The following is a 72,089-nucleotide window of genomic DNA, read 5'->3' as shown; positions in this document are numbered from 1 at the left end:
GGCCAAATTTAAAATGCTCGCGCATTTTGCCACTCATAATTAATTGCGTTAATTTTCATAACGCGTTAATTAGCAGTGTAATTAATTAATCTAATTAACACACTAAACTAACAGCCCTATTTTTAAGTTATATTTCATTTATATGAGATTTAGAAGTGAGAGTAAGTGAAGTTCCTCTGAATTGTGTGTTTTCCGTGCAGAAGAGCGCTCGTTCAGCCCAGCGTTGTTCATCCGGAGTCCCCTGCAGCCACCAGGTTACCCGCTGAAGACGGCAGACCAGTTGGGTCCAGATGTCTGTCTGGCCTCAGATTTTCATCCCACCAAAAAACATGCAATGGTGCTGAATGTGAGGGAGGGTCCTGACAGCAGGAATATCACCCGGCCAGTCCTGTCCGTAAGCGGGACCTACTACTTTGCTGGATTCAGCAACCAGACTATCCACTCCTGCGAGCTGGGCAGTGCACACGCCAACAACGAAGCCGGTGAGCTCACACTCTCACACCTCGGCAGAGTCATAGTTCCCACTTGGATCATCAAACATCATACACAGTGTATATTTTCACTTTCTGCTCAAAAACTGGTCTGTAATTTAAGACACAATTGGGTTTCACATAGAAACATTTCTAATAGAATATCTGACATGATGTCATAATGTGATGAACCTGAGGCTACACCTGAACCGCACATGTTCAAGTCTGAAAGCATGCTCTGGTGTAGTACTCAGTATTCAAGAACACAACTATAACAACAACAGTTACAATGTTTTAGTAAATGTTTTTTCTCTTTCCACTTTCTAACAGAGCATCTCTGTGAGGACGTTTTTGCGGGTACGTTTTTATAAACACAGACATACTTTACCTTTGGTTCAATTCAATTCAATTCAATTTTATTTATATAGCATCTATTACAACATAAGTTATCTCTAGGATCTTTCCAGAGACCCAGAACATAAACTCCTGAACAATTATTACATAAACATAGCATAAACAATGGCAGCTAAATTCCCCTGGTGGGAGAAAAACCTTAAACCAAACAGTTACAAGGAAGAAACTCCCCTTTAGGAGGGAAGAAACCTGGACCTGGACCAGGATTACACCTGCCGGAGGCCAACTGGGCAGAGAAGGAAAAGAGAGAACAGACAGAAAGAATGAAGAAAGGAGAAAGGAGAGACACAGACACAATGGCTAGCAATACAGGGATATGGATATATATATAACTATTATAGTCTTGTTCTGTAGCTGCAACTATGACTACTGACTCTAACACACTAGAGTTTACACTAACTAGAGATTTACCAACACCAGCTAGAGGTTTACTAAACACTAACTATAGGCTTTACTAAACAGAAATGTTTTAGTTTAGTTTTAAAGGTGGAGGTGGTGTCAGCCTCCTTAACCCAGATTGGAAGTTGGTTCCATAGTAGTGGTGCCTGATAGCAGAACGCCCGCCCTCCTAATCTACATTTAGATACTCTAGGAACTACGAGTAAACTTGCACCCTGGGAGCGGAGAGCTCTGACAGGAACATAAGGCACTATCAGGTCTTGTAAATATTGCAGACCTAAGCTGTTTTGGGCTTTATACGCAAGTAATAAAATTTTAAATTGGATTCTGAATTTTACAGGTAGCCAATGGAGCGACGCTAACACTGGAGAGACGTGGTCTCTCCTGCTAATTCCTGTCAGCACTCGTGCTGCTGCATTCTGGATCAGCTGGAGCCTATTCAGCAAATTACTTGGACATCCTGCTAATAACACATTACAGTAATCTAGTCTAGAAGATACAAACGCATGAACTAGTTTTTCTGCATCACTCTACGAGAGGATTTTCCTAATCTTTGCAATTTTACGGAGATGGAAAAATGCTATTTTACAAACCTGATTAACATATGGTTTAAACGACAAATCCTGGTGGAAAACAACACCAAGGTTTCTCACAGTTGCACTGGAAGCCATCGCAACACCATCTAATCCCTTCCTACAATGCTCTGGACCAAGAATGATAACCTCTGTTTTATCTGAATTGAAGGAAGTACACAGTGCCTGACCCACCTGGCCTGTTCAATGGCCATGTCTGGGCCATGTATCTGAAACACAAGAACAACACATTTGGTCCTGTTCTGTCTCTGTAGGTTCTCTCTGCAGACATTCTGTGTAGCCTGTTCTTAGAATGGTGTCTTGTTCTGTAACCTTTCTTTCGTCTGTATCTGATTGTGGTCCGCTGCAGTCTGAGAAGCTCTTATCTGAGTTTGCTTCAATGGTCAACCGTTCTTGCTGATGTTTCACTAATGCAATGTTTCTGCCTGAACTGTTTCTCTTCTTTCACCAAAGTCTGCACAACTCTGTTGATGACACAGGTACTTGTATCACGGTGTGCTGAAGCAGGGTAGCATCTAAAACATGCAGGACAGGGGGGCTCAAGGACCAGGATTGAGAAACACTGCACTAATGGATGAATTCAGCCTGAACTGTTTCTCTTCTTTCACAGAAAAAGCCAAGCTGAACTTCTACCTGCTGTCGATGAATGCAGTTAGAGTTGTGTTCACCAAAATCACGACTCTCGGCACCATCCTGACCGTCAGAGGGCTGCTCTTATGAGGAAGAGCTCTGCCAGGTTTCAGCTTCTCCAGATCGAGGTCCCGACTGTGATTAAAGTAGCTGGATCCCTACAGAACGAGCAACTGATGTAGCAGTCAGCTTACCACAGTGTCTTTTGTTTTTCTTGCTCAAATCACCTGGAATAGAAACCTGAAAACAGCAGCACATTCTTTTTTATGGATTATTATTCATATTATTATCGTCTTTTATGTATTTAAGACAGAACAAGACAAGGTTTGATTCAAATTCAGAATTACAATCAAAATTAACCAATCTTAAAAAGAAACAATTCTTCAATATGTCTCATCCATTTTTCATACAGTGTTGGGCCACAGCCCTATGTGAGCCTTAATTTCAACTTTAAGGCCCAACTCTGAGGCCTCACAAGACCTGCCTGGATTTCTGACAGCTGAGCGCATGGCCTAAAACAAAGGAAATTAAAGAATGACTCCAAAGCCCAGCTGGGTTTGCAGTTTATTGCCCTTACAGGTGTTAAAAGGGGGCAGGATGGAGGTCACACGCGAACAGTAAGGACAGCGAATTGGTCAGCAGACCTGTTTTACAGCAGGCCCTGCTGATGCGAACAGACTATTTAATTCAATACATCATTCATCAAAGACATGCTCATACAGACATATTTTCACTGGATGCTGAAAAAGCACTTGATAAAGTTAACTGGGAGTTTCTACTTTAAACACTAAAAAAATGGCTTTGGTGAATCAGTTACGGTATTCTTTATTCTTTACACATCACAGATGGCAACAGCCTCAAAAGGTAGAGAACCACAGGCTAAGAGAGCTCTGGAAGCCATCAGTCCATCCCTGCGCATCTGCTCCCCCCTGCCCCCCTGCAGTCTCACTCAGACTCCTGGACCCTTTGCACTCATACTTCCCCTCCCCCTGCCCCCCGGCAGAGTCTCAAACATACAGAACCACATACCCCCTGCCCCCCGGTAGAGTCTCAAACATACAGAACCACATACCCCCTGCCCCCCGGTAGAGTCTCAAAAATACAGACACCACATACCCCCTGCCCCTACACCCACTCGCTGCACCTCACAGACCACGAACAGACCAACGTCATACCATACTACCAAATTTAAATCATCCCAGTACAATAACGACGAAAGTGCCATATGAACAATCTATGTAATCTGTATATTTTCTCTTTTTTTGTTAATGATTTTCATATCCACGTACATTTAGTTGGATAACCATTTTATATATGATGACCTTTCATCTCTGTTACCGAGAGCCCCCCCTGCAAACTTGCTATGTTTTAGCAACATAATCAGTCCATTTTACATGGAAAGCTTACTTCCTCTTTAATTCAGAATTGAAAATTATATCCGATTTAAAATTAGTAAAAATTAACATGTAAACACCTAATTTCGAATGAAAATGGCCATTCCGAATTAAACTTAATTCCAAAGTAAATGGCTGGTTTATTCTGATTTTAAATCTGAATAGAATAATTCCAGATCATGTTTACACTCATTCCTCTTTAAATTAATCCCGATCTTTCTTTCTGCTCGTTCCCTCGCCCGTCTGTCTCCATGACGCTTATATTCCTGCTGGGCTGGTTTTCCAAACAAAGTTTCAAGATGCAGCAGCAGTAAACGCTGGTCAAGAGCAGAGACCATTTATTTAATAAATAGAAATCATTAAAAGAACAGATGGAAACAGGAAACATCAAAATTGTGAGCTTTTCAAAGTTGTAGCGGCTAAGTTAGTTTTTCTTCCGGTAGTTTAACTTCCGGTCCCCCCCCTATCCAATCAGAACCTTCCCAACCCCCAGACCTGGAGAGGAATTGGAGAAAGACCATCAAACGTTTTTCCATGTAAACCTCAATTCAGAATTACTATTTCCATGTAAACTCGAAGGAAAATAGTTTAATTCTGAATTATTTAATCTGGAATAATTAATTCCGAATTAAAAAACATCATGTACAGTGGCTATTTTCTGACACGCACAAACACACGTATATGATCTGAAGTTTGTGTTTAATGTTTAGTTAGTTGTTGTTTATGTGTAGTTTAGTTTATTGCAGTTTATTCTATCTAAAGACCTGCAATCAGTCCGTGTTACATGTTACAGTTGTGCCATCATGTTATAACTTCACATTTCTTCTATTTATCATTTGTTTGAATTCAGTTGCTGAGTGTGTTTTTGCTTGGTTTGTTTCTAATAAAAAATCACCACATTTTATTCAGCTTGTACCATTAATCTGTTTCAGAATTTCTGTATTGTTGTGCATGACTGATAACATTCCTGTTTTATATGATATGCTCATAGAGGGCAGCTGAACAGACATGAAAACTGAGGATATACTGTATCTAAAAGAGGACAGAGATCAAAACAGCAAAAACAAAAAAGAACAATTAAAAACCGGGCTGGCATGAAGGTGTTTCTTAAGGCAAAGAAGAAGAACTCCTGTAGCTGGATTAGTGGTCGTCACCATTTCATTGTGATTTCTGCCTGCAAAGTCTTCATCATTTCATTGCTCAGCACAGGAGTTTCATCAGTTGAAACCACATTTTAACAGAAAGTTGGAACAGGAAACAGACAAGCCCAGAGCTGGTGATATCAATCTGAGAGGAACCAATGAGGAGGCTCAGTTTCACATCAACAGGAAACACTCGGGTGTAATGGTAGCCGAGCCTGTGGCTTCTTCTCTCAACACATTTACAGACTCAAGGTTTATATGTATAAACATACATACACACATGTGTATGGCTTGCGCAGAACTGAACAGATCCACATTCACCATGTTCAGTGTGGGACTGATGCTTCGTGATGACACCCAACAATAAACTGAACACTCATGAAACTGAGCCATACGCATGTTGTGACGTTTCTTTGGGCTGGTGCAGATGAGATTAACGCTCCCAAACAAAACGTTGTTTCTGCTGGAGCAGTTTTTACACAGTTATGTCTGCATTATTGAAATACTGTACTTACAGTTCTGGGCAGTCAGTTATGTCACACCTCATTCCTCTGCTCTTTATTGGCATGGATCAGTAATTAAGTAAAATATGGGAAATGCTATTAAAAAACAACTAATATTTACTTTGAATGTATTTTTTTTGCAGACAAAATATTTCCTGTCGACTTCTTTTAATTTGTCACTAATCCCCGTGTATGTAAGTCACACTCGGTTGAGACAGTAGAGCTCTCATTGCTTCGTATTGCTGGTCATTCTTTTCTAAACTCTTACGAGATGTTCTGGTATCAAGGATGCCACCTGGTGGAGAATATCAGGTTCTTCCTGTAGACGCATCTGCGGCGACTGCAATGGCAGCAGTATGCTCTTAAAGACAACATTTTTTTAAATATTTAAGACCAATGCCGGTCTGTTAATACTCTGGAGGACATTCTCCTCTTTGGTTTGGAGCCCTCGCCACACATTTTTCTGAAAGGATATCTGGAAAAAGGGTTACCTACAGAGCGTAAACACCCAGCTGTTCACCAAGAAACACTGACCAGACCAAACCACCTTTATCGTGGCCTAATGGCTCAACAGCGCCCTCTAGAAAACTTTGTGCCTCAAGCTCCACAATACGGTTTGACGTACATGCATGGAAATCGGTACACACCTGTATGCCCCCCCTTATGCTGCAGGGGGGCACCGACACCGACCGGGTTGTGATAAAGACATGTGGGTGGTGTCATCATACTCGGTATTGAGTAGTTGACCTTCATTGGCCTGAATTAGCTCTGCCCCTTCTTCTGATTGGTCAATATTTGATAGTCCCTATTTTCTGCTCTAACTTTTGAGTGGTTTGACATAGAGAGTCGTGGGTGGTGTCATCTGACTCAGTTTTGAGTACTTGAGTGCATGTGAGTATGACTGGCTGGTGACAGAGAGCATCTGTCACATGTATAATTTGTATAAAAAATGTTTAAGTTTAGTTTTTGAAAGGTGTATCCTATGTAGGACCTTAAACTGTTTTATGATTTCTCCAGTGCCTTCAACACCATTCAGCCAGAACTGCTGAGGGACAAACTGGACCATGCTGGAGTCTGCCAGCAGCTGACGTCATGGGTCCTGGACTTCCTCACAAACAGACCATAGTTTGTGAGGACACAGGGCTGTGTGTCTGACACGGTGGTCTGCAGCACAGGAGCTCCACAGGGGACCGTCCTGGCCCCTCTCCTCTTCACCGTGTACATGGCCGACTTCACCCACCACACATCAACCTGCCACCTCCAGAAGTTCTCGGATGACTCCGCCCTCGTCTGTCTCATCAACTACGGAGACGAGACGGAGTACCGAGAACTGAATCACAGATTTGTGGACTGGTGCCAGCGGAACCGCCTCTAGATTAATGCTGGGAAAACAAAGGAGCTGGTAGCGGACTTCTGCCGGCGCAAAGTCCCCCCCTCGCCGGTGAACATCCAGGGAACGGACATAGAGATAGTGGACTCTTACAAGTACCTGGGTGTTCACCTGAACAAAAAACCAGACTGGACTGTAAACACTCAAGCACTTTACAAGAAAGGCCAAAGCAGATCCACCTGCTGCACAGACTCAGGTCCTTTGGAGTGAGGGACGGCCTCCTGAGGTCCTTTGGAGTGAGGGACGGCCTCCTGAGGACCTTTGGAGTGAGGGACGGCCTCCTGAGGACCTTTGGAGTGAGGGACGGCCTCCTGAGGTCCTTCTATGACTCTGTGGTGGCGTCGGCCATCTTTTATGGGGGGGTCTGCTGGAGCAGCAGCATCACTGCAGCAGAGAGGAAGAGACTGGACAAGGTGGTGAGGAAACCCGGCTCTGTCCTGGGCTGCAGTCTCCATCCTGTGGAGGGGGTGGGGGAGAGGAGGATGGTGGCAAAACTGTCATCCATCATGGACAATGTCCCAAACCCTTTATGAGACTGTCAGAACCCTGGAGAGCTCCATCAGCGACCGGCTTTGTCACCCGCAATGCGTCACTCAGAGGCATCGCAGGTCAGACTGTACAACCAGGCTGATCACCGTAGCAACGGACAATAACAACATGTGCAATATCTGTCTACTTCATACACATCCTACCTGCTTTTTTTGCACTGTTTTTTCACACTACTTTTATTTTCATTCCAATGTATATACTGTCTATATTTCGTAATTATATATTTTTTACTTTTTTACCCCTCCCCTGCATGTGTGTGTTGAGTGTACTGCTGCTGAACAAAGTGAGTTTCCCCATTGAGGGAGAAATAAAGGATAATCTAATCTAATCTAATCTAAACTGAATTAGGGTCAGATTGGCACAAGATGAGGTGGAATTAACCCTGTCAAGGGCAATGATTCGTCTGACAATGAACCGCCTAGCACCTTCTCCCATGAGTTCCTCATTGCCAGTGGGGATGATAGTTATGACAACATTAATTTGACCACAATTGAAATAAATCCACGTACCCCAAGGAGAGAAAGAATTACATCAATAAGAGTACGTGGTGGCTTGTGGAGAAAGTTGGGGACATTACGACGGAAATATCTAAATAAATTAGCTTGTGGAAGATTTAGTTCGGAAGTCGTCAAAAGAAATAAAAATATCCTTATCAAAAAGTTGATCAAAATTCACCAGTCCTTGCTTTTTCCATAACCCGTTTAGATCCTTTCTTCTCAGGAAGCCATGTCACAGGGATTTGGAGATCATAGGCACATCAAAGTGGAGATTCTATGAATAAAACAACATAAACATGCAGATTAAAATATCAGATAAGAACACACACACACACACACACAGTGAGTACGCAAAGGTTTTGAGCCTTTGTGATGTGTGATCCCATAATCATGGTCTCGTTCACTTGCTGAAGAGCATTTCTAGTTGCAGTCATCAAACCCAAGCTTGTGTTAAAAGCCAGGGCTTCCCATCCTAAACCCTCTATGTGGCTGTTCAGGGCCACAACCGTAATGGGACGATGGTATGATCAAAGGGGTGTCAACTGGGGTTTAGTTGAATTTATTTAATACATAAACATGTCCCTACATATACAAAACATAACATATAGGTGAGGGTAGGTGCGTAGATTGACCAGTCAATCTATGCACCTATGTATGGTGAATTTTGGGTAGTGACCGAAAGGACAAGATCGCGGATACAAGCGGCCGAGATGAGTTTCCTCCGCAGGGTGGCTGGACGCTCCCTTAGAGATGAGTTTCCTCCGCAGGGTGGCTGGACGCTCCCTTAGAGATGAGTTTCCTCTGTTAGAGATGAGTTTCCTCCGCTGGGTGGCTGGACGCTCCCTTAGAGATGAGTTTCCTCCGTTAGAGATGAGTTTCCTCCGCAGGGTGGCTGGACGCTCCCTTAGAGATGAGTTTCCTCTGTTAGAGATGAGTTTCCTCCGCAGGGTGGCTGGACGCTCCCTTAGAGATGAGTTTCCTCTGTTAGAGATGAGTTTCCTCCGCTGGGTGGCTGGATGCTCCCTTAGAGATGAGTTTCCTCCGTTAGAGATGAGTTTCCTCCGCAGGGTGGCTGGACGCTCCCTTAGAGATGAGTTTCCTCCGCAGGGTGGCTGGACGCTCCCTTAGAGATGAGTTTCCTCTGTTAGAGATGAGTTTCCTCCGCTGGGTGGCTGGATGCTCCCTTAGAGATGAGTTTCCTCCGTTAGAGATGAGTTTCCTCCGCAGGGTGGCTGGACGCTCCCTTAGAGATGAGTTTCCTCCGTTAGAGATGAGTTTCCTCTGCAGGGTGGCTGGACGCTCCCTTAGAGATGAGTTTCCTCCGTTAGAGATGAGTTTCCTCCGCAGGGTGGCTGGACGCTCCCTTAGAGATGAGTTTCCTCTGCAGGGTGGCTGGACGCTCCCTTAGAGATGAGTTTCCTCCGCAGGGTCACCCGGGAGGAGCTCGGAGTCGAGCCGCTACTCCTTCACATTGAGAGGAGTCAGCTGAGGTGGCTTGGGCATCTGTATCGGATCCTCCTGGATCCTCCCTAGGGAGGAGTTCCAGGCATGTCCCTCCTCCCTAGGGAGGAGTTCCAGGCATGTCCCTCCTCCCTAGGGAGGAGTTCCAGGCATGTCCCTCCTCCCTAGGGAGGTGTTCCAGGCATGTCCCTCCTCCCTAGGGAGGTGTTCCAGGCATGTCTCTCCTCCCTAGGGAGGAGTTCCAGGCATGTCCCTCCTCCCTAGGGAGGTGTTCCAGGCATGTCCCACCAGGAGGAGACCCCAGGGAAGACCCAGGACACGCTGGAGAGACTATGTCTCTCGGCTGGCCTGGGAACGTCTCGGACTCCCGTCGGAGGAGCTGGAGGAAGAGCTGGAAGAAGAGCTGGAGGAAGAGCTGGAAGAAGAGCTGGAGGAAGAAGAGATGGAGGAAGAGATGGAGGAAGAGATGGAGGAAGAGCTGGAGGAAGAGATGGAGGAAGAGATGGAGGAAGAGCAGGAGGAAGAGCAGGAGGAAGAGCAGGAGGAAGAGCAGGAGGAAGAGCAGGAGGAAGAGATGGAGGAAGTGTCTGGGGTGAAGGAAGTCTGGGCATCCCTGCTGAGGCTGCTGCCCCCGCGACCCGGGAACGGATAAGCGGAAGATGAGTGAGTGAGTGAGTGAGTGAGTGAGTGAGTGAGTGAGTGAGTGAGTGAGTGAGTGAGTGAGTGAGTGAGTGAGTGAGTGAGTGTTTTGTAAGCCACATGCAGTGAGCACTCAAAGGTTCTCTTGTGTCCCTGCTTCAGGGTGCATTTATCTGTGACCTCAGAGTTTCTGCTGGGCTTCAGCTCCACTGCTCTGATTCTCTCTGCTTGATTCTTCTCTACTGTTTTCATTCCTCCAATCCAGTGGTGTCTTTCTTTAACTACACCTACAGAAACAGGGCAACAAGAATCTGATTCAAGAAAGGATGTCATGACTGACCACTAACTTTATTCAGCTTTGGTCCGCCATCACCTTGCCAGCTCAGCTGTAGAGCAATCCTGCTGACGGCACCTCAGGATGGTTACTTTGTCTTTTACTTGTCAAAGACCAAACACAAGACATGGAAAAAGTCTTCTCTGAACCAGAAAATGAACTCATTAGCTCTGCTTCTTGTTTTAACTTACAGGTCACAGCTCTGTCATGGAGGCGGAGCTTCTGTTGGGAAACAAGAGAAGAGAACAGCAGGGCATGAGGGTGTTCCCTCATGACAGCAGCACAGCTCATTTCAGCATGGCTCTATCAATATCTGTTGAATTATTTGTCTGTTATTGATTGAACGCACAAGGAGCAGATGGACATTATTTCAGCGGAGGAACCAAACAGGTCCCGTTAAGGTCCCGTTAAATGTTAACGTTCATGCCTGCACCTTAACCAGACAAATATGGTTTATTTGGAGTTTACCAGAAGAGGACCAACGTTTGTACAACTGCTGTCAATCACAGTGGTGGAAGTGTGTGTCTGGCCAGGACACCCCTGCTCAGTTTGAATGGAGTGAGCTCCTAAAGAAAAAAGGTAACAAGTCTGACCTCTAAAAACAAACAGCTTTAGCAGCTGGAGTTTCCTGTCAGATGCTTTTTGGGCCACAGGTGAAGTTGGGTTGAAAAACAGGTCACATCCGTTCTGCTTTAGCTTCCTACCTCAAATGCTAACTATAAATAAAGTACTGCAGGACTTTTTAGTTGAGAGACGGAGGAGAAGCTGAAGAAGAACCCAGAAGTCAATTTCCCCAGGCATCCAGCAGAACCGCAGCAGGTACCGTTGATTTCATCTCTACAGATGTGAAGAGAGACATAAACAGCTTCTGTTTCTCAAACTTATGAACTTGTTCTGGGATAGCACCGCTCTAGTCGTGGTAGGTAGCTGTTGCTCGGACAGGATGTCTTTCTTTGACTCATTGAACATCTTATTTTTCCATTAAAACTGCATTTTCTGGAATAGTTTAGGTTCACTTCTTCCATCTTTCTGCTGTATTTCCGCGGCATCTGTCAACATCGATTATGATCAAAAACCTCAACAACAGAAAAACAATCTCCATATGGGAGCGACTCACCAGCGTCGCATAACCCGTTTAGATCCTTTCTTCTCAGGAAGCCATGTCACAGGGATTTGGAGATCATAGGCACATCAAAGTGGAGATTCTATGAATAAAACAACATAAACATGCAGATTAAAATATCAGATAAGAACACACACACACACACAGTGAGTACGCAAAGGTTTTGAGCCTTTGTGATGTGTGATCCCATAATCATGGTCTCGTTCACTTGCTGAAGAGCATTTCTAGTTGCAGTCATCCAACCCAAGCTTGTGTTAAAAGCCAGGGCTTCCCATCCTAAACCCTCTATGTGGCTGTTCAGGGCCACAACCGTTATGGGACGATGGTATGATCAAAGGGGTCTCAACTGGGGTTTAGTTGAATTTATTTAATACATAAACATGTCCCTACATATACAAAACATAACATATAGGTGAGGGTAGGTGCATAGATTGACCAGTCAATCTATGCACCTATGTATGGTGAATTTTGGGTAGTGACCGAAAGGACAAGATCGCGGATACAAGCGGCCGAGATGAGTTTCCTCCGCAGGGTGGCTGGACGCTCCCTTAGAGATGAGTTTCCTCCGCAGGGTGGCTGGATGCTCCCTTAGAGATGAGTTTCCTCCCTTAGAGATGAGTTTCCTCCGCAGGGTGGCTGGATGCTCCCTTAGAAATGAGTTTCCTCCCTTAGAGATGAGTTTCCTCCGCAGGGTGGCTGGACGCTCCCTTAGAGAAGAGTTTCCTCCGCAGGGTGGCTGGACACTCCCTTAGAGATGAGTTTCCTCTGCAGGGTGGCTGGACGCTCCCTTAGAGATGAGTTTCCTCTGCAGGGTGGCTGACGCTCCCTTAGAGATGAGTTTCCTCCGTAGGGCGGCTGGACGCTCCCTTAGAGATAGGGTGAGGAGTTCGGTTACCCGGGAGGAGCTCGGAGTCGAGCCGCTGCTCCTTCACATTGAGAGGAGTCAGCTGAGGTGGCTTGGGCATCTGTACCGGATCCTCCTGGACGCCTCCCTTGTTTTAACTTACAGGTCACAGCTCTGTCTTGGAGGCGGAGCTTCTGTTGGGAAACAAGCAGCCAATAAGAGATGCTGATGCTGATTGATGGATGGATCACAGCCTGCGTCTCTAACTAAATGGATATGTAATGGCCTCAGTGTCGAGGAATCCTCCCTGAAACACCTAAGAACTGATACGATTGCTTCAAAACAAGAATGAAGAGAACCCCAGGGCATGAGGGTGTTCCCTCATGACAGCAGGACAGCTCATTTCAGCATGGCTCTATCAATATCTGTTGAATTATTTGTCTGTTATTGATTGAACGCACAAGGAGCAGATGGACATTATTTCAGCGGAGGAACCAAAGTGATCGTAGCCGCCGGTAGGACAGAGATACTTAACACGTAACACCTTTCCGCACATCTTGCTCTTTCTTGATTTGCTTGGTTTTAGTTCAGTTTTATAGATTTTATTGAAGCTGAATATCGAAACTATAACTGGAAATATATATAAAAACATGCGTTTTTAGTTTATTACCAGAACTATTTTTACTTTTTTGTTGTTTTTTTTAGTCTAATATTTGCATTTATTGTGCATTTCTTTTGTTTTATTTTCACTCCAAAATTCCAGATAAAAAAAAAAAAAAAATAATAATAATGTTTAAGAAAACGATTGAAGCCATCAAGTCGTATCTATTCTGCTAAACATTGATGAGTAAATGCAACATGGCACAGAGATGAGAGAGGAGCTGGAGCTGCAGTGATGCAGGTTTTTGCTGGGACGTGAGTCTCCGTGTGACTCAGGGAGGAAACCAAAGACTCTCCTTCAGCCCAGGAACCAGGCTGAGCATTGAAACAGGTGAGAGCAGCCTCGCAAAACAGCACAAATCCATGGGATCTGTTTTCACGCAGACTTTTTGAGTTTGATTTGTGGCACCATGGAGAGAAAAGCAATGTTTCTTTTTTTTATTATTTTATTTTAGTCATTCAGTCAAAAGAAATCTGCAAAGAAACTATGGAGATAGATTTGTTTCTTAATTATTCAATCAAAAAAAAGATTTTTTTTTGTTTGAAACTACTTTTTTGATTGAAGTAGTGCTGTTTTGTGTTTGGGCCATATTATGGGTAGGACATTTGTGTCTTTATCATTTAATCAAAAAAGAAGTTAATTCAAAAAGAAAAAAATATTTTCAATAAAAAAAAAAAAACTTTTTCAATCAAAGAAAAAAAGTGTTGGAATGCAAATAAATATTTGAGACCCAAAAAATTGCATTTGAACACTTTTTTTTTTTTATCAAAACTTTTTTTTTCGATTTGAAAATTGTTTTTTTTGATTGAATCATTTTGTCACAAACATCCCACCGTGGGCGGATGCTTCCCCATTGGTCAGACCATACGCTCAGACATGTTTGAGTGACAAGTGTCTATTTTTTTGCATTCTAACACTTTTTTGATTGAAGTACATTTTTTTTTAATTCAAAATATATTTTTTGATTGAAGCAATCTTTTTTTTGATTAAATAATTAAGAAATAAATCTAGCTCCATAAGAAAGGAGATTCAAATGATAGTATTGAAGACACAGTGAAGTCAGTGATGGTGTAACTAACAGAGGTGAGGATGAACTGGACATCAGCTCAGGCACCAGCGACTGTCCAGGAGCTGAGAGCACGCTCATCACTGCTCTCTGGAAAACCTCTTCAATTCATTTACTCTAGAAACCTTCACCTGAACAAACAGCTGATGTGAAGCCGCTGGGCAGTTTTTGTCTCAGATGGTGTTACAGTGTGACTCAGGGAGGCAACTCCAGGCTTTATTTCAGCGGGGGAACCAGGCTGACTGTCCAAGCAGGTGAGAACACGGATTCCCACCATTTCACTATTTAACATGTCTTTGGGACAACTTTTTTAGAGACTACTGACTGAGCGCGAACAGAGCTGGACATTTATACATGCCTAAGAAAAGGATTCATCCAAAGCAACGCAAGGCAAGTAAGTTTATTTATATAGTACATTTCAGCAAGAAGGCAATTTAAGGTGCGTTACACAATAAATATATGAAAGGTGAATATAAGAAACATCTGGGAAAGGCCAAAGTGAAATAAGCCTAGCATATTTGGTTCATTTTCTCTTAGCGGTGGAAAAGAGACGATTTTAAATCAAAGCTGGAAAACCTCATTTGAACCACGTGTCAATCAAGATTCTTTGCATCAGCATTAGTATGCTGATTAAAAAAACTCCCACATAATCTGTATTTGAGCACTTGCCTTTGCCTTGCAAAGGAAGGGAAGTTTATTTCTATAACACAATTCAACAACAAGATCAGAGGAAAAGACGGTTCTGGATGGAAATCGCTGTGATAAAAAGCCTTATCGAAGTCATTGCTGCTTGTGTTTTATTAGTTTATAAAAAACACAGTTACACAAAACAAATATACAAATACCTTAATCTTAATGTACATACTTTAACGCAATAAATGCAAATCTGATTTAACAAAAAGTTGACAGGCAAACTAGCTGCTGAATCCCAGCAGTGTTATTCCAGTGTGAGGGAAGAGCAGGGTTTTTGTTGGGCTGTCGGTGACAGTGTGAGAGGAAACGCAGAGAGACTGCTGTTCGGGAGAGGAACGCAGCTCATCGTTGGGTCGGGTAAGAAATGAACATTTGTGAAAAGGCTCAACCAACCTCAAACCAACAATTAAAAGAAGAAAAAAAACATTTATCTTTCTTTCTGGTGACTCTCATCATCAATGAAAGGTAAAAATGAAGAGGAATCTGAGGCTGCGTGAGGTTGGGTGTTTGACGGTGTGAGGAGAAGATACCAGAGCTGGAAGGCAGGCACACTTTCACCTCCTGAACCAGTGGAAAACAGGAGGACTTCTCGTGCAAAAAAGGAAACTGAATTCAAGTTAGATTTACATGAGAACCAGGTCTAAAATCAGGTTTAAAACAAATGATGATGAAAAATAATGTCACAAAACCTTGATTTTGTCCCAAAAGACCTAAATCAGGCAGAAAAAAGAAAAACCTTTCACCGACCTTGCTCATACGTGCAGCTGAACTCAGTTGTAGTCATTTATTAAGAGATATCGAAGAAGCTTCTGGACTATTTGTCTAAACTGGACTTGGTTCTGGTTCAGTTCACATCATCCAGAATACATTTCTGCACAAAATGCATGCTTGTTTTTTGATGCATGGCGTTAATGGCTGTGTAAACTGGTTCCACTGGTTCTTACCCAGTGTGTGGGTTTTTGTGTTGCTGACTGTCACTGTGTGAATACTGGCTCTGGTGTGGGAAAGCTCTTGTTTGGATCCGGGACCGCACTCAAAGTGGAGAGCCGTAAGTTCAACATTTACATGCCAGGCTTTAGCAGATAACAATGATAACAGTGAAAATCTGCAGAAGAAGGAGTGACTGATGGTGAAATGAGAGGAAGAAAGCTTGAGTTTGAGTTGTGCTGTGAGAGAGTCAGAGGTGTCGTGGTCCAGATGTTTTAGTCCTGACAGCTTCTGGTGACGGCTGGTCAGACCGAGCTGCAGAGCCGGGAGCACTTTTGTGCATTTTCAGTGTGTAACAGAAGTTGCTGCAGCTTCTGAGACGGAGGAGCAGAATATTCTTGCTATGGCTTGAATGATCGAAGTCAGCAAACAAACAGAGCATCATTTATACAACATACAAACACAAAAACTGCTGTAACCAGTACTCGAGTTGTAAAAACAAAATCAGGGGATTTGATCATATGGGGACAGATAATTGTGCTGATTACAAATAATATAATATATTACAAATAATAGCAGTGACCAAAACAGCTGCAGAAATACTGCAGGAATGACATAGCAGCAGTTAAATGCAGCCTTCTGTAAGCTTGAAATATCCACTGGGCTTACATCAAATACATCAAAACACAACAATAAAAAACACTTTTCTGAACTTATCAATATGACTCTGTCCTTCACAGGATAAGTAACATGGATCACTGCAAAAACTCACAATCTTAACAAGAATATTTGTCTTACTTCTAGTTAAAATGTCTCATTTTAGTAAAAAGAATCTCATTACACTTAAAACAAGACTCATCACTGGAAAAAACAACAATTTTCACCTGTTTCAAGTAGATTTTCACTTGAAATAAGTAGAAAAATCTGCCAGTAGAAGAAGATTTATTTGCTTGTAATGAGAAGATAAATCTTGTCCCACTGGCAGATTTTTCTACTTATTTCAAGTGAAAATTTACTTGAAACAGGTGAAAATTGTCAAATAAGTTATTTTTCTGGTGTTATTTTTCTGGTGATGACTCTAAATGTTGAAATAGCAGTAAAACCACATTCATTGATGAAATGACATAAGGGATGGAAAGGAGGGATGGCAGTTTTACAGGGGGGATGATTTGGACCGTTTTTATTTCAGGGGGGATGATTTGGACCGTTTTTATTTCAGGGGGGATGATTTGGACCGTTTTTATTTCAGGGGGGATGATTTGGACCGTTTTTATTTCAGGGGGGATGATTTGGACCGTTTTTATTTCAGGGGGGATGATTTGGAGCGTTTTTATTTCAGGAGGGGATGCCATCCTCCCTGGCATTTGTGCCATTTGACACAAATGGCACAAGAGCAGACTTGAAAATGAAGCTGATCTGTGAAGATGACGGTGTGTGAACGGTGTGACAGACACAGAGGAACGTTTTCTGTCAGCCGTCAGTCACAGTGTGACTCGGGGGACCGATAGGATGATCTTTGGTGGAGGAGTTCAGCTGAGCGTTGAATCAGGTCAGATCAAACACCCACACCACCTTTCCCTCCCCGACCTCCTAATCATCTCAGTCTGGACGGGTTTGGCCGTTTCTTTCTGGGATGTGAACAGGAGCTGGTGCCGTGAACCTGACGGACCAGTGCTCATGTTGCTGCTGGGACTCTAAACCACGGCCCAGGGGTTTGTGCTGGTTTGTGTCGTGTTGCTCTGTGGAGAGTCCAGTGTGGAGGAACACACGTCTGTTTGGCTCTGGGAGAGGACGGACCGGGACGTCCAGCAAGCGTGTTCTTTGCTCCGAGCCGTCAGTTGAGCTCAAAGGTCGGATTCAGCTTCACTGTAAAAACGGAGATGTTGAAAATAGTTTCCTGATTCATATTGAGTCAGAACTTAGGTAGTTTTTAGCAATCAATAGCAATAATGATAATAAAATATTGAATGGCGGTTTAAGAAGCTGCACAGATCTGGAAATGATCTGCTTTAAAGGATCTTCTGAAATCTGAGTCTTGGGATGCGTATGAAATTAACAAAAATCTCAAATGACAGATTTCTGAATGAAACTGTTGAAAATTAAAACCAATGCTGAGGATATCTTTAATCAAGTACCGGTACTTTTACATTTCAAAACTCAAAGGTGTTTGTGTTTTTCCTTTGAGAACATGTGTTCTTTGTTTCCTGATCTGCATCATGTCTGAGACACAAACATGTCTGAGTTTTTGTGCTGACGCGGGATGCTGTGTGAGGTCTGGAGGATTGGACAAAGTCCTGTTCGGCTCCGGAGCCAAACTGACGGTTGAGTCCAGTGAGTTGTTCAAAGTTTTCTGTTTCGCTCTTTGAAAGCTAAATCTGACTCATCAGGATGAAAAAATAACATTCATTTAATAAATGTAATGTTAAAGAGTGAGTGAGTTTCATGTTGAAGTGGACGTGCATTAGTTTCATGTTGAAGTGGACGTGCATTAGTTTCATGTTGAAGTGGACGTGCATTAGTTTCATGTTGAAGTGGACGTGCATTAGTTTCATGTTGAAGTGGACGTGCATTAGTTTCATGTTGAAGTGGACGTGCATTAGTTTCATGTTGAAGTGGACGTGCATTAGTTTCATGTTGAAGTGGACGTGCATTAGTTTTATGTTGAAGTGGACGTGCATTAGTTTCATGTTGAAGTGGACATGCATTAGTTCTTTGCAGAAGGAACCAAACGGACTGTAAACAGCAGTTAACCTTTGGAGGTGGAACCCATTTAACCATCGAATCCAATAGGTGATGATACCGATCATTAAAAATAGAAAGAAAGAAAGAAATATCTGAGCAGACACGGACGTGCAATATTAAACGTGTTGGGACGTTTATCTAGAAGGTTATCTACACACATTTGTCAAAAAGCTCCAGTGGATTAACTGATCTACAATGTATTCTGTTTTTATTTCATTAATAATATTCAAATGTTTCATAAAAACATGCATCTTGTGAATTTTGGAGCCTTTTCTGCGTGCAGGTAGCGGCTGAGTTTGTGTGATGAAGCTCCGTGTTGTGTGAATGCAGGGTTACAAAAGATCGACTTCGGAGCTGGAACCACATTAACTGTTGGAGCCAGTAAGTGTTGGTTTTGTTTATGGTGGACAGTTTTAATGAAGAGTTTATAAAGAAACACATGCAATCCAGGATGTGGAAATATTTGAAAGGTTTTGGAAAATGTGATGTTATAACTGCAAATCAATCTGATATGAATTTAAACAAAAATCCAGTCAAGCAGCATTTAAAGTAACTAACAATGAAAAAACTAAGAACATGCATAAAAAGAACATTTGGGTGTTAGTTGTAGTTTGTAGTTTATGATTTTGGTGTTCAGTTGTAGTTTGTAGTTGATGATTTTACTGTGCTGAGTTTATGTGATGGAGGTTCTTGGGGTGTGAATACGGGACAAAAGATCTTCTTCGGAGCTGGAACCAGATTAATCGTTGAATCCAGTAAGTGTTGAGCAGAAACTTTCCTGTTGAGAAAAACATAAAATCAGGATAAATATTTCTGAAAAACACGTCATGAATGTCAAATTTGCCACAAATCAAAATTGTGTTAGACAGTTAAAGTTGTTAATAACACGTGGCCATAAACAAACATAATAATAATGATCATTACATCTCGTTAGATGATATTGACACAAGTACAAATGACAGTAAGTGGAAAAGTGGAATGGAAGAGTGGAAGTGAGACAGGAATTGTTCTGCTTGGGTTTTTGTCCTGGAGCTCTGTGTTGTGTGAATGCTGGAGGTTTAGAAAAGGTCATATTTGGATCCGGCTCCCGTTTAACCATCCAACCCAGTAAGTGCTTGTTAACATCCTTTCTGGAGGGAAATGATCACGACTGGACGTGAGGCTGAAAATGGAAGCAGTAGAAGTCCAGTTGTTTCATACGGAAGAGAATTAGGGCCATGCAGGAGAAAACATACTATACTATAATAAAGAGAGGAGAAGATTCTTTTTTATTGTGCACCTCGAATAAAAAGTGGAAATGTCGAGAATAAAGTTGAAATACAATTTCTGAAAAAAAGTTGAAATTTTGTGTATAAAGTCGGAATTTCCTGAATAAAGTCGGAATTTCAAGAATAAAGTTGAAATACATTTCGACTTTTTTCTCGAAATTGTACTTCAACATTATTCTCGACATTTCGACTTTTTTCTCAACATTTTGTCTTTTTTCTTGTAGTGCATAATGAAAAAAAAATCTTCCTCTAAAATTGTATTTATTTTTTTCTCCTGCCTGGCCCTAATACTCTTCCGTAGTTTTATTCTCAGCATCTTAGATACATTTAAAAACCGTTCAACCCAAAAGTTCTTTTTTGTTTGGTGTGTTTATTGGTTCAGTCATTAATGTTCAGAAACTGGGCATTTCTGCAGAACCAGGAGAAGAGCGAGTGTGTGATCAGGTGTGGGTTTTTGTTATGAACCGTCATGTTGTGTGAATACTGGAAACAACAAGATCATATTTGGAGCTGGAACCAGATTAATCACAGAAACCAGTGAGTAACCAGCCATTATCTGTAACAGCTCAGGGACCGGGTTTGTGTCAGGAACCTTCCTGCAGTGTGAATGCTGGAACCAACAATAAGATCATGTTTGGAAGTGGAACCAGAATAAACATTGAACCCAGTAAGTCACTTTTAAATGTTTTAAATGTAGTGATGGCAGATATATATGTTAAATGATTATAATCCATTTAAAAAGGAACTAATCAAAAGTGTAAATTCCAGTTGAGCTGTGATGAGTTTGATCCAGACCCCTGGGGTCCCTGGTCCAGTTGGTCCAAAGCAGGAGATCCATGGAAACTCATGCAATCCAGGATGTGGAAATATTTGAAGAACATGCATAAAAAGAACATTTGGGTGTTAGTTGTAGTTTGTAGTTTATGATTTTACTGTGCTGAGTTTATGTGATGGAGGTTCTTGGGGTGTGAATGCGGGACAAAAGATCTTCTTCGGAGCTGGAACCAGATTAATCGTTGAACCCAGTAAGTGTTGAGCAGAAACTTTCCTGTTAAGAAAAACATAAAATCAGGATAAATATTTCTGAAAAACACGTTTATAGTTAAAGTCATGAATGTGAAGTTTGCCACAAATCAAAATTGTGTTAGACAGTTAAAGTTGTTAATAGCACGTGGCCATAAACAAACATAATAATAATGATCATTACATCTCGTTAGATGATATTGACACAAGTACAAATGACAGTAAGTGGAAAAGTGGAATGGAAGAGTGGAAGTGAGACAGGAATTGTTCTGCTTGGGTTTTTGTCCTGGAGCTCTGTGTTGTGTGAATGCTGGAGGTTTAGGAAAGGTCATATTTGGATCCGGCTCCCGTTTCACCATCCAACCCAGTAAGTGCTTGTTAACATCCTTTCTGGAGGGAAATGATCACGACTGGACGTGAGGCTGAAAATGGAAGCAGTAGAAGTCCAGTTGTTTCATACGGAAGAGAATTAGGGCCATGCAGGAGAAAACATACTATACTATAATAAAGAGAGGGGAAGATTCTTTTTTATTGTGCAGAAAAAAGTTGAAATGTCGAGAATAATGTTGAAATACAATTTCTGGAAAAAAGTTGAAATTTTGTGTATAAAGTCGGAATTTCATGAATAAAGTCGGAATTTTAAGAATAAAGTTGAAATACATTTCGACTTTTTTCTCAAAATTGTACTTCAACATTATTCTCGACATTTCGACTTTTTTCTCAACATTTTGTCTTTTTTCTTGTAGTGCATAATGAAAAGAAAATCTTCCTCTAAAATTGTATTTATTTTTTTCTCCTGCCTGGCCCTAATACTCTTCCGTAGTTTTATTCTCAGCATCCTAGATACATTTAAAAACCGTTCAACCCAAAAGTTATTTTTTGTTTGGTGTCTTTATTGGTTCAGTCTAGGGCTGGGCGATTTTGGACAAAAATAAAATCCCGATTTTTTTTCTCTGAAAACCCGATTTTCGATTTCGATTTCGATTTTTTTGGTAAAACTACAAAAGACAATGGAATAAATTGTTTCAAATATTTTATCTTTATTTTTAAACAAAAATAGCAAACAAATGTCCCTATTGGGAATGAAGTGCAATTGAAAGATACTGTAAATCCTCCTTGAGTTTAGTAAAGTGACAACATTTACAATTTTCTTGACCAAACAAAGATGACTAGACGGGTCTGTAATGCAGCCAGCTGCAAAAAAGGAAAATCGATTTTCCGATTTTCCTTTTTTTAACATCGATTGTGATTAATAAATCCGATTTAGATTTAAAATCGATTAATCGCACAGCCCTAGTTCAGTCATTAATGTTCAGAAACTGGGCATTTCTGCAGAACCAGGAGAAGAGCGAGTGTGTGATCAGGTGTGGGTTTTTGTTATGAACCGTCATGTTGTGTGAATACTGGAAACAACAAGATGATATTTGGAGCTGGAACCAGATTAATCACAGAAACCAGTGAGTAACCAGCCATTATCTGTAACTCTAGTAATAGACAGTACTTTAATTCTTCCATGATCATTTAAAGTTGGACTTCTGGCTAATCAAAAGAGAGAAAATAGAAATGTTTAAATGTTTAGAACAAACCTGAGAGTCTGACAAAAATGTCCCCGTAGACTGATTAAGATCACGATGACAAAACCACCTAATCAATAGTATCAGTTCTCATTCACAAGTTTGAGGAATTGTACGTGTAAAGGTGAATCAGCCAATATATTGATTAGTACCTGATCAGTAACATGGATGTGATGATCATTATGGGATGGCTGGTCCGGAGCAGCAGAATTTAGAATCTCATTGTCGCTTCAAAAAACGTGGATTTGAAACGTGTTATCTTGAAGGAGACACCAGTTAATGATTTAAAGATCAGCAACATGCTGATCACTCACGTGTTTTTCCAGTCACTTCTCCCTAGAAATGTATCATTGAACTATTGATCCGTAAGCAGCTGTTGGTTCTGCAGACAGAACACGTGTTAGTGGGAACGGCAGCTCAGGAACCGGGTTTGTGTCAGGAACCTTCCTGCAGTGTGAATGCTGGAACCAACAATAAGATCATGTTTGGAAGTGGAACCAGAATAAACATTGAACCCAGTAAGTCACTTTTAAATGTTTTAAATGCAGTGATGGCAGATATATATGTTGAATGATTATAATCAATTTAAAAAGTAACTAATCAAAAGTGTAAATTCCAGTTGAGCTGTGATGAGTTTGATCCAGACCCCTGGGGTCCCTGGTCCAGTTGGTCCAAAGCAGGAGATCCATGGAAACTCATGCAATCCAGGATGTGGAAATATTTGAAAAGACTTGTGGAAAATGTGATGTTATAACTGCAAATCAATCTGATATGAATTTAAATTGGTGTTCAGTTGTAGTTTGTAGTTTATGATTTTACTGTGCTGAGTTTATGTGATGGAGGTTCTTGGGGTGTGAATGCGGGACAAAAGATCTTCTTTGGAGCTGGAACCAGATTAATCGTTGAACCCAGTAAGTGTTGAGCAGAAACTTTCCTGTTAAGAAAAACATAGAATCAGGATAAATATTTCTGAAAAACACGTTTATAGTTAAAGTCATGAATGTGAAGTTTGCCACAAATCAACATTGTGTTAGACAGTTAAAGTTGTTAATAACGCGTGGCCATAAACAAACATAATAATAATGATCATTACATCTCGTTAGATGATATTGACACAAGTACAAATGACAGTAAGTGGAAAAGTGGAATGGAAGAGTGGAAGTGAGACAGGAATTGTTCTGCTTGGGTTTTTGTCCTGGAGCTCTGTGTTGTGTGAATGCTGGAGGTTTAGGAAAGGTCATATTTGGATCCGGCTCCCGTTTAACCATCCAACCCAGTAAGTGCTTGTTAACATCCTTTCTGGAGGGAAATGATCACGACTGGACGTGAGGCTGAAAATGGAAGCAGTAGAAGTCCAGTTGTTTCATACGGAAGAGAATTAGGGCCATGCAGGAGAAAACATACTATACTATAATAAAGAGAGGGGAAGATTCTTTTTTATTGTGCAGAAAAAAGTTGAAATGTCGAGAATAATGTTGAAATACAATTTCTGGAAAAAAGTTGAAATTTTGTGTATAAAGTCGGAATTTCATGAATAAAGTCGGAATTTTAAGAATAAAGTTGAAATACATTTCGACTTTTTTCTCAAAATTGTACTTCAACATTATTCTCGACATTTCGACTTTTTTCTCAACATTTTGTCTTTTTTCTTGTAGTGCATAATGAAAAGAAAATCTTCCTCTAAAATTGTATTTATTTTTTTCTCCTGCCTGGCCCTAATACTCTTCTGTAGTTTTATTCTCAGCATCCTAGATACATTTAAAAACCGTTCAACCCAAAAGTTATTTTTTGTTTGGTGTCTTTATTGGTTCAGTCTAGGGCTGGGCGATTTTGGACAAAAATAAAATCCCGATTTTTTTTCTCTGAAAACCCGATTTTCGATTTCGATTTCGATTTTTTTGGTAAAACTACAAAAGACAATGGAATAAATTGTTTCAAATATTTTATCTTTATTTTTAAACAAAAATAGCAAACAAATGTCCCTATTGGGAATGAAGTGCAATTGAAAGATACTGTAAATCCTCCTTGAGTTTAGTAAAGTGACAACATTTACAATTTTCTTGACCAGACAAAGATGACTAGACGGGCTCTGTCTGTAATGCAGCCAGCTGCAAAAAAGGAAAATCGATTTTCCGATTTTCCTTTTTTTAACATCGATTGTGATTAATAAATCCGATTTAGATTTAAAATCGATTAATCGCACAGCCCTAGTTCAGTCATTAATGTTCAGAAACTGGGCATTTCTGCAGAACCAGGAGAAGAGCGAGTGTGTGATCAGGTGTGGGTTTTTGTTATGAACCGTCATGTTGTGTGAATACTGGAAACTACAAGATCATATTTGGAGCTGGAACCAGATTAATCACAGAAACCAGTGAGTAACCAGCCATTATCTGTAACTCTAGTAATAGACAGTACTTTAATTCTTCCATGATCATTTAAAGTTGGACTTCTGGCTAATCAAAAGAGAGAAAATAGAAAAGTTTAAATGTTTAGAACAAACCTGAGAGTCTGACAAAAATGTCCCCGTAGACTGATTAAGATCACGATGACAAAACCACCTAATCAATAGTATCAGTTCTCATTCACAAGTTTGAGGAATTGTACGTGTAAAGGTGAATCAGCCAATATATTGATTAGTACCTGATCAGTAACATGGATGTGATGATCATTATGGGATGGCTGGTCCGGAGCAGCAGAATTTAGAATCACATTGTCGCTTCAAAAAACGTGGATTTGAAACTTGTTATCTTGAAGGAGACACCAGTTTAATGATTTAAAGATCAGCAACATGCTGATCACTCACATGTTTTTCCAGTCACTTCTCCCTAGAAATGTATCATTGAACTATTGATCCGTAAGCAGCTGTTGGTTCTGCAGACAGAACACGTGTTAGTGGGAACGGCAGCTCAGGAACCGGGTTTGTGTCAGGAACCTTCCTGCAGTGTGAATGCTGGAACCAACAATAAGATCATGTTTGGAAGTGGAACCAGAATAAACATTGAACCCAGTAAGTCACTTTTAAATGTTTTAAATGTAGTGATGGCAGATATATATGTTAAATGATTATAATCCATTTAAAAAGTAACTAATCAAAAGTGTAAATTCCAGTTGAGCTGTGATGAGTTTGATCCAGACCCCTGGGGTCCCTGGTCCAGTTGGTCCAAAGCAGGAGATCCATGGAAACTCATGCAATCCAGGATGTGGAAATATTTGAAAAGACTTGTGGAAAATGTGATGTTATAACTGCAAATCAATCTGATATGAATTTAAATTGGTGTTCAGTTGTAGTTTGTAGTTTATGATTTTACTGTGCTGAGTTTATGTGATGGAGGTTCTTGGGGTGTGAATACGGGATATAAGATCTTCTTTGGAGCTGGAACCAGATTAATCGTTGAACCCAGTAAGTGTTGAGCAGAAACTTTCCTGTTAAGAAAAACATAAAATCAGGATAAATATTTCTGAAAAACATGTTTATAGTTAAAGTCATGAATGTGAAGTTTGCCACAAATCAACATTGTGTTAGACAGTTAAAGTTGTTAATAGCACGTGGCCATAAACAAACATAATAATAATGATCATTACATCTGGTTAGATGATATTGACACAAGTACAAATGACAGTAAGTGGAAAAGTGGAATGGAAGAGTGGAAGTGAGACAGGAATTGTTCTGCTTGGGTTTTTGTCCTGGAGCTCTGTGTTGTGTGAATGCTGGAGGTTTAGGAAAGGTCATATTTGGATCCGGCTCCCGTTTAACCATCCAACCCAGTAAGTGCTTGTTAACATCCTTTCTGGAGGGAAATGATCACGACTGGACGTGAGGCTGAAAATGGAAGCAGTAGAAGTCCAGTTGTTTCATACGGAAGAGAATTAGGGCCATGCAGGAGAAAACATACTATACTATAATAAAGAGAGGAGAAGATTCTTTTTTATTGTGCAGAAAAAAGTTGAAATGTCGAGAATAATGTTGAAATACAATTTCTGGAAAAAAGTTGAAATTTTGTGTATAAAGTCGGAATTTCATGAATAAAGTCGGAATTTTAAGAATAAAGTTGAAATACATTTCGACTTTTTTCTCGAAATTGTACTTCAACATTATTCTCGACATTTCGACTTTTTTCTGAACATTTTGTCTTTTTTCTTGTAGTGCATAATGAAAAGAAAATCTTCCTCTAAAATTGTATTTATTTTTTTTCTTCTGCCTGGCCCTAATACTCTTCTGTAGTTTTATTCTCAGCATCTTAGATACATTTAAAAACCGTTCAACCCAAAAGTTCTTTTTTGTTTGGTGTCTTTATTGGTTCAGTCATTAATGTTCAGAAACTGGGCATTTCTGCAGAACCAGGAGAAGAGCGAGTGTGTGATCAGGTGTGGGTTTTTGTTATGAACCGTCATGTTGTGTGAATACTGGAAACAACAAGATCATATTTGGAGCTGGAACCAGATTAATCACAGAAACCAGTGAGTAACCAGCCATTATCTGTAACTCTAGTAATAGACAGTATTTTAATTCTTCCATGATCATTTAAAGTTGGACTTCTGGGTAATCAAAAGAGAGAAAATAGAAATGTTTAAATGTTTAGAACAAACCTGAGAGTCTGACAAAAATGTCCCCGTAGACTGATTAAGATCACGATTACTAAACCACCTAATCAATAGTATCAGTTCTCATTCACAAGTTTGAGGAATTGTACGTGTAAAGGTGAATCAGCCAATATATTGATTAGTATCTGATCAGTAACATGGATGTGATGATCATTATGGGATGGCTGGTCCGGAGCAGCAGAATTTAGAATCACATTGTCGCTTCAAAAAACGTGGATTGTAAACTTGTTATCTTGAAGGAGACACCAGTTTGATGATTTAAAGATCAGCAACATGCTGATCACTCACGTGTTTTTCCAGTCACTTCTCCCTAGAAATGTATCATTGAACTAATGATCCGTAAGCAGCTGTTGGTTCTGCAGACAGAACACGTGTTAGTGGGAACGGCAGCTCAGGAACCGGGTTTGTGTCAGGAACCTTCCTGCAGTGTGAATGCTGGAACCAACAATAAGATCATGTTTGGAAGTGGAACCAGAATAAACATTGAACCCAGTAAGTCACTTTTAAATGTTTTAAATGTAGTGATGGCAGATATATATGTTGAATGATTATAATCCATTTAAAAAGTAACTAATCAAAAGTGTAAATTCCGGTTGAGCTGTGATGAGTTTGATCCAGACCCCTGGGGTCCCTGGTCCAGTTGGTCCAAAGCAGGAGATCCATGGAAACTCATGCAATCCAGGATGTGGAAATATTTGAAAAGTCTTGTGGAAAATGTGATGTTATAACTGCAAATCAATCTGATATGAATTTAAACACAAATCAAATCAAACAGCATTTAAAGTAACTAACAATGAAAAAACTAAGAACATGCATAAGAAGAACATTTGGGTGTTAGTTGTAGTTTGTAGTTTATGATTTTACTGTGCTGAGTTTATGTGATGGAGGTTCTTGGGGTGTGAATACGGGATATAAGATCTTCTTTGGACCTGGAACCAGATTAATCGTTGAATCCAGTAAGTTTTGAGCAGAAACTTTCCTGTTAAGAAAGACATAAAATCAGGATAAATATTTCTGAAAAACATGTTTATAGTTAAAGTCATGAATGTGAAGTTTTTCACAAATCAACATTGTGTTAGACAGTTAAAGTTGTTAATAACGCGTGGCCATAAACAAACATAATAATAATGATCATTACATCTCGTTAGATGATATTGACACAAGTACAAATGACAGTAAGTGGAAAAGTGGAATGGAAGAGTGGAAGTGAGACAGGAATTGTTCTGCTTGGGTTTTTGTCCTGGAGCTCTGTGTTGTGTGAATGCTGGAGGTTTAGAAAAGGTCATATTTGGATCCGGCTCCCGTTTAACCATCCAACCCAGTAAGTGCTTGTTAACATCCTTTCTGGAGGGAAATGATCACGACTGGACGTGAGGCTGAAAATGGAAGCAGTAGAAGTCCAGTTGTTTCATACGGAAGAGAATTAGGGCCATGCAGGAGAAAACATATTATACTATAATAAAGAGAGGGGAAGATTCTTTTTTATTGTGCAGAAAAAAGTGAAATGTCGAGAATAATGTTGAAATACAATTTCTGGAAAAAAGTCGAAATTTCGTGAATAAAGTCGGAATTTCATGAATAAAGTTGAAATACATTTAGACTTTTTTCTCTAAATTTTGTTTTTTTTGTCGAAGTGCATAATGAAAAAAAAATCTTCCTCTAAAATTGTATTTATTTTTTTCTCCTGCCTGGCCCTAATACTCTTCCGTAGTTTTATTCTCAGTATCTTAGATACATTTAAAAACCGTTCAACCCAAAAGTTCTTTTTTGTTTGGTGTGTTTATTGGTTCAGTCATTAATGTTCAGAAACTGGGCATTTCTGCAGAACCAGGAGAAGAGCGAGTGTGTGATCAGGTGTGGGTTTTTGTTATGAACCGTCATGTTGTGTGAAGACTGGAAACAACAAGATCATATTTGGAGCTGGAACCAGATTAATCACAGAAACCAGTGAGTAACCAGCCATTCTCTGTAACTCTAGTAATAGACAGTACTTTAATTCTTCCATGATCATTTAAAGTTGGACTTCTGGCTAATCAAAAGAGAGAAAATAGAAAAGTTTAAATGTTTAGAACAAACCTGAGAGTCTGACAAAAATGTCCCCGTAGACTGATTAAGATCACGATGACAAAACCACCTAATCAATAGTATCAGTTCTCATTCACAAGTTTGAGGAATTGTACGTGTAAAGGTGAATCAGCCAATATATTGATTAGTACCTGATCAGTAACATGGATGTGATGATCATTATGGGATGGCTGGTCCGGAGCAGCAGAATTTAGAATCACATTGTCGCTTCAAAAACCGTGGATTTGAAACTTGTTATCTTGAAGGAGACACCAGTTTGATGATTTAAAGATCAGCAACATGCTGATCACTCACGTGTTTTTTCAGTCACTTCTCCCTAGAAATGTATCATTGAACTATTGATCCGTAAGCAGCTGTTGGTTCTGCAGACAGAACACGTGTTAGTGGGAACGGCAGCTCAGGAACCGGGTTTGTGTCAGGAACCTTCCTGCAGTGTGAATGCTGGAACCAACAATAAGATCATGTTTGGAAGTGGAACCAGAATAAACATTGAACCCAGTAAGTCACTTTTAAATGTTTTAAATGCAGTGATGGCAGATATATATGTTGAATGATTATAATCCATTTAAAAAGTAACTAATCAAAAGTGTAAATTCCGGTTGAGCTGTGATGAGTTTGATCCAGACCCCTGGGGTCCCTGGTCCAGTTGGTCCAAAGCAGGAGATCCATGGAAACTCATGCAATCCAGGATGTGGAAATATTTGAAAAGACTTGTGGAAAATGTGATGTTATAACTGCAAATATATCTGATATGAATTTAAACACAAATCAAATCAAACAGCATTTAAAGTAACTAACAATGAAAAAACTAAGAACATGCATAAAAAGAACATTTGGGTGTTAGTTGTAGTTTGTAGTTGATGATTTTACTGTGCTGAGTTTATGTGATGGAGGTTCTTGGGGTGTGAATACGGGATATAAGATCTTCTTCGGAGCTGGAACCAGATTAATCGTTGAACCCAGTAAGTGTTGAGCAGAAACTTTCCTGTTAAGAAAAACATAAAATCAGGATAAATATTTCTGAAAAACACATTTATAGTTAAAGTCATGAATGTGAAGTTTGCCACAAATCAACATTGTGTTAGACAGTTAAAGTTGTTAATAACGCGTGGCCATAAACAAACATAATAATAATGATCATTACATCTCGTTAGATGATATTGACACAAGTACAAATGACAGTAAGTGGAAAAGTGGAATGGAAGAGTGGAAGTGAGACAGGAATTGTTCTGCTTGGGTTTTTGTCCTGGAGCTCTGTGTTGTGTGAATGCTGGAGGTTTAGGAAAGGTCATATTTGGATCCGGCTCCCGTTTCACCATCCAACCCAGTAAGTGCTTGTTAACATCCTTTCTGGAGGGAAATGATCACGACTGGACGTGAGGCTGAAAATGGAAGCAGTAGAAGTCCAGTTGTTTTATTCTCAGCATCTTAGATACATTTGAAAATCCCAAAGTTCTTTTTTGTTTGGTGTCTTTATTGGTTCAGTCATTATTGTTCAGAAACTGGGCATTTCTGCAGAACCAGGAGAAGAGCGAGTGTGTGATCAGGTGTGGGTTTTTGTTGTGAACCGTCATGTTGTGTGAAGACTGGAGGATACAAGATCATCTTTGGAGCTGGAACCAGATTAATCGTTGAACCCAGTAAGTGTTGAGCAGAAACGTTCCTGTTAAGGAAGACATAAAATCAGGATATATTTCTGAAAAACACGTTTATAGTTAAAGTCAGAGAGGTCGTCACCGGGGTGGGGGTTAGGCAGGTCAGACCCGTAGCCTGCTGTCATTCCAGTAACAGCAGGACATTCCTGGTCCAGTTGGTCCAAAGCAGGAGGGGATGGATGGAAACACGGTGCACGGTGCAGCATCAGCAGAGGTGCAGGAGCAGTGAGGAGGGTGCAGGAGCAGTGAGGAGGTGAAGGTGCAGCATCAGCAGAGGTGAAGGAGCAGTGAGGAGGGTGCAGGAGCAGTGAGGAGGTGAAGGTGCAGCATCAGCAGAGGTGCAGGAGCTGTGAGGAGGGTGGAGGTGCAGTGAGGAGGTGAAGGTGCAGCATCAGCAGAGGTGCAGGAGCAGTGAGGAGGGTGCAGGAGCAGTGAGGAGGTGAAGGTGCAGCATCAGCAGAGGTGAAGGAGCAGTGAGGAGGGTGCAGGAGCAGTGAGGAGGGTGAAGGTGCAGCATCAGCAGAGGTGCAGGAGCTGTGAGGAGGGTGGAGGTGCAGTGAGGAGGTGAAGGTGCAGCATCAGCAGAGGTGCAGGAGCAGTGAGGAGGTGAAGGTGCAGTGAGGAGGTGAAGGTGCAGCATCAGCAGAGGTGCAGGAGCTGGTGGGTTTGTGTCGTGGGCCTGCAGGCTGTGTGACTGGCAGCAATCAATTCAAGATTCTCTTCCAGAGTGGAACCAGATTAATCGTTGAATCCAGTAAGTGGTGGTTTTGTTTATGGTGGACAGTTTTAATGAAGAGTTTATAAAGAAACACATGCAATCCAGGATGTGGAAATATTTGAAAGGTTTTGGAAAATGTGATGTTATAACTGCAAATCAATCTGATATGAATTTAAACACAAATCAAATCAAACAGCATTTAAAGTAACTAACAATGAAAAAACTAGGAACATGCATAAAAAGAACATTTGGGTGTTAGTCGTAGTTTGTAGTTTATGACTTTGCTGTGCTGGGTTTATGTGATGGAGGTTCTTGGGGTGTGAATGTGGCAGGAAAGATGATCTTGGGAGCTGGAACCAGATTAATCGTTGAATCCAGTAAGTGTTCATATGCATCACAAATAAACCAGCTTCAAGCTGCAATCGCTTAACCAGATGTCGATGGAAACGTGACGTTTTTATGGTCCACGTTGTGTGGTCAAGTCCAGCGCTGCCGTGCTTGTAGCTGGGATGGGTTGGTGTTTTGGGGGCTCAGGGGACTGCTGGTAATCAGGTTCACGTCATCGATACCAAAGTATCAAACCAGATTAACTAAACTTCATATAAAACCAATGTATTAAAGGGACTTAGACGCAACAGTGGTACCTGATGTCATCAGTGGACTGATGTCTGAAACACAAGATCAGTCCAGTCAGTCCTCAAGTTGATTTAAAACCTCTTAGAGTTGTAACTGCAGTACGAGTTGACAGGATAAAATATCCTGTCAGTATCATATGAGTGTGTGGAGGTCTGGGTCGTAGGAGTGCTGCTGTTCTGGTGGAGTCTGGTTGGTTTGAGTCATGGGTCTTCATGCTGTGTGGATGGAGCTGGAACTAAGATGATGTTTGGCCGTGGGACCAGACTAACCACTGAACCCAGTAAGAAGTCGTGTTCTACCGTCTCTTCAGCTGTTGATGGTTGAATTGTATTTTTACTGTTTGAAGTTTTATGTCTTTGTCATTAGTTTGTAACAGTACTGGTCACCACTTAGTTTCTCTTGACCTCATCAACAGTGATATGACAGGAAGTTGAACATTCCTGAGTTTTCTTCGCCCCTAAAAACAAAACATGAATTCATTTTTTTAATCATTAAAAAAAAAAGGAAAAATATCTCTGTTGTCAGTTGTGAATAAATGTCCAAACCCAGATTTAACCCTTGTCCACGAGGAGCTCGTGGTGTCAGTGATTCCCTCTGGTTGTCTTGGTGACCGCTGTGTTTGTGTTGTGGAGCTTCATGCTGTGTGACTGACGGAGGGAGAAGGATGGTGTTTGGAAGTGGAACCAGAATAACTGTTGATTTCAGTGAGTACTCATATTGATCTGAAGGAAAGTTAATGCGTTGAGCTTAAAAGTCATCAGTCAGTCTGTTCATTCAGAATCCTAACACTTAGTTCCCTTATCATTTTCGAGTCCAGGTCTGGTAGGGTTGAGTTTTTAAAATCCTATTCTAAGATCTGACGTCATTTCAAGCAACAGACTAACTGAGTTTTTACAGTTTTTATTTAATGGCATTTCCAGGCGAAGCTTCAAGGAGGTTTTTTAGAGGACGTTTGGTGGAGTCTGTCAGGGATGAGTTTAGGTTGTGCAGCTTGGTGATGTGTGAGTGCTGGAACCAGAACGGTGTTTGGGAGCGGAGCCAGGCTGAGAGTAGAGCCCAGTAAGTGATCAATGAAATATGGAAAATACCCAGAATTCTCTAGCACGAGGATCATTGTGATAAATGTGGCGAGACCAAATATCTTAACTAGACAGGACTAAAATATTAGAAACAAGGTCCAAATTCCTGTTTGTTGTGTTAATACAAGCATTGATTAACATCCTCCTTTGATTACCCAGAATCCTCAGATAGCTGCAGGGTTTCCATCAGAAGAAGGAAATCGTAGTAATCAGATTGGACACTCTATTTATCCGCTGGTTATTGTGATGGCATGATTGGTGTGTTGTGTGATTGCTGCTGCATTCACGGTGATCAATTATTGAACCCAGTAACTAATACAGCTTACATTATTTTAGTTTTTTGTAAAATCCTCCTGAAACGCAGCATGTGACATGATCCACGGGCCATTTCTGTTTTAACGTCCGAGCCTCGTTCAAACAGAACCGTTTATCCAGCTGGTTTTCTATTATTGTTACTGAGCTGATTCATTTGTCATCATTCTGATTATTATTGATCACAATGATACGGTTATCTAAGACAACTCTAGATGTATTAATGTGTAAAACACAGGGATCCTAAACAGTTGATACGCCTGCTTTAGATGATCCGTGCATGGTGTTAACAGCAGAAGTCTGATTATTTTGAAATAACGCTGATATTCTGATTGCTGGACTGTTTTAATCATAGAAATCCTTCTATCTTGTTTTTTATTGACCCTTTTTTGTGGCGTCTGGGTCACATGGGCACTGTTGTGTTTGTGTCCTGGGCCTTCATGATGTGTGAATACTGGAAATGGAAAGATGATGTTTGGACGTGGAACCAGACTAACCATTGATCCCAGTAAGCTCATTCATGTTTTACAGCTTGCATTGTCTTATATTGTTGTAATATATAAGAACTAGTTAAAGTTAATATTATAACATATAAATGTATCACCTTTGATGTGAAGAGATTCATCAGCATTTTCAGCTTCTAAACTGAACATAAAATGATATTTTAAAGTCATTTCTCTGCTCTATAAATATTGTACTGGCAGAAGGTGAAATGGCCTGTTTTATTGTTGTAACAATAACTAGTTAAAGTTCCAAACTCAGCAACAGTGAGGTTTTCTGAAGATGAATCTTCGATGAATCAGCATTTAAAAACCACAACTAATAACTTATGATATAACCGTCGTCCACAGTGAAAACTGTTTCGTGTCAAATCCAGTCCTGTAAAACTAATAACTAATATCACACGGTGACTTTGAACCAAACTAAATGGAAACAAGACCGTTACTGTAAATGAATGCTATGATATGGTCTGGTTTCTGGTGAAAGTAAAGTGATGCACTTGTGAGTTAGTGTTCAGGGGCGTGGCGCTGTGGGACCACTGCCGGGGGATACACCATGCTTTTTGGGAGTGGAACCAGTTTGAAAGTGGAACTGAGTGAGTACTGGGATGTTTTATCTTTGAAAACACGCTGAAATGAAAAACAAAGAAACAACTGCACATCAAAATGCAAAGAAATGATCGGGCTGTTAAAAGCTAAGCTTTAGCAAAAGTAAAATATCAACATTTTGTCCTAAAAATACATTTTAGTGGCCATGTTCTGATGTGATTGATTGTGTATTTCTGAAGTGGATGAATCCTCCTTCAAAGTAGAGTAAAGTGTGAGCTGGTTCAGCTGGTGAGTTAGTGTTGTGCAGCTTCACGCAGTGTGAATGATAACCTGATCCGGTTTGGAAGTGGAACCAGATTAACCGTTGAAAACAGTAAGTGACACATTTGTAAAAATAATCAGCTAACTGTTGTTGCTTGGGAGTGATGCTCTGAAGTAAAGTTCCTGGTTCAGGTTTTGCATAATATAAAGTATTTTATTTGATGTCTAAAACGGTTGACATAGAAAGTGTAAGGTTTGAATTGGAGTGCGGTTCAGCTGTGCTGGGTTTGGGTCGTGGGCCGCGGCGCTGTGTGGCTGCTCTGGGGGGCAGAAGGATGACCTTTGGAAGTGGGACCAGTCTACCCATTCACCCCAGTAAGGACCATATTGATCCCAATCACATATTATCCATCAAACAATCAGAAGGCAGAAAAGAGCTTGATGCCATTCTTCATTTTGAAGACTAATACGGACAATTAAAGTTAACCGCTGCTGCTTCCACCTGCCTGTGGTCCCCCACCCCCCTCTGGTCATCCCGCTGCTGCTTCCACCTGCCTGCTGTGCTGCTGACGTCCCCGACCCCCCAGTCTGGCCCTCGGCAGGAGGGTCCCCCCTTATGGGGACTTGCTGATTGGGCCGGAGCTTCGGGAGCTGCATGCTGGCCTGCGGTCCCCACCCCTGGTCATCCCGTTGCTGGCCCCCCCTTCTCCTCCCTTTTCTCTCTTTTGTCCTGCAGGTGGCCGTGGGTGGCTTGTAGCTTGCATTACGGAGCACAAGTCTTTCCCTGACCCTGCACCCCAACCTGGGACTTGCTGATTGGGCCGGAGCTTCGGGAGCTGCGTGCTGGCCTGCGGTCCCCACCCCCGGTCATCCCGTTGCTGCTTCCACCTGCCTGCTGTGCTGTTGCCGTCCCTGACCCACCAGTCTGGCCCTCGGCAGGAGGGTCCCCCCTTATGAGCCTGGTCCTGCTCAAGGTTTCTTCCCTCCTAAAGGGGAGTTTTCCTTGCCACTGTTTGGCTTAAGGTTTTTCTCCCACTAGGGGAGTTTTTACCTGCCATTGTTTATGTAATAACTGCTCGGGGGTCATGTTCTGGGTATGGGTCTCTGTAAAGCGTCTAGAGACAACTCTGTTGTATTAGACGCTATATAAATAAAATTGAATTGAATTGAAAAATTATGATCCAGGTCCTGGTCCAGGTTTCTTCCCTCCTAAAGGGGAGTTTTTCCTTGCCACTGTTTGGCTTAAGGTTTTTCTCCCACTAGGGGAGTTTTTACCTGCCATTGTTTATGTAATAATTGCTCTGGGGTTTATGTTCATGTTCTGGATCTCTGGAAAGCGTCTAGAGACAACACCTGCTTTATTAGACGCTATACAAATAAAATTGAATTGTATTGAATTGAATTAACATTTTATGTACTTTCAATTTGGCTATAGTTTGTTTGTTTGTTTGGTTGAGATCTGTTGGGTTTGTTGGAGCTTCATGGAGTGTGAATGTTGGAGGTGTTGATCATCTTTGAAAGTGGGACCAGTCTAACCGTTGGGCCTAGTGAGTGGAGAACCCTTTCCATAGAAGCTGATCGTTTTCTGTTAGCAAACATTGTTCACTAAGTGTTTCACGTGAATAAATGTCCAAAGCCAGATTTAACCCTTGTCCACGAGGAGCTCGTGGTGTCAGTGATTCCCTCTGGTTGTCTTGGTGACCGCTGTGTTTGTGTTGTGGAGCTTCATGCTGTGTGACTGATGCAGGAGGGAGAAGGATGGTGTTTGGAAGTGGAACCAGAATAACTGTTGATTTCAGTGAGTACTCATATTGATCTGAAGGAAAGTTAATGCGTTGAGCTTAAAAGTCATCAGTCAGTCTGTTTATTAAGAATCCTAACACTTAACACTCAAATATAAACTAAAGATATGGGAGTACAAATGGTTCAGATGCTAAAATAACAGCTTTTAAAATCTGAATATGAGATGTGAAGTTGTGAAATGTATGTAGCAGATTTATGTTTTTCATTTAAAGGCAGAGAAGTGGTGTTACTGTAAATTATTAGCAGTATAACGTTGTTTTCCTGAATGCAGTTTGGTCCAGTAGGTGCTGCAGATGAAACGATCATTGGTGTAATCAGGTTTAATTATTAGGAGCTGACACAAGCATTTATTTATTTATTTAATTTGGTATGGAAACATCTAAATGTTAATTGTGAAATGCATAGTATCCACATCCTTTTTTAAAGTGGCTGTATTTGAGGGTTTAGTTCAGCAGAAGCTCCAGCAGAGCTGGAGTTTGCTTCATGGAGCTTCTGGTTGTGCGAATGGGAACCAAAATAAGCTGATCTTTGGAAGTGGAACCAGACTAACCGTTGAAGCCAGTAAGTCCTGATATATTCATGAAGTACGCAATTTATAAGGACAACTTCTTAGAAGCATCACTTTTACTCTAAAATCATTGATAATATTGCCTCAAAAAGAATAAATAAGTATTACAAAGAGTGTAATGTATACAAATGTGATTAACCTTCAAGTTTTAGAAATAAAAATGTATTAATCCAAACTTTTTAAAGAGGAAAAGGATAGTTTATGGCGTATATTTCTGCCTGATCAAAGTTGTATTTAACCAGAACATAAAGATTGTCATGGAATTAAGACATTCATTAAGACATGGCAAAAACTAAGAATTAGTTTTAATGCTTTATATTCTAAAAACAAATGTTAGTATATAAGTGAATGTGATTGTTATAAATGAGAACATAAAAATTATTTCAACTGAGTAGAATAGAATGAAACAGTAATTGGTTAAAGTTAACCATCGAACTCATCACTGTTGGTGCAACCAGATTCATTCAGGTTTTTGGCTCCTAAAGACGTTAATATTTTAAAGCATTACATAATAACTCCAGATTCCACTGCTGTCAAATACAAATGTTTGTCTCATCTAGTTTATGTGGATACTAAAGTAAAAAATGATCCCCTAAAACGACAATCATCAGACTGATTAACTGTCAAGCACCGATGTCTAAATTTGTCCCTCAACTATTACATTTATTACACTGCTGGGTTTGAACTGTCAACTTAAAGCATCTTTGATGCAGCTGAGCAACATCCATCAACCTGCATTAAGATACAGACACATCCTAGTCAAAAATCTAAAGTTATCACTTTTTAAAACTTTCAATCTTAAAATTAGACAAATATGAACTATTCCAAAGGAGGAGCGTGGTTTGGGCCATTGCTGGTTGGGTTTGTGACGTGGAGTGTCATGCTGTGTGACGACTGCAGCTGGAAACAAGGTTACTTTTGGACATGGAGCCAGTCTAACCGTTGAACCCAGTGAGTCTAATACTCATCACGATAGTTTAGATAGTTTAGACCATCATAATCCATCTAGCTCAGAATGTTCAGCAAACATGACGACGTCCTTCAACTTTCCCGAGGAAGCGGTTGTCAGACATCTCCATTATTCGCAGTATTCAACTACACTGCAGTATATCAGGGAAGAATCCTTGCATAATTTAATGAGTTCAGCTGACTGTTCTTTTCAGTTTGAGTCATGGAAATTAATTTAGTAAAAACACTGGAAGTAGATGTAAAATCACTTTTGGAAGCTGAACCGGTTCAGCCATTAAACCCAGTAAATAGCCCGTAACTAATATGTGTACAACGTTGTTCAACTTCTCACACTTCTAGGGAATATTACATCGAGGCAATGTTTCACTTAACTAAGCGTCCGCTGACAGCGTACATATTAATATAACACAGATTAATATCTGACAGCGTAAGCCACTGAGCTCGGTGTTGGACGTTGTTTTTCTGTAAATGCAGGTCAGCACCACCGGTACATTTGTGCGGTTGAGTGAAGACTGTGTGAATGCTGGAGCTGGGAAAAACAAGTTCATGCTAGGAACTGGAACCAGGTCAACCATTGAACCCAGTATGTGACGACACAGTATTGATGTCAAAATGAGGCATCCCAAAAAACACATTTTAAAAGTTTAACTGATCATGAAGCTCATTAAATAGTTCAGATTCATATTTTCTCTCTGATCACTAGAATTATACATGCAATAAAACTTTACTGATCCAATCCACTCGTATGTCATTTAAGGAATCAGATATCCTACTTTGGTTTGGTTTTACCTCCAGCTGCTCAGTTTTAGTCTTGGAGTTTGATGCTGTGTGACTAACACTCGCAACCAGATCATCTTTGGAAGTGGAACCAGGTTAAACGTTGAAGCAAGTAAGTGATAACACAATCACTTGTTTTTATCATGGCTCAGTTGTTGGACTGATTCAAGGTTAGAAAGCAGAAAAAATAAAAAGAAAATAAGACGAATGTTACAGAGGTCAACGTAGAAATGAACATTTACCAACTTTTGTGATGGAAACATTTCAAGACTTCACTGTTCAAATATAAGTGATAAATATAGAAATGCAGAAATTCTTATATTTAAAAACATTGTATTTTTGCAACTAAGTAGTTATACTCCATGCAATTCATTTTTACCATTTTTGGTTTAATTGCATTCATTTATGTGACTGTTGGAGTACGGCTGCTGCGTTTGCGTCATGGCTGTTCGTGTTGTGTGAATGTTGGAGGTGGAACTAAGCTGATCTTTGGACGTGGAGTCAGACTAACCACTGAACCCAGTAAGAGCTTATGCGGATCATAAATGTTTTACTCATTTACCACCGATAGCTGTATTGTCTGTTATATTGTTGTAATATGGTGCAAACAAGTTACTCAGACCCCATCAGCAGTAAAGTGAAGGCATTGATTGGAGATTTCTGAACTGAAAACCAAGTTAAATTAAATAAGATGGATGACATAAATGTTATCCCAAAATAACATAATTTTCTCTCATTTCTGGAGACCACTAAAACAAAAGCATTTCCCATAAGAAGCATTAGCATCAGCTGCATAATGTAACTAGTTACACTAATCAGCTGAAAATCAGAAATGGTTTTAAGATATGCAAGGCTAATTGTGTTGTCTATTAAATCAATGATATAGTAAATTATTTCTAATGAAACTGCTGGCTCATTTCATTTGGAGGACGTCTGAATGTAAAAGCTTTAGTTTTAAATGGATCTCGGTTCAGCAGGGACTGCTGAGTTTGTGTTGTGGAGCTTCATGTTGTGTGACTTCTGGCAGTCAATATAAGATGATCTTTGGAAGTGGAACCAGTCTAACCATTGGACCCAGTAAGTATGAGATTTACCACAATCACATTTATGCATTAAAAACATCTACATCCGCATCCACTGATAAGAACCATGTGCATAGAGAATACTGGATTTACCGGATGGATTTTGGTTCAGCTGACTTTCTGTCATGGAGCTTTATATTGTGTGAATGCTGGAACTGGATACAACATCATTTTTGGGCGTGGAACCAGTTTAACTGTCGATGCAAGTTAGTAGAGAACATTTTATATCTTTAAAGACGTGCCACAGCTCATGTCGTCGGTCTTGGTTTGAAATGTAGCTTTTGGTGTCGGCTGGGTGTTTGGTGGAAGTGGATGTCTGGTCCGGCAGGTGTCTGCTGGGTGTTTGGTGGAGGTGGATGTCTGGTCCGGCCGGTGTCTGCTGGGTGTTTGGTGGAGGTGGATGTCTGGTCCGGTGGGTGTCTGGTGTGACGGGTGTCTGCTGGGTGTGTTGTGGAGGTGGATGTCTGGTCCGGCCGGTGTTTGCTGGGTGTGTTGTGGAGGTGGATGTCTGGTCCGGCCGGTGTTTGCTGGGTGTTTGGTGGAAGTGGATGTCTGGTCCGGCAGGTGTCTGCTGGGTGTTTGGTGGAGGTGGATGTCTGGTCCGGTGGGTGTCTGGTGTGACGGGTGTCTGCTGGGTGTTTGGTGGAGGTGGATGTCTGGTCCGGCCGGTGTCTGCTGGGTGTTTGGTGGAGGTGGATGTCTGGTCCGGTGGGTGTCTGGTGTGACGGGTGTCTGCTGGGTGTTTGGTAGAGGTGGATGTCTAGTCCGGCCGGTGTTTGCTGGGTGTGTTGTGGAGGTGGATGTCTGGTCCGGCCGGTGTTTGCTGGGTGTTTGGTGGAGGTGGATGTCTGGTCCGGCCGGTGTTTGCTGGGTGTGTTGTGGAGGTGGATGTCTGGTCCGGTGGGTGTCTGGTGTGACGGGTGTCTGCTGGGTGTTTGGTAGAGGTGGATGTCTGGTCCGGCCGGTGTCTGGTGTGACGGGTGTCTGCTGGGTGTCTTGTGGATGTCTGGTCCAGTGGGTGTCTGCTGGGTGTGTACGTGTACCCTGGTATAGATACAAATCAAACAGATACAGATCAAAAATTGTAAATAATCAAATGAATGTATATTGTGGTTTCTTTCATGCTTGGGTTCTTTACCTGCTGAGTTACAGTCTGATGGAGGAATACAACGTCCAGTATGAGTTTTTCTGACTAGGGTTTAGCGGCGGGGTTTGTGTAGCGGGGCGTGGGGTTGTGTGAATACTGGTGTTGGTGTAAACACACTCAACTTTGGAAGTGGAACAAGATTAACCATTGAACCCAGTAAGTGGCGATATTGATCACTAACGCTAGATGAGGTCTGTCCGCTACCATCAAGTTAATCTCACCAGTCTATCTGCTGGATCATAATGATAATTGATCATCAGATTATTAGGGATAGACTGCATTTGCTGCTTTTTGTGTTCATAAATGTGCTCTTAGCTTAGGTGAACAAGTCCTTGGAGAATCCAAGCTTTGAAGTGGAGTTTGTGTTATGCTGCTCCACGCTGTGTGAATACAAACCAGTACAAAGTCATTTTTGGAAGTGGAACCATATTAATCATTGAACCAAGTAAGTGCAGACTTTCACCACTAATAATCTTTAAATTAAAAGTCCCAGGAAGCAAATGTGATTACAATCATGTTTTATATGTGCTAATCAATATGTCCATAGGGTGTAGCCATTAGTTGAGCGGTTGGTTTTGTGTTGCTCAGTACCCAACACCCCTGATGGATACCTCTGGTTCTGTGTTCGCTGACGTTTACGGGAATAAGAACGTTTGGGGTAAATCCCCCGTCCTACTCTGTTCACGGTGGAACTTTATGATGGGGAAGTTCCTGTAGTGTGAATGACGGTCGGAGGCTCGTCTTTGGAACTGGAACCAGTTTAACCTTGGAACCCAGTAAGCTCTGATTCTGATGGTTACTACGATCCAGATAAGACGTGTCTAGAAACAGCTGAGCTAATCATGTTTGCAGGAATGAAATACACCAACCACATTCAAGCATTAGGTCAAAACCATCACTCCTCTCACCGCAAATGCACTCAGTAGCGTTAGCATCATGTTGATAGAAGCTTACATGAAACAACTTTGTGCTACATATATGACAAACCACAGAAGAGAGAGAAAGTGCTCGGCATCTTTTCTGTATGCTTCCATATTAGCATGTTAGTGTTAGTTGTTAATTGCTTCATGATGTAGTTTTGTGTTGTAGAGTTTCATGATGTAGAGTTTCGTGGTAGTTTGAGCTGTGGAGCGTCATGCTGTGTGACGGCTCAAACTGCTTCAAAGATCATTTTTGGTCGTGGAACCAGTTTAACCATTGAAACCAGTAAGTAGACGACCGTTCCACTGGGATTCTGTTTAATTTAATGAATAAATTGGTTTCATTGGCACCACTGAGCGGTTCTTCTTGTTGGTATTTTTTTGTGCACTGCTGAGTTCATGTGCTGGAGTTTCATGTTGTGTGAATACTGGAGGTGGATTTAAGGTTGTTTTCGGAAGTGGAGTCAAGTTGATTGTTGAAATCAGTAAGTATTGAGCTGTATGTGAGTTGTAATGTAACGAATGTAACTGTATGTAACGAGTACAGCAGAGGCCTCTCTCTATGTGGTTCTGGTTGTTAGTCCGGTGCGTGGCTTTGGTTTTAGGACATTTGACAACAGTAGAACATGGGCTATATGCAAAGCTAAAGCACTGAACGTCTTTAAAGTGCTCTGCAAACTTAACATGTTTAAGCTGTTGAGGGAAAATGCTCTATTTAAGTTTTCTTTTAACGTCTGGATAAAATCCCCAACTTCTTGTATATAGCCAAATGTCATCATAAAGAGCTGAGACTTGATGTCAAGTTCAAAGACGTGATTGTTGACCTGATGGAGCCCCGTCACTGTCACATGATCAGACGTGTAAATAAGGAGCGGCAGGAATGTAGTTTTACGTCTACATGTAAAATATCAACATCGTTCCCCTGACTCCGATAATAACGTTACATTTCAGAGTAATCTACACCCCTCATGGGACAGTTAATACAAGTGTGTGACTAATGACTGCAATTACATCACCATTTTAAACAGAAAATTAGAATATTGTGATGACGTTCTTTATTTTCTGTAATGCAATTAAAAAAACAAAAATGTCATCCATTCTGGATTCATTACAAATCAACTGAAATATCGCAAGCCTTTTATTATTTGAATATTTCTGATCATGGTTTACAGCTTAAGAAAACTCAAATATCCTATCTAAAAAAATTACAATATTCTGGGAATCTTAATCTTAAACTGTAAATCATAATCAGCAATATTAAAATAATAAAAGGCTTGTAATATTTCAGTTGATTTGTAATGAATCCAGAATGACATTTTTGTTTTTTTAATTGCATTACAGAAAATAAAGAACTTTATCACAATATTCTAATTTCCTGAGACAGTCCTGTATACGTAAAATATATGTTATTATGTTGGAAAATACTGCAAAATTAAGCATATATATGTGGTATGTATATAGTGTAACAATCAACATGATGACTAAAACAATGACAAGCTCATCGTCACATTTAAAACACCAGGATGAAACTAAATAAAAACTCTACATCTACAATCAAATAACCACTGATTCCACAGAAACATCTACTGGCACCACATGGACATAATCTTGAATTTATAAAATAAGTAAAGTAAATACATTATCTGTCATGATAAAAAGAGCTGGATTGAGTCTAAAAGAAGTGGTGAGGTGGCGTTAGTGCCTCAGTTTTTGTTGGTGGACTTCCTGCTGTGTGAAGAATTATGGAGAGAAACTCATCTTTGGTTCTGGTACCAAACTGATCGTTGAGCCAAGTAAGTTTCTTTATATGGTTTATTGTTGTGTGAATACTGGTGTTGGTGTAAACACACTCAACTTTGGAAGTGGAACAAGATTAACCATTGAACCCAGTAAGTGGCGATATTGATCACTAACGCTAGATGAGGTCTGTCCGCTACCATCAAGTTAATCTCACCAGTCTATCTGCTGGATCATAATGATAATTGATCATCAGATTATTAGGGACAGACTGCATTTGCTGCTTTGTGTGATCATAAATGTGCTCTTAGCTTAGGTGAACAAGTCCTTGCAGAATCCAAGCTTTGAAGTGGAGTTTGTGTTATGCTGCTCCACGCTGTGTGAATACAAACCAGTACAAAGTCATTTTTGGAAGTGGAACCATATTAATCATTGAACCAAGTAAGTGCAGACTTTCACCACTAATAATCTTTAAATTAAAAGTCCCAGGAAGCAAATGTGATTACAATCATGTTTTATATGTGTTAATCAATATGTCCATAGGGTGCAGCCATTAGTTGAGCGGTTGGTTTTGTGTTGCTCAGTACCCAACACCCCTGATGGATACCTCTGGTTCTGTGTTCGCTGACGTTTACGGGAATAAGAACGTTTGGGGTAAATCCCCCGTCCTACTCTGTTCACGGTGGAACTTTATGATGGGGAAGTTCCTGTAGTGTGAATGACGGTTGGAGGCTCGTCTTTGGAACTGGAACCAGTTTAACCTTGGAACCCAGTAAGCTCTGATTCTGATGGTTACTACGATCCAGATAAGACGTGTCTAGAAACAACTGAGCTAATCATGTTTGCAGGAATGAAATACACCAACCACATTCAAGCATTAGGTCAAAACCATCACTCCTCTCACCGCAAATGCACTCAGTAGCGTTAGCATCATGTTGATAGAAGCTTACATGAAACAACTTTGTGCTACATATATGACAAACCACAGAAGAGAGAGAAAGTGCTCGGCATCTTCTCTGTATGCTTCCATATTAGCATGTTAGTGTTAGTTGTTAATTGCTTTTCTTGTTTCACTGAAATGTTGTGTGGTCATGTGTGGGTTGTGAGGTGGCTGTCTGGACACACTAAAACTAGATAAAGCTGGTACATGCTGACAGCTGATCAATACTGACAAGCAGCAGTAAGGTTACACTGGTGATAAGATGAGCGATCAGGAAAATGAGAACTAAATACATGAGCATCGTTAAGAAAGCGCACATTGGAGCTGTGAATTGTTTTGTCTCCTTCACTGGGGAGTTTGAGTCGTGGGTCTTCGTGTTGTGTGAATGCTGGAACTAAGATGATCTTTGGACGTGGAACCGGACTAACTATTGATCCCAGTAAGATCCTCAATGTTTTATTGGTTCATCAATAGCAACAGTAGAACTTGTTGTAATATAAAAATACCTAGTTAATGAATAGTTTAGGGTTCATCACGCCTCACACGCGATTCATCAGCATTTTCAGCTCCTAAACCAAACATACAGACACATAACCTCCTACAATACATGTTTCATTCCAGTGGAAATCATAAAACTAGAATAGAAACATGAAATGGAGCTGCATGTGCGTTGGTCTCACCTGATGCAGATGGATATGAGGCAGATTATACATTTGAACCAGTGAGTATCTACTCAATCATTAGAACTGACAGGATCATTAACACCATCACATAAAAGTTGTTTTTTAACAAACTGCTGTTTCTCCGTCACGTTTCAACGTTAGCTTCATCCAAAGTCGTCATTTTAATTTAATTTTATCTGGCTGAACCAAAAAGACGATGCCAGAGGTCTTTAGTGAAGTGATCCCATTTAAAGTTCATTTCCAGCCCCTGCCCCCTCAGAACCGACCCGTTACCTGGGAGCGTTCGTGTTTTTGCTCCGGTGTTTGGTGTTGTGTGACTGCTAATCAACTTAGCATCATCTTTGGGAGCGGAACCGAGTTAAAGGTTGAAGCAAGTAAGTGATGACACAATGTTTTTATCACGTCAAGTCCAAATGGTCCTCATGTAAGGGCTGCTTCCATAATAAAGCCAGTTTATTGTGGATTAAACCTCCTTCGGCGTTGGTTTCTTGCTCTGGTGGAACCAGCTGGCTTTGGTTTTAATCTTCCCAACCAGCGCTGTGTGACGGCTGGGAGCGAGATGCTGTTCAGCCTCCACCCTCAGACGCGCCAGGGTCCAATATTTACATCTAACAAAACATGTGTGACATGTAAAATGGGAATGTCTGGACGAAACGTCAAAATTCAGAGCAGGTTAAGATCTCAATTTTTATTTTCCTGAGACACAAAAGAAAAGGAGCTGAACTCAATCCCAACATCTGTCTCCCAACATCTGTCTGCCAACATCTGTCTCCCAACATCTGTATCCGACATTTGTCTCCCAACATTTGTCTACTTTGACATTCACCTATTTAGTTTCTCAACTGCATGTGTGTGATGACTGTTTTTACATGACAATCTAAAATACTAAAAAGCTTCTAAACATGACATTGAGATCAAACCAGATTTTAATTCTAATAAGAAAGTGTTTGACTGTATAACATTCAACAGTGCAGCTTGGAAAAGGAATGAAGCAAAGAAAAGTACATAGACTGATTGAGGACAAATTGGCCGGCAAAACTGTAATGACAAAGAAAGGTGTCAAACGTGAAGGGAAAGGCATCCCGATGGCCTGTGGGATGGTTTTGCTGCTAGTTGCTGGTGGAGCAGCATTATGTCGGCTGAGAGGTTTTTTGTTGGGATGATTTGAGAGTGCATTTTATTCTCTTGTTTCCTCCAAAGAGCTGAGCTGCAGGTGATGCTTGCAGCAGTCTATATGAATGGTGTTATTGTGGAGTCCTTATTCACTGTGGGCTTACTCTGGCAACAACAGGCTGGTGTTTGGATCAGGAACCAAACTAATCATCGACAGCAGTGAGTATTTAAACGTGAAAGTTCGTCCTTTACCCAGGATTGGTCTGACTTTCTGCCCAGAAGCTGAGTTTGAATCTCGGGAGGATTTCTGGGACCAGAAACCTCATGCAGCTAACTTAAATCAGGACTAAAGTGCAGCTTCAGTCTCAATCAAACATTTAAAGGGCTAATGTTATTTGCTTTATAGACTAAACTTTAAAGCAGGGGTCTCCAACCCTGGTCCTGGAGAGCACCTATCCAGCATGTTTTAGATGTTTCCCTGCTTCAGAACACCATGATACAAGGAGCTGTGTCAGCAACAGAACTGTCTGGACCTTGATGACAAGTTAATGACGACCATTGATTAGAATCAGGTGTGCTCATGCAGGGAGACACCTAAAACATGCTGGATAGGTGGATCCAGGACCGGAGTTGGAGACCCCTGCTTTAAAGTGTATCAGTACTAGATGAAAACTGCTGGTGGATGTTCGGTTTGAGCTGTGGAGCGTCATGCTGTGTGACGACTCAAGGTGCTTCAAAGATCATTTTTGGTCGTGGAACCAGTTTAACCATTGAAACCAGTAAGTAGACGAACGTTACACTGGGATTCTGTTTTAATGTCCATCAATGTAGAATTTCATGATGTAGTTTTGTGTTGTAGAGTTTCATGTTGTAGTTTCATCGTATGTAGAGTTTCGTGGTGTAGAGTTTCACGGTAGAGTTTGAGCTGTGGAGCGTCATGCTGTGTGACGGCTCAAAGTGCTTCAAAGATGATTTTTGGTCGTGGAACCAGTTTAACCATTGAAACCAGTAAGTAGACGACCGTTCCACTGGGATTCTGTTTAATTTAATGAATAAATTGGTTTCATTGGCACCACTGAACGGTTCTTCTTGTTGGTATTTTTTTGTGCACTGCTGAGTTCATGTGCTGGAGTTTCATGTTGTGTGAATACTGGAGGTGGATTTAAGGTTGTTTTCGGAAGTGGAGTCAAGTTGATTGTTGAAATCAGTAAGTATTGAGCTGTATGTGAGTTGTAATGTAACGAATGTAACTGTATGTAAGGAGTACAGCAGAGGCCTCTCTCTATGTGGTTCTGGTTGTTAGTCCGGTGCGTGGCTTTGGTTTTAGGACATTTGACAACAGTAGAACATGGGCTGTATGCAAAGCTAAAGCACTGAACGTTTTTAAAGTGCTCTGCCAACTTAACATGTTTAAGCTGTTGAGGGAAAATGCTCTATTTAAGTTTTCTTTTAACGTCTGGATAAAATCCCCAACTTCTTGTATATAGCCAAAATGATAAATGTCATAATAAAGTTCAAAGACGTGATTGTTGACCGGATGGAGCCCCGTCTCTGTCACATGATCACACATGTAAATAAGGAGCGGCAGGAATGTAGTTTTACGTCTACATGTAAAATATCAACATCGTTCCCCTGACTCCGATAATAACGTTACATTTCAGAGTAATCTACACCCCTCATGGGACAGTTAATACAAGTGTGTGACTAATGACTGCAATTACATCACCATTTTAAACAGATGGAGGATCTTCTATCAATAACGTCATCACTTCTATGTGACTGACTTACATATACGTAATTTATATATACAGGACTGTCTCAGAAAATTAGAATATAGTGATTTTCTGTAATGCAATTACAAAAACAAAAATGTCATACATTCTGGATTTATTACAAATCAACTGAAATATTGCAAACCTTTTATTATTTTAATATTGCTGATCATGGCTTACAGCTTAAGAAAACTCAAATATCCTATCTCAAAAAATTAGAATATTCTGGGAATCTTAATCTTAAACTGTAAGCCATAATCAGCAATATTAAAATAATAAAAGGCTTGCAATATTTCAGTTGATTTGTAATGAATCCAGAATGTATGACATTTTTGTTTTTTTAATTGCATTACAGAAAATAAAGAATTCAAATTTTCTGAGACAGTCCTGTATACGTAAAATATATGTCATTACTGCCTCTCACCTGAAATGAGCTGGGATAGGCTCCAGCAGACCCCCGTGACCCTGAAAAGGATAAAGCAAGTATAGATAATGGATGGATGGATGGATGTTGGAAAATACTGCAAAATTAAGCATATATATGTGGTATGTATACAGTGTAACAATCAACATGATGACTAAAACAATGAGAAGCTCATCGTCACATTTAAAACACCAGGGTGAAACTAAATAAAAACTCTACATCTACAATCAAATAACCACTGATTCCACAGAAACATCTACTGGCACCACATGGACATAATCTTGAATTTATAAAATAAGTAAAGTAAATACATTATCTGTCATGATAAAAAGAGCTGGATTGAGTCTAAAAGAAGTGGTGAGGTGGCGTTAGTGGGCCTGGGTTTTTGTTGGTGGACTTCCTGCTGTGTGAAGAATTATGGAGAGAAACTCACCTTTGGTTCTGGTACCAAACTGATCGTTGAGCCAAGTAAGTTTCTTTATATTGTTTATTGTTGTGTGAATACTGGTGTTGGTGTAAACACACTCAACTTTGGAAGTGGAACAAGATTAACCATTGAACCCAGTAAGTGGCGATATTGATCACTAACGCTAGATGAGGTCTGTCCGCTACCATCAAGTTAATCTCACCAGTCTATCTGCTGGATCATAATGATAATTGATCATCAGATTATTAGGGACAGACTGCATTTGCTGCTTTGTGTGTTCATAAATGTGCTCTTAGCTTAGGTGAACAAGTCCTTGCAGAATCCAAGCTTTGAAGTGGAGTTTGTGTTATGCTGCTCCACGCTGTGTGAATACAAACCAGTACAAAGTCATTTTTGGAAGTGGAACCATATTAATCATTGAACCAAGTAAGTGCAGACTTTCACCACTAATAATCTTTAAATTAAAAGTCCCAGGAAGCAAATGTGATTACAATCATGTTTTATATGTGTTAATCAATATGTCCATAGGGTGTAGCCATTAGTTGAGCGGTTGGTTTTGTGTTGCTCAGTACCCAACACCCCTGATGGATACCTCTGGTTCTGTGTTCGCTGACGTTTACGGGAATAAGAACGTTTGGGGTAAATCCCCCGTCCTACTCTGTTCACGGTGGAACTTTATGATGGGGAAGTTCCTGTAGTGTGAATGACGGTTGGAGGCTCGTCTTTGGAACTGGAACCAGTTTAACCTTGGAACCCAGTAAGCTCTGATTCTGATGGTTACTACGATCCAGATAAGACGTGTCTAGAAACAGCTGAGCTAATCATGTTTGCAGGAATCAAATACACCAACCACATTCAAGCATTAGGTCAAAACCATCACTCCTCTCACCGCAAATGCACTCAGTAGCGTTAGCATCATGTTGATAGAAGCTTACACGAAACAACTTTGTGCTACATATATGACAAACCACAGAAAAGAGAGAAAGTGCTCGGCATCTTCTCTGTATGCTTCCATATTAGCATGTTAGTGTTAGTTGTTAATTGCTTTTCTTGTTTCACTGAAATGTTGTGTGGTCATGTGTGGGTTGTGAGGTGGCTGTCTGGACACACTAAACTAGATAAAGCTGGTACATGCTGACAGCTGATCAATACTGACAAGCAGCAGTAAGGTTACACTGGTGATAAGATGAGCGATCAGGAAAATGAGAACTAAATACATGAGCATCGTTAAGAAAGCGCACATTGGAGCTGTGAATTGTTTTGTCTCCTTCACTGGGGAGTTTGAGTCGTGGGTCTTCGTGTTGTGTGAATGCTGGAACTAAGATGATCTTTGGACGTGGAACCGGACTAACTATTGATCCCAGTAAGATCCTCAATGTTTTATTGGTTCATCAATAGCAACAGTATAACTTGTTGTAATATAAAAATACCTAGTTAATGAATAGTTTAGGGTTCATCACGCCTCACACGCGATTCATCAGCATTTTCAGCTCCTAAACCAAACATACAGACACATAACCTCCTACAATACATGTTTCATTCCAGTGGAAATCATAAAACTAGAATAGAAACATGAAATGGAGCTGCATGTGCGTTGGTCTCACCTGATGCAGATGGATATGAGGCAGATTATACATTTGAACCAGTGAGTATCTACTCAATCATTAGAACTGACAGGATCATTAACACCATCACAGAAAAGTTGTTTTTTTTAACAAACTGCTGTTTCTCCGTCACGTTTCAATGTTAGCTTCATCCAAAGTCGTCATTTCTAATTTATTTTTATCTGGCTGAACCAAAAAACCGACGCCAGAGGTCTTTAGTGAAGTGATCCCATTTAAAGTTCATTTCCAGCCCCTGCCCCCTCAGAACCGACCCGTTACCTGGGAGCGTTCGTGTTTTTGCTCCGGTGTTTGGTGTTGTGTGACTGCTAATCAACTTAGCATCATCTTTGGGAGCGGAACCGAGTTAAAGGTTGAAGCAAGTAAGTGATGACACAATGTTTTTATCACGTCAAGTCCAAATGGTCCTCATGTAAGGGCTGCTTCCATAATAAAGCCAGTTTATTGTGGATTAAACCTCCTTCGGCGTTGGTTTCTTGCTCTGGTGGAACCAGCTGGCTTTGGTTTTAATCTTCCCAACCAGCGCTGTGTGACGGCTGGGAGCGAGATGCTGTTCAGCCTCCACCCTCAGACGCGCCAGGGTCCAATATTTACATCTAACAAAACATGTGTGACATGTAAAATGGGAATGTCTGGACGAAACGTCAAAATTCAGAGCAGGTTAAGATCTCAATTTTTATTTTCCTGAGACACAAAAGAAAAGGAGCTGAACTCAATCCCAACATCTGTCTCCCAACATCTGTCTGCCAACATCTGTCTCCCAACATCTGTATCCGACATTTGTCTCCCAACATTTGTCTACTTTGACATTCACCTATTTAGTTTCTCAACTGCATGTGTGTGATGACTGTTTTTACATGACAATCTAAAATACTAAAAAGCTTCTAAACATGACATTGAGATCAAACCAGATTTTAATTCTAATAAGAAAGTGTTTGACTGTATAACATTCAACAGTGCAGCTTGGAAAAGGAATGAAGCAAAGAAAAGTACATAGACTGATTGAGGACAAATTGGCCGGCAAAACTGTAATGACAAAGAAAGGTGTCAAACGTGAAGGGAAAGGCATCCCGATGGCCTGTGGGATGGTTTTGCTGCTAGTTGCTGGTGGAGCAGCATTATGTCGGCTGAGAGGTTTTTTGTTGGGATGATTTGAGAGTGCATTTTATTCTCTTGTTTCCTCCAAAGAGCTGAGCTGCAGGTGATGCTTGCAGCAGTCTATATGAATGGTGTTATTGTGGAGTCCTTATTCACTGTGGGCTTACTCTGGCAACAACAGGCTGGTGTTTGGATCAGGAACCAAACTAATCATCAACAGCAGTGAGTATTTAAACGTGAAAGTTCGTCCTTTACCCAGGATTGGTCTGACTTTCTGCCCAGAAGCTGAGTTTGAGTCTCGGGAGGATTTCTGGGACCAGAAACCTCATGCAGCTAACTTAAATCAGGACTAAAGTGCAGCTTCAGTCTCAATCAAACATTTAAAGTGCTAATGTTATTTGCTTTATAGACTAAACTTTAAAGTGTATCAGTACTAGATGAAAACTGCTGGTGGATGTTCGGTTTGAGCTGTGGAGCGTCATGCTGTGTGACGACTCAAGGTGCTTCAAAGATCATTTTTGGTCGTGGAACCAGTTTAACCATTGAAACCAGTAAGTAGACGACCGTTTCACTGGGATTCTGTTTAATTTAATGTCCATAAATGTAGAATTTCATGATGTAGAGTTTCATGCTGTAGAATTTCATGATGTAGTTTTGTGTTGTAGAGTTTCATGTAGAGTTTCTTGTTGTAGTTTCATCGTATGTAGTTCGTGTTGTAGAGTTTTGTGTTGTAGAGTTTCTGTTTAATTTAATGTCCACAAATGTAGAATTTCATGATAGAGTTTCGTGGTGTAGAGTTTCATGGTGTAGAGCAGGGGTGTCCAAAGTTGGTCCTCGAGGGCCGGTGTCCTGCATGTTTTAGATGTCTCCTTGCTTTAACACACCTGATTCTAATTAACAGTCGTCACCAGCTTGTCATCAAGGTCTAGACAACTCTGTTGGTGACACAGCTACTTTTATCACGGTTTGCTGAAGCAGGGAAACATCTAAGACATGCAGGACACCGGCCCTCGAGGACCGACTTTGGACACCCCTGGTGTAGAGCTTCATGGTGTAGTAGAGTTTCACGGTAGAGTTTGAGCTGTGGAGCGTCATGCTGTGTGACGGCTCAAGGTGCTTCAAAGATCATTTTTGGTCGTGGAACCAGTTTAACCATTGAAACCAGTAAGTAGACGACCGTTCCACTGGGATTCTGTTTAATTTAATGAATAAATTGGTTTCATTGGCACCACTGAGCGGTTCTTCTTGTTGGTATTTTTTTGTGCACTGCTGAGTTCATGTGCTGGAGTTTCATGTTGTGTGAATACTGGAGGTGGATTTAAGGTTGTTTTTGGAAGTGGAGTCAAGTTGATCGTTGAAATCAGTAAGTATTGAGCTGTATGTGAGTTGTAATGTAACGAATGTAACTGTATGTAAGGAGTACAGCAGAGGCCTCTCTCTATGTGGTTCTGGTTGTTAGTCCGGTGCGTGGCTTTGGTTTTAGGACATTTGACAACAGTAGAACATGGGCTGTATGCAAAGCTAAAGCACTGAACGTTTTTAAAGTGCTCTGCCAACTTAACATGTTTAAGCTGTTGAGGGAAAATGCTCTATTTAAGTTTTCTTTTAACGTCTGGATAAAATCCCCAACTTCTTGTATATAGCCAAAATGATAAATGTCATAATAAAGTTCAAAGACGTGATTGTTGACCGGATGGAGCCCCGTCTCTGTCACATGATCACACATGTAAATAAGGAGCGGCAGGAATGTAGTTTTACGTCTACACGTAAAATATCAACATCGTTCCCCTGACTCCGATAATAACGTTACATTTCAGAGTAATCTACACCCCTCATGGGACAGTTAATACAAGTGTGTGACTAATGACTGCAATTACATCACCATTTTAAACAGATGGAGGATCTTCTATCAATAACGTCATCACTTCTATGTGACTGACTTACATATACGTAATTTATATATACAGGACTGTCTCAGAAAATTAGAATATTGTGATTTTCTGTAATGCAATTACAAAAACAAAAATGTCATCCATTCTGGATTTATTACAAATCAACTGAAATATTGCAAGCCTTTTATTATTTTAATATTGCTGATCATGGCTCACAGCTTAAGAAAACTCAAATATCCTATATCAAAAAATTAGAATATTCTGGGAATCTTAATCTTAAACTGTAAATCATAATCAGCAATATTAAAATAATAAAAGGCTTGCAATATTTCAGTTGATTTGTAATGAATCCAGAATGTATGACATTTTAGTTTTTTAATTGCATTACAGAAAATAAAGAACTTTATCACAATATTCTAATTTTCTGAGACAGTCCTGTATACGTAAAATATATGTTATTATGTTGGAAAATACTGCAAAATTAAGCAAATATATGTGGTATGTATATAGCGTAACAATCAACATGATGACTAAAACAATGACAAGCTCATCGTCACATTTAAAACACCAGGATGAAACTAAATAAAAACTCTACATCTACAATCAAATAACCACTGTTTTCATAGAAACTTCTACTGACACCACATGGAAATAATCTTGAATTTATAAAATAAGTAAAGTAAATACATTATCTCTCATGATAAAAAGAGCTGGATTGAGTCTAAAAGAAGTGGTGAGGTGGCGTTAGTGGGCCTGGGTTTTTGTTGGTGGACTTCCTGCTGTGTGAAGAATTATGGAGAGAAACTCATCTTTGGTTCTGGTACCAAACTGATCGTTGAGCCAAGTAAGTTTCTTTATATGGTTTTTATATCGTTTACAAGTTTGTTTATATAATCTATCCAACCATTCCTTATGGATAACTGCTTATTAGTGTGGATGGATGGATGGATGCATGGATGGATGGATGGATGGATGGATGGATGGATGGATGGATGGATGGATGCATGGATGGATGGATGGATGGATGGATGGATGGATGGATGGATGGATGGATGGATGGATGGATGGATGGATGGATGGATGGATGCATGGATGGATGGATGGATGGATGGATGGATGGATGGATGGATGGATGGATGGATGGATGGATGGATGGATGGATGGATGCATGGATGGATGGATGGATGGATGGATGGATGGTGGAGGATGGATGGATGGATGGATGCATGAATTGATACATGGATGGATGGATGGATGGATGGATGGATGGATGGATGGATGGATGGATGGATGGATGGATGGATGGATGGATGGCAAACATGATCTTAACTAATGACCCATAAATCCAGTTTAACAAGAAGAGAGCTCAATGAAACTCAATTCAATTCAGTTCAATTTTCTTTCTATAGCATCTATTACAACGGAAGTTGTTTCTAGTCACTGTCCAGAGACCAGAACATGACATGAGTCATTAGTAACTGATTGAACACCCACACGGTGGTTACTCAGCTTAGAGTAGTTCAATTACAGAAGCTGATTCTGTGAAGGGCAGCCAAACCTTTGTTGTTTTATTCACCATGTATGAAGTATCATGATAGGAAGTCAGACAGTTAATGTTCAGAGCAGCTTCACGGTGTGACTGGCTCAACAGGAACAGGGAAGCTGTATTTTGGACAAGGGACCAAACTGTCCATAGAAAGCAGTGAGTATTGGCACTTTAAACTGAAATATGAGAAAAAGATGTGGAAAAAAGCCAAATAAATGATGTTGAAACACGTCTACGGTTTGATTTAGGCTGTGTTATTCAGTTTGTCTCTGCTCAGGATTTAAATTAAGGAACTGTAACAAACTGGTGATCCTCTGTTGGCGGTGGATGTGGACGTTTCATGACTTAATATCATTAAAATATTATTATTGCATGGGTTAATCATTATTGATTTTCATTTCCTGAACTGGAATGAATGCAACATGAATTAAGATGTAAATGAGGATTGCAGGTGTGTAACGGTTAGAGAGCAGCACCAGCAGCACGTGTTATTGATGTGAGAGGAAACGCTGTGTGAATCAAGGAAGCTGGAAGATGCTTTTTGGGAAGGGAATGGAGCTAACCATCCAGAGTAGTGAGTACCATGTAGTTGGGTTTGTTGTGTTTCTCTGCACATATTCATGTGTTTTGATTATAGTGATTAATGAGGGTAACATGATATAACAGTATGTCAGTGAATCTTGTGACCATGTGTCGATCTTACAGTAAGATAAATAAGGTGATGCTACGATTTTGTCAAAAGTGTATGAATCAAGCAGAGCAATGCTACACTAAACAGTGACCTCAATTTTGATGATAACAGGACATGTCTGCGTCACTTCAGAGATAAGTCAAGTCAACTTCCTTTTATTGCCACACGGCTAGGCCGGTGGACTTAGTTTCACGGTGCAGGTGGAGCTGCAACAAAACACCACAGCAGTACAAAAGACAGAGACATAACAGTGCAGACAAAACTGGACAAGGCACACATCAGCACACATCAGACAAGACCCCCGAAACAGGACAAGGAATTAAGCATTTAGTAGTCGTACGGCCGAGGGAAAGAAAGAGTCGTTGTATCTCTAGTTCCTTTTACCCAGTGATTTATAAATAATCCTCCTCTGGGAGCGGAGGTGCTTAAACAGATAGTTAGCAGGGTGTGAGGGTCCTCAGTTATTTCAGTTGCCCGTGTGATGGTGTGGTGTTTGTAAAGGGAGTCCAGTGTGGGGAGTTCATGTTTAGTGATTTTGGAAGCCCTTTTATTATCCTGTCCAGTCTGTGTAGTGTACGTTTGGATGTATTGCCGTACCATATGGTGATTGATGAACACAGAATATTTTGGATTATAGCAGTGTAGAATTGGAAACTCTCTTCCTGATTCTGTATTTCCTTAGTTGTCTGAGGTGAAATAGTCTCTGCTTTGCTGTTTTGAGCAGATGAGTGGTTGCTGGTCCCAGTTCAGTTTATTGTTGATGTGTGTGTCGAGGAATTTGAATGAGTCTGTGATGAGATGGATTGGTTGTTGATGATGGTGTCTTGACGGGAGTGTCTTTACGGAAGTCAATGACCAGTTCCACAGTTTTAGCTTCATTGAGGATGAGGTCGTAGTCCCTGCAGATAATACTGTTGTTGTGTACCAATGGTGGAAGCCATGCATCTCCACTCCCATACAAATAAACAGTTGTTACAGCTACGCAGCTAATAACAGTTTAACCGGTGGCTGATCAATACAGTCGTTTTAGGTCTCTAGTCTTACACAGATGCAGCGATGTTGAAGTTACCTTTATGGTCACTTTTAATCAGAAATGTAAGATGTTAAAACGCATGTTACTAGGAAAGGAAACAAAGCCGACAGTATGATCAACGATAATCAATAACATCTTAGCCGTATGTTTCAGTAAATACAGATATTCTTTAAAAAGACAAAACTATTCCCACTGGTTGTCTGTATTGGAGTTTTAGTTGAGAGCAGGAACACGGTGTGACTGGGACAGGAGTCACAAGAACCGTCTTTGGTGCGGGAATCCGGCTACTGGTGGAGAACAGTGAGTAACGTTCAAGTTGGAGATGAAGTTCACTTTTACTGATCCACGCTGGACTAAATCATGACTTGAAACACAGGGTTAGTGAATATCCACAGTTCATGTACAGACCTGAACAAACCTACTGTATAAATGAATGAATTGATCATTAATGAATAGTTTTTTGTGATTACTATTTAGTTTATTGTAAAAGCTTGCTAAACAACCAAACATTATAGAATATGTAGAAGATCAGATATGTGGTCACGTTAGTGGGCCTCCAGGTTTTTGATGGTGGGCCTCCTGCTGTGTGAATAACGCTGGAAACAAACTCCTCTTTGGTTCTGGCACCAAACTTATTGTTGGGACAAGTAAGTTTCTTTATTTTGTTTACGTGGTCGTCTGAAATACAGCAGGGTGGACTCTGAAGTGTGAAATACTAAAGTTACAACAAACTAGACTTTGAAAGATGGAACTGTTGGAGAGTAAGAAAAGATGATTTCCCTGTAACCAGTTGTCTTATCAACGTCTATTTTTATTGTGACGCAACGCAGTTGTGATCCTGAAGGGACATTTAAGGATCAAGTTTCAAGCTTTATTGTCAGATATGCTATATATATATATATATATATATATATATATATATATATACAGCACATTGAAATGACAGTCCTCTCTGACCCACGGTGCAAAATACAAGTAATAAAATAGAACACCTTGCTTTACAGCAAGTAATAAAAAGGAGGATAAATAAGAACAATCAAAAACGATAAAATACAACAAAATCTAATAAAATAAAAGTTTCAACTCAGATGAAAAAAGTTTCTACAGACATATCTAACTTGGCCGTTAAAACGTTTGGATCGTGCAATTGGCGTTTGTGTAATGTACGTGAGAGCTGTGTGTCTGACTCTGGAGTCAGGAAAGTCTACTTTGGAAGAGGAACACAATTAATTATTGAAAAGCGTGAGTTCCTTCTCATTTGTTTAACTTTGCATTTTTATTCTGTCTCAGAATGTGTTGTTTTGATCATATTTGACAATCAATAATAAGTGAATCTGGCCTCTAATTTAGATAATGTCAAGCATGATTTGTACAATTCACACCAAATACAAATACCTTGTATCACACAGTTAACATAAAACTTGTAATTTCTTCTTATTAAACATATTTTACCTTTAAAATGACCATTAGCTTAATTCAAATCCTTTGAAAACAAATCTTGAAATAGAAAACCTCTTTTCCAACTTTTAGGTGGACAACAAAGTAGCATCATAGATACAAAGGTTTGTCTGTAACACGACGTCTACAAATCAATAACGACATAACAATGAGCAGTAAACAGCAGTAATGGTGAGTTTATGCTGAGTCCTTGTGAACTGTGCGACTGGAAACCAGACTCCACTTTGGATCTGGAGTTCAAGTCATGGTCCAGGCCGGTGAGTAAAAACCACTCGTTACGGATCAATAACTAAGTATTATCATTTGTGAATGTGACCATGGCCACGGCCGTGTTTCACTCAGATCCGTCCACCACGGTCCGAGGCTTCAGTGCAGCTTTATTGGTAGTTCTGCTCTCGTTACGCTATTTGTTTTATTTTACACTCGTCATTAACTGAATCATTTCACAAAAAATATGAACTAAGTTTGGTAAATGGTCCTTGTGAGTTCCTATAAACAACAGGAAAACAAGGAAAACAGAGCGGGGCGGTCAGTGTTCTTGATCAACAGGTCTCTAGAAGATCAAAACGCCCACACAGTGTTGTCGTCGGTATGACTCCTGGCTGGTTCTTCTGTGGCAGCACTGTTGCCTCACAGCAAGAAGGTTCCCGGTTCGACTCCCAGGCCCGGCACGGTCTTTCTGTGTGGAGTTTGCATGTTCTCCCCGCGCTTGCGTGGGTTCCCTCCGGGTGTCCGGCGTCCTCCCACAGTCCAAAACATGCATGCTAGGTTAGCCTGTAGGTGTGAGTGTGTCTGGTTGTTTGTATGTATGTGGCCCTGTGATGGACTGGCGACCTGTCCTGGTGAACCTGCCTCTCACCTGAAATGAGTTGGGATAGGCTCCAGCAGACCCCCGTAACCCTGCGAAGGATATAGATAATGGATGGATGGATCTTCTGTCATTTATTCAATTTAGATAATGAAGGTTAATGTTAATCCAATTTAGCCAGAACTTTAACGACAACTTTTGTCGAGTAAAGCAGTTAACGTTTGACGCCTTTTTTAACTGAATAAAAGATGTAGCTGAAATGGTAAATCATCTGGGAAACTGGATCCTGCAGCGTGGGAGTGAGAGGGGCAGGGTAACGGCCCGGGCAGGCGGGGGAGAGATTTGTCCGTCAAGACTCCTCTCCCTGGCCCTGCCCCTTCTCAACCTTTCCCCGACCCTGCACCTAACCTGGGGCTTGATGATTGGGCCGGAGCTTCGGGAGCTGCGTGCTGGCCTGCGGTCCTCACCCCCGGTCATCCCGTTGCTGCTTCCACCTGCCTGCGATCCCCACCCCCGGTCATCCTGCTGCTGCTTCCACCTGCCTGCGGTCCCCACCCCCGGTCATCCCGTTGCTGCTTCCACCTGCCTGCTGTGTGCTGTTGTGTGCTATCAGACTAGCACCAGCACCTCAGTATGACCTCTGGCTTTTTAGATCATCAACTCCAGAGGGCCAATAAAATAATTCCTAATCAAGTTCTAATTAAATCAAATCTCGGCATTTAGCAATAAAACTGAGAAAACCGGCTCACAAACTCAGATCTCCAGCGACAGGTTTCCGTCGTGGTTGAGTTTCTCTGTGTGAATGACAACAAATTTAAAATCACCTTTGGATCTGGAATCTCAATGATTGTTTCATCGCGTGAGTCTGTTTTCTACCATCATTCCGACTTCACCTTAAAAAGCCGTCTGATATTGTGGCGCAATGCTCAATTAGACGTATTGGTGCTGTTTAATATTACTGAATCATTAAGTATTATTGAACTGACTTGGGTTGTCTCTCTGTTGGTATTTTCAATATTCATGCCACGATGCTTAATGTCTGTTGTAATAATAATGTGGCGGATATTTATTTAGTTTTAAACTTGTTAAGCAGAGCAGCAAAAATCGTTTACCTCAGAGCAGGTAACAACTACTGTACATCGACTTTCAGCCAAATACGTCAATTTTGTTTTTGCTATCAGACGTTGTGTTGTGTTAACGCTGAGCCAAATGTTCCTTCATTACAACTATTTTATGATGCTTCTGCAACAACAACACTAACCAACAGGAGGAACAGCTTTATTTTTTACGGAAGAGTATTAGGGCCATGCAGGAGAAAAAATATTTGAGAAGGGAAGATTTTTTTTTATTGTGCACTTCGAGAAAAAAGTCGAAATGTCGAGAAAAAAGTCGAAATGTCGAGAATAATGTTTAAATACAATTTCAAGAATAAAGTCGAAATTTTGTGAATAAAGTCGAAATTTCAAAAATAAAGTTGAAATACATTTTGACTTTTTTCTCGATATTGTACATCAACATTATTCTTAACATTTCGACTTTTTTCTCGAGGTGCATAATGAAAAAAAAAATCTTCCTCCTCTAAAATATTATTTTAATTTTTCTCCTGCCTGGCCCTGATGCTCTTCCGTAGTTTTTTCTACCAAAGCTGTGTTTTTGATTGGCCGCAGCAGCAGAGCTTTGACCAGGCTGTGCCTGAAACCACGGAGACACGAGAGCGTGATACGCTGAGTGTGGGAAACTCAAACATGACAAAACAATCTAATGTGTGGGGGGTGTTTGGTGTTGATGAGTTTTCCATCTGTGTGTTTCAGAGGAAGAGTACAAACCAAAGTATTACAAACTCAACGACACAGTGTGCCTGGCCACCGGCTTCTCCAGGTACAGCGGCACGGCGGACATCAAACCCACGACTCTGACCAAACCGGCCATGATAAGTTCTGATAAACTGTACAACCAAGTCCTTTTCCTGGACAATCTACACGATTGTAATGGTGAGTTTAACCCCCAGCAGCAGGCTTTTTTATTTATTTTTTTATTAATTTTTTTATTTTCTCATTGAATTTACAAAAAAACAAGGCACATTGTAAATTCCAAAAAAACATTTTCATCAAAGAAACACTGAGCGACCAATGAGTAAAACAAACCAAAGAAGATACAAAGCGAAAAGAAAAAAAGGAATAAACAAACAAACCAAAAGAAAGAAAAAACGCAAGTGATCAGTCAGGAATTAGGGAACAAAGATACTTCTGAAGATACTGGGCTTTTTGAATCGTGCAAGATTTTAAATATTTTTTGTAGTGAATTATTTCGTTTAAATATGCAATAAAGATTGGATTAATTTTCAAAAAGCGACATTTATGAATAAAATATTTAGCCAATATAATTAAATTATGAATCCCAAAATCTATTTTTTTGTCCTCCACTTGTAAACCAACTTTAATGCTTTCAAATGTAAGAATAGGAATGGTTTGATCATTATAGGTTATCCAGTATTGGAAAGCTTCCCAAAAGGTCCTGGTTAGGCTACAAGAGAAAAGAAGATGCTCTAAGGTTTCCATGTCTGTATTACAAAAAGTACATATATTCAAATCTAAATTAAACCTTTTATGTCAAAAATCATTACATGGATAAACCTCATTCTTTATTTTAAAATGAACTTCTTTAGCCTTAGGTGGAAGTGGAAAGGAGAGGTAACGGGTTCTCATCTTAAATAAAAAACTAATAGTATACTCCCAGCAGCAGGTACCAAATACCTCAAATTTGAATACTGAAAAGAGTAAAAACATTTCAAAAATCATCTGGCCTGAGAATCAGGCGGATATAACCCCAGAAAAAACAACATGATGCTTTAAATGAAAAACGTCACAAAGAACTAATACGTTTAGCACTGACTTGTTTCCTTGCGCTTTAACTACAAATCAGGTTCCTTTTTGTCTGTGCAAATATAAAGAAAAATCGTGACATTAGACGTTTGACAGAATGATTTTTTTCTTGGAAGCAACAAGTAATAATAAGATTAAGGTGAACACAAAACCAAAATGATGTGATTAGAAACAAGAGTTTGTACTTGGTGACTGGTCCTGTTGTTGCTGCTGATTACCAGCAGCTAATACGTCCTGGCTGTGTTTGTCTTTCAGAAACCTCAGAGGAAGATGGAGTGTCTGAGTGCAGTGCAGGAGTAGAACCAGGTACATTCTGCACCCAAATGAACCAAAATAAAGCCTTTCCAAAGCAGCTTCTCGCTTTAATGTGTGTGATGTTCCGTGCAGATGAGAAAGTGAACCTGGCGTCCATCACCATCATCGGCCTCCGCCTGATCTTTCTCAAGACCATCGTCTTCAACGTGCTGATGACGCTGCGTCTGTGGATCAGTCAGTGTGAGTACCCATTCATTCCACTGCAGGAGTCCAGTCAGTCTGGAAAAAACCTCTCACGGATGACGAGTAGCTTTTTAGTCTAACGACTGAGAGCTGAATGGAAAATAAGTAAAGAGAGAGCTGAATGGTTGTTGGTGCGATGGCGGAGACGCCGTCGTGCATCGGTGTGACGGTGAAGGCCCCGTTTAAACCCCCACAGCCCTGGGCTCTGCTGAACTCCAGAAAACCATTCATTGGCATTTACATGTTTTTTAATTCGGAATTAATTATTCAAATTAAATAATTCCGAATTAAACTATTTTCCTTCGAGTTTACATGGAAACAGTAATTCCGAATTGAGGTTTACATGGAAAACACGTTTGATCGGCTTTATCCGCTTAAGGTCTGGGGGTTGGGAATGTTCTGATTGGATAGGGGGGGGACCGGAAGTTAAACTACTGGAAGAAAAACTAACTTAGCCGCTACAACTTTGAAAAGCTCACAATTTTGATGTTTCCTGTTTCCATCTGTTCTTTTAATGATTTCTATTTATTAAATAAATGTTCTCTGCTCTTGACCAGCGTTTACTGCTGCTGCATCTGGAAACTTTGTTAGGAAAACCAGCCCAGTGGAATATAAGATCATGGAGACAGACGGGCGAGAGAACAACCAGAAAGAAACACCAGAATTAATTTAAAGAGGAATGAGTGTAAACATGATCATGGAATTATTCTATTCAGATTTAAAATCGGAATAAACCAGCCACTTACTTCGGAATTAAGTTTAATTCGGAATGGCCATTTTCATTTGGAATTAGGTGTTTACATGGTCATTTTTACTCATTTTAAATCGGATTTAATTTGAATTCTGAATTAAAGAGGAATTAAACTTCCCGTGTAAACGCACTGATTGACAGAACAGAGTTCCTACAGTGGTTGTGATTCCCAGAAGGACATGAAGGATGAATTTCCAGCAGTGTTGATCCTCCAGAATGGATCGTGTCTGAGTGTGAGTGTGGATGTTTGCAGCGCTGATGTGGATCCAGGGGATTGTAAAGCGTGCTGTGTTGACACACTGATCCCTCTGGCTCTTCCAGAGTTGAGCGGGTCCAGTGAGATTGATTTGGACGAGGTCGGGCTGTGCTGTCCTTCTGCCAGCTGAAGCACTTCTCATTTCATCTATTAAAGAATCGGACAGTTTTTTTTATGTCTTGCGCTACAGAAACACACCATCTTGCCATTTTAGATCACATGACTTACTCATTTTTCACATTTGTCTTCTAGGATCTTGTTAGAGTTTGGCCAGAAGGACGGAGCACCGAGGAAACGAGGAGATGAACCGCGGGGCGTCTTTGGTTGAGCAAGATGTGTCGTATATACAAGCCGTGAGAGATGAATGTGTAACGCATGTACATACAATCCTATAATCAGCTATTTGTTATGTGGTTTGTAAAAGAGTGACAATATCGTGCAGTGTGGGAGAGGATTTTAAACTTCTTTTGTGTCTTGTTATTGGTGATAAATGAGTGTTGTTGTGTGAGTGTTGTATTTACTGGACTCCTGCATGTAAAACCTTATGTGTGAAGATTTAAATAAAAGCTCAAAGACAGAATCGTTCTGTTTTCATTTCCGTTTTCCCTGTTGGAGGCAAACTGATGTGTTCAGGCTTTTATTAGGGCACTGACAGTGCGAAGCCCTATTGTATCTGTAGGAATGTTTTTTCTTTTCCTTGTTTTTTTCCTTGTTTTCTTTTTTTTTTTTCCCCCCGACAAAATGAAGGCCTTTTTTTCCTCTAAACGTGCCCCAAAAGTCACCAAATTTTGCCTGCAAGCCAGGCCTGGCGAAAAATGTGATATTTAATGGTTTGCATTAATGGGCGTGACCTAATGGCTCAACAGCGCCCCCTAGAAAACTTTGTGCCTCAAGCCCCACAATACGGTTTGACGTACATGCACGAAAATCGGTACAGACCTGTATCATGTCGCAACTTAAAGAAAAGTCTCTTGGTGTCATGGCCGAAACCCAACAGGAAGTCAGCCATTTTGAACATTTTGAATTAATGTGTTATACATTAAAATGTGCGTCTCGATCCTGCGACGATGGGCATTACTTTTCTCAGTCAAAAGCGTTACCGTGGCGACGATAGACGCCAAAAAGCACGTCCCCCTTCATCTGATTGGTCGATATGTGATAGTTCCTACTTTCTGCCATAACTTTTGAATGGTTTGACATAAAGACTCGTGGGTGGTGTCATCGGACATGGTTTTAAGTCCTTGAACATAATTGGTGCAAATTAGCCCCGCCCCTTCTTCTGATTGGTCGATATTTGATATTTCCTATTATCTGCCATAACTTTTGAATGGTTTGACATACAGAGTCGTGGCTGGTTTCATCCACTAAATGTCCAGGCCTGAAGAATCTACATCAAGTCATACAAGCTTCCACTGCAGCCTGAACCTGCACAAGGGTGCGAGGGCCGTTCATCGCTGCTTGCTGCTTTAATTTTGGTTTGTTTTCTGAGTCAAAATGTTGCAGAGTTAAAGCCAGACAGCTCCCTTTCCCTCCGTGTCTTCACAGCTCTCTTCTCAGCAGCTGGTTTTAGGGGGCGGAGTCAGGCACCTAGCTCACCTTATCTCCCGTACAGTTGGTCAAAATCAGTGAGTTTACATGGGAAGTTGAATTCCTCTTTAATTCAGAATTAAAATTAAATCAGATTTAAAATGATTAAAAATCACCATGTAAACACCTAATTCCGAATAAATGGCCATTCCGAATTAACCTTAATTCCGAAGTAAGTGTCTGGTTTATTCTGATTTTAAATCTGAATAGAATAATTCCAGATCATGTATACACTGATTCCTCTTTAAATTAATCCCGGTCTTTCTTTCTGCTCGTTCCCTCGCCCGTCTGTCTCCATGATCTTATATTCCACTGGGCTGGTTTTCCTAACAAAGTTTCAAGATGCAGCAGCAGTAAACGCTGGTCAAGAGCAGAGAACATTTATTTATTAAATAGAAATAATTAAAAGAACAGATGGAAACAGGAAACATCAAAATTGTGAGCTTTTCAAAGTTGTAGCAGCTAAGTTAGTTTTTCTTCCAGTAGTTTAACTTCCGGTCCCCCCCCTATCCAATCAGAACCTTCCCAACCCCCAGACCTGGAGAGGAATTGGAGAACGTGTTTTCCATGTAAACCTCAATTTGGAATTACTATTTCCATGTAAACTGGAAGGAAAATAGTTTAAATCGGAATTATTTAATTCGGAATAAGTAATTCTGAATTAAAAAACATCATGTAACCTTTCCCAATGACCTGCTACCTACTTTAGAGATAAGGTAAATGCAGCGTATTGTGAAATATGATGAGAAGATAAATGGGAAGATAAATAATGTTACTTTGATCTGGTTCTGGGTCACGAGTCTGAATCTCTCCTTGAGTGACCGAAGGGGCAAACAAAGTGGCATGATCGTGTTATGTCAGCTTTTGGGTTGGTAGGGACATAAAACTCCCACATGAGTGCTCTCAAGCATGTATCTATTTATTTATACGTCCCCGGGATAACTCTTGCACTGCCAGTTTAATTCAACACATTTCTAAGTTGGTCTTTTTAATTTGGCCAAACACTGAATCGTGCATGTCTTCAATCATCATCAAGTGTGTATCTGTCCAGAAAAGTGAGGAGTTCTGGTTAGTTTGACTCCAGAGAATAGATGATGTAGCATTATGGGATGTGAAGATGAACACAAGAAATCCCACATGACTAGTGTTTATAATTAATAATTAAAAAAAAAGATTAAAGAGATTACAGTATATATATGCTTTGGGTTTTACCAGGCTTGGTATTGACCATTAATATGCAGACAAGGGAAGAAAAAAAAATGGTTTTAAGTAGAAGATGTGTACAAATGTGTTGAAAGCCTAGCAGATCCCCACGACCAGAGCCCCAGGTCATTCCTCATGTTCTCCTTGGAGATGATAAACCACCACCAACTTCTTCATTTGTCAGTAGTTTTCTTCATTTATTAGTGTGTCATCAGTTTGCTAGAAAAGAAACCCAAAACAACAACAACAAAACCTCTTCAACAAATAATCAAACTAGTAATTAAGTTAGGATTCATCAGGGCTCCAATATTGCAGCTTCCTTCCAGATAATGTGATGCTTAAATAAAGATATTCCTTGCTAGTGTTTTAGACTAGACTAGCTTTTTAGACTAGCTTTTAAAACATGACATCAAATGAAGAAAATTATCCCATCAGACTTATATGAAGATGTTAAATAAAAAAAAAAAACAGCATCCTTTGTCCAGCCTTTGGTTGCCAGGATCCCACCTCGGAGAAACGCCCAAGGGAGGGACTCCTTCCTGACTGGCTTGTGGAGAGACCTTAATGCGGGACAGTAGATCTTGAGGACCAGGGTTGGTGACCACTGGTCTAAGCCAGGGGTGGCCAACCCTGGTCCTCCAGGGCCCTGTCCTGCATGTGTTAGGCCACGTTTACACATAGACGGCTATTTACAAAAACGGATATTTCCCCCTCTACGTTTTGAAAAATACCATCACGAACCCGCCTTAAATACGCTGTTAAGGTGCTATGAGCAGCCAAACCTACAGGGGGCAGTGTAACGAGAAGATAAAGTCATACTAGCCAATCAGAATCCTGGAAAAAACATCAACAAATGACACGAGTAACTTCCAGTTACTTCCAAGATGAACCAGAGTCTTTGGTTTGGAGTGACAGAGAAGTGGAGTTACTTTTAAGTGTGACTTTAGAATATAAAACAGGTAAAATACAAGAAAATATTGACGGTTACAAACTAATTGTAACCACAGGTGTCACTCATGACGCTGGTGACGTTTCTGTCTCATAATGGCCCAATCCCAAACTCCACCCTAAACCCTCAAGCCCTGAGCCCTCACAGACTTTCAGTGACGTCAGCGTCACGTGATCAAGTGTGCGAGGGTGTGAGGGCTCCAAATGGTATAAATAGGAATGGGACACACTTAGCAGAAACCGGAAACAAGTCGGATAAAAACTCTGTTTTTTTTTTTTTTTTCAATAAACTTTATTTAAAATTTCAATTTACAAAATTCCTAGTCAGATCAAAATGTTACGTACCGGTATTATAAGTTTGGGAATGATCATCCGGATGTTTGAAAACAAAGTGGTAGCCTATATAAAGGAGCATAAAATTCAACAAAGAACACAATTTAAACATGTGCACAGTACAATACGTATTTCCTTGTTAATGTAGTGTATTTCTTTCAATCTACCCATACTAGCAAATCCAGTATGCCAGGATCAATCGCAGAGTAATTTCTTTTTTGTAAGCGCGTGTAAACTGAGTTAAATATTCCAGCTGTGTTATGACCATCTAATATTACTTTCCATTTTTCAGCATGATGTCATTTCATTTTTGTAAGAGAGCGTATAAATTGATGGTAACCTGAGCTAAATATTACAGTTATATTATCACTATTTACTGCAACGTTTTTGTTCAACTTGCTGAAATTGTTTAAATTTTGTGGTCATAAATAAATGAATAACCAAATAACTGCCTGACTTGTTTGTGTTGGATCTAAAACTATCTTGCTAGTATTTACATGTATGCATTTCTGTTAACATAGGGAATCTTAATTCAAACATTGTACTCAGATTAAAGAAAAGCAAGTCTTGTTTATTCAACTGAGGATTTGTCTAATACAGTGCTTCTCAACCCTGGTCCTCGTGGGCCGGTGTCCTGCATGTTTTAGATGTTTCCCTGCACCAACACAGCTGATTCTAATTAAAGGTCCTCATTAGCTTGTCACCAAGGTCTGCACAACTCTGTTGACACAGGTACTTTTATCACGGTGTGCTGAAGCAGGGTAGCATCTAAAACATGCAGGACAGGGGCCCACGAGGAACAGGATTGAAAAACACTGGTCTAATATAAAATGAAAACAAATGAAATTGAACCTCAAATTATGAATGAAAAAATGATGAAGAAAACTACATTGTGTCCTCCATCTTCCCACAAATGTCAATTAAGTTAGATAACTGGTCATCCCTCTTCTTTCCCTCTCCTCCTCCTTTTCATCCAGCTCCCTCAGCCTCTCTTTTTGTCTTTAGTCTTGAAGAAAGTCCAAAACGCCATTTGTCCTTTTTTTTGGTTTTCTTCCCTCCGATTGAATGAATGAATGAGTGAATGAAAAACTTAATTTCGAACATGCTAAAAAAAAAAAAAAAAAAAAAAAATATATATATATATATATATATATATATATATATATATATATATATATATATATATATATATATATATATATATATATATATATTTAAACCAAAGAACAATAGTTAAATAATATGTTTGTTGGTCGCTCCTTGTTTGTAAAGGAAATAATAGGAACGTTGAAAAATCATCACGGGACAACAGTTTCTGAATTTAAATCACCAGTGGGCTATGTATTTATATTTACAGGTGAACTTTCTTCTCGCACATGGTTCCTTTTCCTCCGCCCCCTGTTTTGTTTACATTCTCCCTGGTAACCTCCTTTCATGTCACAACGCAATGAACTGTGGGTAATTCCCTTTCCCAGAGTGTGCTGGGATGCTGACTTGCGGGAAGGGGGCAGTAAGGGCTCAAAATGGCTGCCGGGAGCCCTCGCGCACTTGACCACTTGAGGAATGGGACAGCCCTAAGCCCTTACGCAAGGTGCGGGAGCGCGCACGTAAGTCTACGAGTCTGCGAGGGTGCAGATTGGGATTGGGCCAATGTGACGTTCTGAAGCCTAAATGTCTGTTTCTCTCTGTTTACAAGCAAACGTGAAGACGGAATTTTTGCAAATCTCCACTTTGGTCTGAGTTTTCAGAAAAATGCAGTTTTTGGTGACTTTGAGCTTCGTTTTCGTGTAAACAAACGGCCAAAATGCACGAAAACACCACCGTTTTTGCTCCGTGGAAACAGGGCCTTAGATTTTTCCCTACTTCCTCACACCTGACTTAAACGAATCGCCATCTTCAGCTTGTTATAATGGTCTAGAGCAGCGGTTCCCAAACTTTTTTAGCCGCGCATCCCCTTCTATGTCTCAACCCGGTTGACGCACCCCCGTTCCCCCACCCAAAAAATTTGATGCTTTTTTTTTTGTTTTTTCGTATAGTCTTACTAACATGTTGTATTCTAAATCTAGGCTATTAGTATGTAATCATGATGCTCAAAATAATTCAAAATAAAAAATCTTATTTTTGCATTTAAAACCCCCCGTCAGGCGATGTGTCGCGGCAGCTGGACTGTTAAACCTAAATTATGGTTCCGCGTTAAATCGACGGCGTAGCCTACGGCGTATGGTATGCGGCGACGCACAACGTACGATGTGCTTCGCCCCGTACCCTACGCCGTAGGCTCTGCGTCTGTGTAACGCGGAACCATAAATCAGCCTTCAGACAACTCATCAAGCGGAGGGTGGATGGCGGACATGAGTTCCCGTCCATTATTGAAGTCTTAGACTCCTGCGACAAAGATGTTTTATCCAAGATTAACTGTTTGCATCGTATTCTGATAGCATTTCCTGTTACAAGTTGCTCCGTGGAGCCTTTTTTTAGTCGTCAACAGGACCAGAGCCGTCAGAGCGACGACGCTCACAGAGAGACTGAGGAGCCTCTCGTTGCTCATGTTTGAAAAAGATTTGAAATGTGCATTTTCTGTATTTAACAGCGTTTGTGTGTAATGTATATGATTAATAACAGCAGCATGTCATTATAGGCGCCCCTCTGCTCCTTCACCCGCCCCCCCTCTCTCCTCCCCGACACACACACTAGTATGAGCTGCAGCTCCAATGCGCGCCCCCTCGAGCACGCGCTGGAGCGCAAGTGTTTTGGATTGACGGTAACTTTATGGAGAGGTAGAAAAAAAGAAGAGAGGAAGAGAGAGAAAGAATCGAGTGATTGACTGCTCCTTGCAGAAAGAAACTTGCCACTGAGGCGACTATTTGGCTTAAGGTTGGCCTGATGGTTTTATAATAAAACCATCAGGCCGTTTTCTGCATTTTCTGCAAAACGAATAATGCAAACTACAGATCACGTCATTGGCACCCCAGAATAGAGCAGAGAGAAGAGAATAGAGTCTGGCCTTCGGCATGAGGGTCCCCCCTTATGATCCAGGTCCTGGTCCAGGTTTCTTCCCTCCTAAAGGGGAGTTTTTCCTTGCCACTGTTTGGCTTAAGGCTTAGGGGAGTTTTTACCTGCCATTGTTTATGTAATAATTGTTGGGGGTTTATGTTTATGTTCATGTTTTGGATCTCTGGAAAGCCTCTAGAGACAACTTTTGTTGTATTAGACGCTATATAAATAAAATTGAATTGAATTGAATTGAGACGGCGCCTGCCTGCCCAAACATTTTTTAATTTCACCGTGCCGCGCTTTGACAACCTCTCGGCACGTCCAATAGGAGAGAAGGGAGAAGAGAGAAAGTTGTGTCCAATAGGAGAGAAGAAGAACCGCTCCAGGTCTGGAATGGAATCGGGCCGAGACCACCTCTCCTAGGAGATCTCAGCTCGCTTGTTTTGTCCCACACCCGAGCGCGATTGCTGTGTTCACATGTACCAAACCAACCGATCTTTAGGGGGAAACGCTCCCTGTTTTGGAACAACTGCTCCAAACGGGACAGGTGTAAAGGCACCCTTAGTAAACTAATATACTAAATACTAAAATATTTTTGGATCCCTGTGGATTTTTGTGTCGATAACCTCCAGGCACTTTTTCTGTTCGGGTTTCAGAATTGTTGTATCGTTTCTCATTAATCTTTGATTGGCCACTTGGAATATTTTACTGCAAGTACTACTTAGTTTGTGCATTACAGGCTGCTGCATTCCACCGTTTACTTCCTCCTGTTACCTGAGATCATGCATTTGGTTTTACCCTTTCATGACAATTAAAGGAAACAAAGCCAGTAAACATGGTGTCTGCTGTGGAAGGACCTGAGTTTTGTGATCATTTTTAACATTTTAGAATCTAAAGCCTGATTTAAGGTTCTGCGTTAAACCAACGCAGAGCCTACGCCGTTGCCGTGACGCCGTCGTGAACCCTTCAGACTTCTCCATCACTCCATTTCTCCGCAGTGCAGTACCCCCCCAGAGCACTAGTTGATACTTTGTTTAGCTTCAGGCTTTTCCAGTCACAGTGAATCAAAGAGATAAGGACAACTATTGTGCAAAAAACCAAAACAACCCCCCAAAAAAACAAAACACACACACACACGAAGAAAAGAGTGCTGAAAGTTCACTACTGCTTCACAAACCGGAACTGGAAATGTGTTGCTACCAAGCGAACCAATCACAGCCCTCTCGGTCTGAGTTGGGTCTGTGTCGCCTCCACGCGTAGTTCCATTTTTTGGGAGGTGCAGGTCAGGCTACGGTGTAGGCTCTGCGTTGATTTAACGCAGAACCATAATTCAGCCTTTAGTATCTTATTTCATGCATTATTATTTTATTGTTTATATTATTTTATTGTAAAGA

General features: G+C 40.6%; 1 protein-coding gene across 1 annotated transcript; it reads left to right on the top strand.

The window, feature by feature from the left end:
- The first annotated feature begins 17,150 nt into the window (after positions 1-17,150).
- LOC133452276 (M1-specific T cell receptor alpha chain-like) lies at positions 17,151-63,927 on the top strand. The gene is made up of 5 exons (XM_061731496.1): positions 17,151-17,278; positions 61,055-61,266; positions 62,293-62,431; positions 62,513-62,620; positions 63,883-63,927. Coding segments are annotated over exons 1-5 (501 nt in total). The 5' UTR covers positions 17,151-17,238; the 3' UTR covers positions 63,885-63,927.
- Positions 63,928-72,089: the final 8,162 nt, after the last annotated feature.

This window comes from Cololabis saira, chromosome 10, assembly GCF_033807715.1.
Source record: "Cololabis saira isolate AMF1-May2022 chromosome 10, fColSai1.1, whole genome shotgun sequence".
NCBI lineage: Eukaryota > Metazoa > Chordata > Actinopteri > Beloniformes > Belonidae > Cololabis > Cololabis saira.
Note: the sequence above shows the minus strand (reverse complement) of the source record. Positions and strands in the feature narration are given on the sequence as shown.

Excerpts from the sequence above, each read along its gene's own strand:
- LOC133452276 (XM_061731496.1), top strand. The coding sequence starts at position 17,239 with ATGATCTTTGGTGGAGGAGTTCAGCTGAGCGTTGAATCAG. Across the intron at positions 17,279-61,054 it reads TCAGCTGAGCGTTGAATCAG|AGGAAGAGTACAAACCAAAG; the intron begins GTCAGATCAAAC and ends TGTGTGTTTCAG. Across the intron at positions 62,432-62,512 it reads CAGTGCAGGAGTAGAACCAG|ATGAGAAAGTGAACCTGGCG; the intron begins GTACATTCTGCA and ends TGTTCCGTGCAG.